Genomic DNA, 72,089 nt, shown 5'->3' on the forward strand with positions numbered 1-72,089 from the left:
TATCCGGGAGGGACAAACGGGCATCGCTGACCTGAGCGGGTTGCTGAATGGGCTGTTGTGCTGGCTCGACTGGTTGTAGAGTATCCATTGCTAGTCGACCGTCTGGGATATATTCTATTTTCCTGCTGAATCCATTGTTTGAGTCAGTATTCTATAATGAAGACAATGAGAGTTGAGAAGCAGGTGCAGGTGGTACGTTTAATAAAACAACAAACATGGAACGAGACAGCCTAGCAGTGGCGTCTTCACATAAAACCCAGAAACAATACTGACTGGGGAAAGAACCTAAGGGAGTGCCAGATATAGGGGAGGTAATGAGTGAGGTAATGGAGTCTAGGTGTGCCTCATGATGAAGTAGAGGTGCGCGTAATGATAGGTGCCTGGTGTGTGTAATGATGGATGCCAGGACCGGGGGTTAGTATACCAGCGACGTCGAACGCCGGAGTGGAGGAGCAAGAGTAGACGTGACAATACTTGAGATTTTTCAAAGTAGCCACCCTTTGCCTTCATGACAGCTTTGCACACTCTTGGCATTCTCTCAACCAACCATATTTTTTATTATATTTTCAATTTTATTTATCTTATTGTTTTTAAATATTTTTTTACATGTATTTAACTAGGCAAGTGAGTTAAGAACAAACCTGGATGACGCCTGGCCAATTGTGCGCCACCCTATGGGACTCCCAATCACAGCCGGCTGTGATACAGCATGGAATCAAACCAGGGTGTCTGTAGTGACGCCTCAAGCACAGAGATGCATTGCCTTGGACCATTGCTCCACTCGGGAGCTCTAAGCTTCACCTGGAATGCTTTTCCAACAGTCTTGAAGGAGTTCCCACATATGCTGAGCACTTGTTGGCTGCTTTTCCTTCACTCTGCGGTCCAACTCATCCCAAACCATCTCAATTGGTTGAGATCAGGTGATTCTGGAGGCCAGGTCATCTGATGCAGCATTCCAATACTCTCCATCTTGGTCAAATAGTCCTTACACAGCCTGGAGGTGTGTTGGGTCATTGTCCTGTTGAAAAACAAATGATAGTCCCACTCAGCGCAAACCAGAAAGGATGGTGTATCGATGCAGAATGCTGTGTTAGCAATGCTGGTTAAGTGTGCCTTGAATTCTAAATAAATCACTGATATTGTCACCAGCAAAGCACCCCCACAGGACAGATTTCCATCGGTCTAACGTCCATTGCTCGTCTTTCTTGGCCCAAGCAAGTCTCTTCTTATTATTGGTGTCCTTTAGTAGTTGTTTATTTGCAGCAATTCGACCATGAAGGTCTGATTCACGCCGTTTCTTCTGAACAGTTGATGTTGAGATGTGTCTTACTTGAACTCTGTGAAGCATTTATTTGGGCTGCAATTTCTGATGCTGGTAACTCAATTGAACTTATTCTCTGCAGCAGAGGTAACTCTGGGTCTTCCTTTCCTGTGGCGGTCCTCATGAGAGCCAGTTTCATCATAGCGTTTGATGGTTTTGTGACTGCACTTGAAGAAACGTTCAAAGTTCTTGACGTTTTCCTTATTGACTGACCTTGATGTCTTAAAGTAATGATGGACTGTCATTTCTGTTTGCTTATTTGAGCTGTTCTTGCCATAATATGGTTGGCTCAAAAGCATTATGAAGGAAAGAAATTCCCCAAAATAACTTTTAACAAGGCACGTCTATTAATTGAAATGCGTTCCAGTTAACTACCTCGTGAAGCTAGTTGAGAGAATGCCAAGAGTGTGCAAAGCTGTCATCAACGCAAAGGGTGGCTACTTCAAAGAATCTCAAATAAATTTGTTTAGCACTTTTTTGGTTACTACATGATTCCATATGTGCAATTTCATAGTTTTGATGTCCTCACTATTATTTTACAATGTTCAAAATAGTAAAAATAAACAAAAGCCTTGCAATGAGTAGGTGTGTCCAAACTTTTGACTGGTACTGTATTTAACAGATGTTATTGCGGGTGTAGCAAAATGCTTCTGTTCCTAGCTCCAACAGTGCAGTAGTGTCTAACGATTCACAGCAATACACACAAATCTAAAAGTAAATGATTGGAAAAAGAAATATATAAATATTAGGACGAGCAATGTCGGAGTGGTATTGACTAAAATACAGTAGAATAGAATAAAGTATATACATATGAAATTAGTAAAGCAGTAAGTAAACATTATTAAAGTTACCAGTGATTCCATGCCTATGTATATAGGGCAACAGCCTCTAAGGTGCAGGGTTGAGTAACGGGGTGGTAGCCGGTAGTGATCCTCAATGAACAGCATTCTTACATAGGTATTCCTCTTGTCCAGATGGGATAGGGCTGTGTGCAATGCATCGTCTGTGGATCTATTGGGGCGGTATGCAAATTGAAGTGGGTCTAGGGTGTCAGGTAAGGTAGAGGTGATATGAGCCTCTCAAAACACTTCATAATGCTACCGGGCGATAGTAATTTAGTTCAGTTACCTTTGCTTTTTTGGGTACAGGAACAATGGTGGACAGCTTGAAGCAAGTGGGGACAGCAGACTGGGATAGGGAGAGATTGAATATGTCTGTAAACACTCCAGCCAGCTGGTCAGCGCATGCTCTGAGGGTGCGGCTAGGGTTGCTGTCTGGGCCGGCAGCCTTGCTAGGCTTAAATGTCTTACTCACTTCAGCCACGGAGAACAAGAGCCCACAGTCCATTGTAGCGGGCTGTGTTGGTTGCATTGTGCTATCCTCAAAGTGGGCGAAGGTGTTTAGCTGTCCGGGAGCAAGACGTCGATGTCCACGACGTGGCTGGTTTTCCCTTTGTAATCCATGATTGTCTGTAGACCCTGCCACATACGTCTCGTATCTGAGCCGTATCTGAGCCGTTGACTCAACTTTGTCTCTGTACTGACATTTTGCCTGTTTGAATGCCTTACAGAGGGATTAACTACACTGTTTGGTTAAATGTGGTGCGCGAATGCTGACATCTATCCACAGTTTCTGGTTTGGGTAGGTTTTAATAATCACAGTGGGAACAATATCCCCTATACACTTCCTGATGAACTCAGTGAATGTTTGTACCATGCTTTGTGCTGCTATCATGTTGTGCTGCTGCCATTTTGTGTTGCTACCATGTTGTTGTCATGTTGTGTTGTTACCATGCTGTGTTGCTGCCATGCTATGTTGTTGTGTTAGGTCTCTGTTTATGTAGTGTTGTGATGTCTCTTGTCGTGATGTGTGTTTTGTCCTATATATATATATATTTTTTTTTTTTAAATGCCAGCTCCCATCTCCGCAGGAGGCTTTCTGCCTTTTGGTAGGCCGTCATTGTAAATAAGAATTTGTTCTTAACTGACTTGCCTAGTTAAATAAAGGTTAAATAAAATAAATAAAAATAGTAAAGTAGGATGAATGATACAGCTAGCTAGTTGCAATTGAAATGCCGATGTCTAGCCAGGAGTTTATCTAAAATGTAGACTAACCGGTGAACAACAGTGTGCACTTAGTCCACTGCCTGTTCTTTCAACCGCTTACTGATATCAGTTGTTCGAGTAACTTTTCTCCATACATCGCTAGATATATGAAACTTTTGCATTAGCCAGTTGGCGAACATGCTAAAACACCCCCTTCGTCAGTCAACATTTCTAAGCACGACTGTTGCATTGGCTTTAATGACGCGATGGAAAGGACAATGCTAAGATTCTAAATAACTGTGTTTAAAACATCCTCACTGACATCTCCGTGTCTACTGCTTCGTACGGGTCTACCAGGATCATAAACATGGGTGAAATGAGTGGAAGGGAGGGATTTGGCTGAGAGTTTCCTTTTGCGAGGGAGGAGACTTCGCTTCCTTCTTTCACACAACGGAAATCACAATTGTTAATGACATTCCCCCCAACTTTCGCAATAATTTTACATTTACATTTTAGTCATTTAGCAGACGCTCTTATCCAGAGCGATTTACAGTAGAGTGCATACATTTTATTACATTTTTACATACTGAGACAAGGATATCCCTACCGGCCAAACCCTCCCTAACCCGGACGACACTATGCCAATTGTGCGTCGCCCCACGGACCTCCCGGTTGCGGCCGGCTGCGACAGAGCCTGGGCGTGAACCCAGAGACTCTGGTGGCGCAGCTAGCACTGCGATGCAGTGCCCTAGACCACTGCGCCACCCGGGAGGCTGGGTAGCGAGATTAGAGTAAAGTAGGGTACAATAAAGAACATTATACTGTACTATACTCTACTGTGCTGTATTATTGTACTGTACTGAACTATATTTTCCTTTCTGCGCTCTATTGTATTGTACCGTAATCTACTTTTCTTTACTGTACTGTAATGTACTCTGCTGTGCTGTCCAAACTTATTATAGACGTCTATGTTTGGTACAAATATAGGCCGGTCCAGACCGGCCCTAATCTGAACCAAACATAGATGTCTGTGATTGGTTTAGATTTGGTCCGGTCCGTGGACGTTGAAATCAAGGCCAGTCCTGAACATACCAAAAAAAATACAAGATGTCCGGTCCAAACAGGACCAAAAAAAGGGGTCCAAAAGATGTCGGCCCGTGCTTACTGGGGTGTAGCCTACAGTGTCAGCTGCAATTTAATTTTATGAATGCCCATCTAGTTGGTTGGCCGACCGTTTGTAAAACAGGCTTTATTAAGTCCTGATTCTTGTGACTAATAATTTTGGCTATTTAAGCTCTGAATATCAGCTACCCAACTTCACCAGGAGTTACCATGAGCCTATTTGCAATGAGAATTAATGTGTTTACACAGCGGGAAATAGAGAAGTCGTTTTTTCTCGTTTTTTCTCATTTTTTATTTTTAGGTTAGGCTATTTGATCGGACAAATGTGATGATGTAAAAAGTGTCTGTCTCATGGCATTGTCATACATTTGATCTCCACTCTAGCCCGTAGGCTACAGAAAATGCCATATACTCTTTCTGCCGTAGGCTACAGGTTACATAGTATATGTTATGATTTTTTGACAGCACGTTGGTGGAGCGCCGCAGCTGTGCATGGAGAGGTGTGCTCGGCATGGACAAGCAAATTATTTTGATCTACAATTTGAATAAAGTAGACTACAGCATCAGCGCTCACCTATATAGCCCATATGCCACTGGGTGAGAGACATTGTCCTTCTTTTTGGGCAGAATTATGTGACCTTTTATGTGTTGTTGGTCCGTTTAGCTTGGAAAATGCCACCCTCGTCAATCCACCTCTGGTGGTATGTCTTGTGGGGTATGCATGGGTGTCTGAGCTTTGTGCAAATATTTTAAACAGACAGCTCGGTACATTCAGCGTGTCAACATCTCTTAAAAAAACAAGTAGTGATGAAGTCAATCTCTCTTCCTCTTTGAGCCATGAGAGATTGACATACATGTCATTAATGTTAGCTCTCCATGTACTTTTAATGGCCAGCCGTGCCGCCCTATTCAGAACCAACTGCAATTTTCCTACGTCCCTCTTTGTGGCACCTGACCACACTACTGAACAGTAGTCTAGGTGTGACAAAACTAGGGCATGTAGGACTTGCCTTGTTGATAGTGTTGTTAAGAAGGCAGAGCAGCGTATTATTATGGACAGACTTCTCCCCATCTTAGCTACTGTTGTATCAATATGTTTTGACCATGAAGGTTTACAATCCAGGGTTACTCTAAGCAGTTTAGTCACCTCAACTTGCTCAATTTCCACATTATTCATTACGATATGTAGTAAAGGTTTAGGGTTTAGTGAATGATTTGTCCCGAATGGAATGCTTTTAGTTTTGTAAATATTTAGGACTAACTTATTCCTTGCTACCCATTCCAGAACTAACTGCAGCTCTTTGTTAAGTGCAGTCATTTCAGTTGCTGTAGTAGCTGACGTGTATAGTGTTGAGTCATCTGCAGACATAGACACAAGCCAGTGGCATGTCGTTAGTAAAGATTGAAAAAGTAAGGGGCCTAAACAGCTGCCCTGGGGAATTCCTGATTCTACCTGTATTATGTTTGAGAGCCTTCCATTAAAGATCACCCTCTGTGTTCTGTTAGACAATTAACTCTTTATCCACAGTATAGCAAGGGGTGTAAAGCAATAACACATATGTTTTTCCAGCAGCAAACTATGATCAATAATGTCAAAAGCTGCACTTAAGTCAAACAGGACAGCCCCCACAATCATTTTATCATCGATTTCTCTCAGCCAATCATCAGTAATTTTTGTAAGTGCTGTGCTTGTGGAGTGCCCTTCCCTATAAGTGTGCTGAAAGTGTGTTGTCAATTTGTTTACTGTGAAATAGCATTGTATCTGGTCAAACACCTTTTTTTCCAGAAGTTTACTAAGGCTTGGTAACAGGCTGATTGGTCGGCTATTTGAGCCAGTAAAGGGGGCTTTACTTTTCTTGGATAGTGGAATGACTTTAGCTTCCCTCCAGGCCTGAGGGTACACACTTTCTAGTAAGCTTCAATTGAAGATGTGGCAATGTCGTCCACTATTATCCTCAGTAATCTTTCATCGAGATTGTCAGACCCCGGTGGCTTGTCATTGTTGATAGATAACAATACTTTTTTCACCTCTTCCACTGACTTTACAGAATTCAAAAGTACAATCCTTGTCTTTCAAAATTTGGTCAGATATAATTGCATGTGTAGTCTCAGCTTTTGTTGCTGGCATGTTATCTCTAAGTTTGTTTATCTTGCCAATGAAAAAGCAATTAAAGTAGTTGGCAATACCACTAGGTTTTATGATGAATGAGCCATCTGATTCAATGAATGAAGGACCCGAGTTGGCTTTTTTCCCAAAATTTCATTTAAGGTGCCCCAAAGCTTTTTACTATAATTCGTTATATAATTTACGTTTGTTTCATAGTATAGTCTCTTTTTATTTAGTTTACTAACATGATTTCTTAATTTGCAGTACATTTGCCAATCAGTTGGGCTGCCAGACTTATTTGCCATACCTTTTGCCTCATCCCTCTCAACCATACAATTTTTCAATTCCTCATCAATCCAATGGGATTCAACACTTTTTTACAGACATTTTCTTACTGAGTGCGTGCTTATTAGTAACTGGAATAAGCAATTTCATAAATGTGTCAAGTGCATTGTTTGGTTGCTCCTCATTACACACCAGCAAATATTATTTATATCACCAACATATGAATCACTACAATATTTATTGTATGACCTCTTACACTATATTAGGCCCAGCCTTTGAAACTTTGGTTTTCATAGATATGGCTACTATATTGTGATCACTACATCCAATGGATCTGGATACTGCTTTCAAGCAAATTTCTGCAGCATTAGGAAAGATGTGATCAATACATGTTGATGATTTTATTCCTGTGCTGTTTGTAACTACCCTGGTAGATTGACTGACAACCTGAACCAGGTTACAGGCACTGCTTACAATTTGAACTTTTTTCTTGAGTGGGCAGCTTGATGAGACCCAGTCAATATTTAAATCACCCAGAAAATATACTTCTCTGTTTATATCACATAGCCTATTCAAGCATTTCACACATATTATCCAGATACTGACTGTTAGCACTTGGTCTATAGCACCTTCCCACAAGAATGGGCTTAAGGTGAGGCAGATGAACCTGAATCTGACGCTTTACAGGAATGTGGTTCTGAATATAAACCGCAACACCGCCCCCGTTGGCATTTCTGTATTTCCGGTAGATGTTATAACCATGTATTGCTACCACTGTATGATCAAAGGTATTATTTAAGTGAGTTTCAGAGATAGAATATGATTGTCATCTTTTACAAGCAAGTTATTGACTTCATGGACCTTGTTTCTCAGGCTGGGCTATATTTAGCACTTTCTGGGTTGCTTGATTGTTTTTAATGCTTTACTGGGAAGCTTATCAGAAGTAGACTTTCTAAATGTATTTATATTGGAACTGGTGACATAATTATTGTTTTTAGCTTTATTTAACTACTTACATTGTGTCTGCCTACACCCCTAGGATAATGTACATTTGATGCAGCTTTATGACGACTCATTGTCACAATGGTAGGGATTAACTGAGCGGGTCTTGGGTCATTGATAAGTCATTGTTTCAACGCAGCCTTGAAATGCGTGGACAGAATCCAGGATCCAAGATGATTGGATGGACTCAGTCCTGTAGAGCGCCTTCTGTTTCCAGAAGATGTCAAAGTTATCTATAAAAGGGATTCCAGCAGAGCTACAGTAATGTTTTAGCCATTAGCCTGCTGAATCTTTCACACCCACGGCCCAGCGATGGTACTGGACCTGAAATGATTGCCCTGTTTTTTGGAGTCTTTAATGCCAAAATCAGTTCTTTAAAATCAATTTTTAGATGTTCCGAGCTAACCCTCCGGATGTCGTTTGACCCCACATGGACTACGACAGCCTCAGCTCCCGCCAATTTGCCGTAGAACAGTCAGAAGCATCCTTGTGATGTTCTGTACTCATGCTCCTGGGTAGCACAGGGCATTGGGAACCTAGATGTTTCTCACCGTCGAGTTGCCGATGATGACAGCTGGTGATGTTGAATGGGCCGGTCTCTCAGGCAGCCACACGGTCTGATGAGGGGGTGGGAGTGCTAAGGATCTGAACCCGAGGTAGTAGCCACCGGAGCGGTAGACAGAACAGAGGACGAAGACGCAGGTACCTCCGGATCCGATCTGGAATGAGAAGGCCATAAGGAAGAAGTCGGGGCTTAACATCTCCGAGGCGACCCCGGTGGTTAGCCTAGCGGTTAAGAGTTTTATGCCAGTAGCTGAAACTGGTAACTGGTTTGAATCCCTGAGCCGACGAGGTGAAAAATCTGTTGATGTACCCTTGAGCAAAGCAGTTAAGAGTGTCTGCTTAAATGTAGTGTCTTTTTGACCTCAACACTTTTTCCCCAATGGCAAAAAAAATAAAATAAAGATTATATTTCCCTTTGCCATAATCCATTGCCTTGATCCCTGTTTCTCAGACAAAAACATGCCTACACCACCACAAAAACATGCCCTCAAATGACTATTTTCAAGAGTGCAAAGAAGTCATACCTATCGCACACCAGATATGGTAGAAGTCTGAAAAACACTATGCTTTCTGTGTTCCATTAATACAATGTAATGGAAAGGTAATAACATACCATGTCATTTAGCAAACGTTCCTCATTCAAAAGTGACTACAGTCTTGCACGCAGACATTTTTCATGCGGGTGGCCCCAGCGGGAATCAAACCCACGATCCTGGCATTGTAAGCACCTTGCTCTATTCACTGAGCCACACAGGGCCAAAATACTAGTGAACTGTAATACTACAATCAGATTAATTGTGTTGTTTTCAATGGTCCTCTGACTGGCGCCTACCCAGATGCCCTCAGTATTGGCACCCAGAATCCCTTTCCAGGAATATGAAGTGGGAATGGAGCGTAGCCAATGAGTGCTTATGAAGTCATTCGTTTAGGTAAAACTCCAGATGGTAAGGCACCAACTTCCACTTCATGTTATTAATCAAAGCTTTCTCATGGCCTGGCAATGGCAAGGATTACATACTGCCTAAGGCCTATAAATCAAAGCCTTACACACTAAGTCAATTCACCAAAATGTATTTACTTTCATTATCTCTAATTATGTGCATTACAGTACAGTCTAACATTGTGGCTTTCCATGTATTGTTCTGTGCACAAAGCAACAGTCAAAACTCCACTGCAGTTTCTCTGCACGTTGTAAATGGCGGTAGCACATGCTGTCTGTCTGTGGTGGCTATTTGGCGGCATTAGCGAGGCTGGGGGGAATAGTGTTGATTACTTATTACTCATTAGGTTGCTTTCACTGCTGCTGCTAAACCCTCATCAGGAGGTTCTTGGTTAAGTGGTTGACTGAGTGCTGTGATCCAATTCACCTTTTAACTTCACTGGACCTATCTGGGTTGACATGGGTCAGTGCATCTATAGACACACTGTGCACTCCCAGTGAAGATCTCATTACCTCATTTCCTCTGACTACTGTACCAAACATTAAGGAGGATTTTCAAGATGGATTCTTACATAGAATGCAAGTATAACGTTTAGAATGCTTCTCATACTTCGCCATGGAAGGAAATATTGACTATGATGATTGTAATAACTGATTCTTGTGACAAATGGATTGATGTGATGACGATGTGGTCAAAGAGAGGATCCAGAGAATTAGCCATGCTGCTTTGCAGGTTTTTTTTTTACAAGACACATTTATTAGTCTGTATGAAGAAATAAAGCCCAACTTGAAAGTTAGTCTCTCGGTGCAGCGTTGAGCTCATTAACCTCCACCTTGCTGGAGATAACAGGCTCAGCCTTTACAGGACACATTCATTTAGCCATAATAAGGTCAACAGCAGAATTAAGCTATCTTTTAAACTTGGTCAGTGGTGCTTGGAGGTTGTAAAAAAATGACTTCCTTTTGCGTGTCGATGCGACTCAGCGTGTTAAAGCAGCCATCAATGGGCGATACAGTAGCTATGTGAAGTAAAAGTGACAAGTCCGGCCAAAAGGCCAAAGGACAGCTGCCTGGTACAGTTCTCACTGGTATTAAGAAGAGTGGAGAAAGGGTTCATAACTGGTAGATAATGTAAATCATTCTATAGGAGCTATATACAAATATGTGTATGAAGTGAAGAGAAGCAAGGTAAGTTTAAGCCACAGTCAAATGTGTTAATGGAGAGGGAAAGTGTAGGAAATGATACACTGGTAATTATGTAATGTATGATACACTCTTAGAAAAATGGATTCTATCTAGAATCTAAAAGGGTTCTTCGGCTGTCCCCGTAGGAGAACCCTTTGAAGAACCCTTTTGGTTCCAGGTAGAACCCTTTTAGGTTCCATGTAGGACCCTTTCAACAGACGGTTCTAGATGGAACCCAAAAGGGATCTCCTTGGCTACCGGGCCCCTAACATAGAAATCAGAATGTTTCAGATTACTGAACAATGTGTGTTATCAAATGTACTACCTATAAGTTTCTGCCTCTCTATCCTACAATTGTGCAGATTCTAGTTTCCACCTTTATCCTTTGCCTATATTTACAGTATTGTAAACATTTTTAGTTGCTAATGTTAACTAAAGCTGTCTGTGTCATGAGATTTTTCTAATGCTTTATTATAAATAACTACACAATTGGCGCCAATTTTTTAATATTCCTGATTATTGTAGTCAGTTTTAATGAAGACATTACCAATGATCCATGCTTCACATTAAAGAATTTATTACCAATTCTTATAAACAAGGTTAAGGCGTTTGTCCTTGTGTTTGTTCCATGTAAACAAAACTCAGAGGTTAAACTGCACCAGAGCCCAGCGTCGAGCCTTCTTGTGAGTAAACTCATTTATAATGTCTTTAAAATTACATTTTCTAGCTAACTGGTTTTCAATTGAAAGGATGGCAAGGCTGTTCAACCTGTCTTGGCACATTGTAGATCTTTAGATAGTTCTTTATACGTTTCAGCTTACTGAAGGCACGTTCACCTCCAGCAACTGTTGCAGGCATGGTACAGAAGATTTGCAGTGCAATGCACACCTCTCCAAAAATCCTCTGTAGCTGCATCTTGTGTATGGCATTTAGGAGCTCTACAGGAGAAAGACCATCTGAAAAAGATGAACGATATATCGTCTTTAGATGTCGCACTTCATTTTCAAATCCATCTGTGAGATCTTTGGAGTACTTGTTTCTCAATTTGTGGCAAGATACACGAATTTGGTTTTCAGTCATTTTCCTAAATGTAAGTATTGGCGAAAACTCGCATAATGCTGCAATCGTGTGGAACCGCGTGTCCAAATGACTGATTCCACTATCCAGAGCCACATAAAACACTGTGTTGCGAAATCCATCGTCTGACTTCTGTTCATCTGCTATGTCCTCTTCAATCTCATCGGGGAAACGTTTTCTTTTTTTCCCGGTGGCTCCTCTGTTCACTCTGAAACTGAGTAGTTACACCCATTTCATTTTGCCACCATGGAGGCTTCTGCCAGAAGAGCGTCACCATTGATTACGCAGAGCATGTATTTCTTCCTGTAGTGTCTTATTGTGAGCTGCTTCAGTGTCCAGAGAGATATTTCCCGACTGAAGGATTAGGCTTCTATTCTCAATACACTACAAAACCTTTACACCAGAAAGTCAGCAGGAGATTGCCTTGAAAGACATGACGTCGCTTTTCAGAACTTTTGCCTCAGATTTGGCTTCGTTTGTCAGGCTGCAGGTAGCGAGAAGCATGTCTAGGGCCTTGATGATAGATGGTAAATGAGTTGCCACTGGTCGGACCTCAGCAATACGCTCACTCCATTGGGTGTCTGAAAGGCAGTTAAGACAGCAGAAAGTATTTTCCTTGACAGTGGCCCATCGCTCTGGGCTGGCACAGATTGTAAAATGATTAACGATTCACACAGCAAAAAAAGGTTGATACTTCTGGACACGACTGAGTACACCCACAAGATTAAGAGTGTGGGAGGGACAAGGTGAGTATGTGGCCAGTGGATTCTTTTGCAGTACGTGTGCTTGAACTCCCTTCACTTTCCCTGACATATTTGCACCGTTATCATAGCCTTGACCACGGCAATCTGCTATGTCAATACCCTTCCAACGCACTCAAAATCATTTCAGAAATGTCACTGCCTGTCTTTCTAGCAAACTCTTTAAAATCAGGAAAACGTTCAATTATTTCCAATTCACCTGTTCCCTGAACTTGATCTTTTTGTACATATCTCACCAATAATACATTTTTCTCAGTATGGGAAATGTCTGGAGTTGCATCACATGTAACCGAGTCACATGTAACCATTTTCTATCTCATAAAGTTTTGCTTTCAAAACCCTTTGACCACATATTCCTATGAATTTGTTTTGTCTCTCAGGGCTGTGAGGTAATGAGTCAGCCGTGCTCCTTTCTGTTTGTCCCTGACTTTCTGTAAGTGCTCATGTAATGGGGACATCATTTGACAACAGTTCAAGACCTGTCGCTCCGGTACCGCTTGCCGTGCGGGAGCAGAGAGAACAGTTTGTGACTAGGTCTAGGTCCTAGAGGCTTCTAAATAGCTTCTACCCCCCAGCCATAAGACTCCTGAACAGCTAATCAAATGGCTACCCAAACTATTTGCACTCTGACACCGCCTGGTATAGAAGTCCTGGATGGCAGGAAGCTTGGTCCCGGTGATGTACTGGGCCGTAAGCACTACCCTCTTTAGTGTCTTGCGGTCGGAGGACAAGCAGTTGCCATACCAGGCAGTGATGCAACCCATCAGGATGCTCTCGATGGTACAGCTGTAAAACCTTTTGAGGATCTGAGGACCCATGCCAAATCTTTTCAGCCTCCTGAGAGGGAGTAGGTTTTGTTGAGCCCTCTTCACGACGGTCTTGGTGTGCTTGGTGCTTGGTGTTGGTGATGTAGACGCCAAGGAACTTGAAGCTCTCAACCTGCTAGCCTCTTTGGGATAGGCGTGCCGCTAGCGCCCAGCCTCGTCAACATCCAGTGCAATTGCAGAGCACGAAATTCAAAATACAAAATTCGTAATATTAAACATTCATGCAAATACAAGTGTTATGCATCGTTTAAAAGCTTAACTTCTTGTTATTTCAGATTCAAAAAGGCTTTACGGCGAAAGCACACCACACGATTATCTGAGGACAGTGCCCAGCACACAAAAGCATTACATACATTTTCCAACCAAGCAGAGGCGTCACAAAAGTCAGAAATAGCAATAAACTAAATCACTTACCTTTGAAGATCTTCCTCTGGTTGCAATCACAAGGGTCCCAGCTACTTAACAAATGGTCATTTTGTTTGATAAAGTCCTTCTTTATATCCCAAAAAAGTCAGTTTAGTTGGTGCGCTTGACTCAGTAATCAACCGGTTTCCCTCGTTCAAAATGCATAAAATTGAGTCCCGAAAGTCACCAATAAACTTCGTCCAAACAAGTCAAACAACGTTTTTAATCAATCCTCAGGTACCTTAATATGTAAATAAACTATCAAATTTAAGACGGAGGATAGTATGTTCATTACCGGAGATAAATAAAGAAGTGCGCGCCCTCACCGGAGCGCGCTACAAACACTACAGCCAAAATGGGAGCCACTTAGAAAAACTACAAATTCTAGCTCTTTAGCTCAAAAAACAAGCCTGAAACTCTTTCTAAAGGCTGTTGACATCTACTGGAAGCCCTGGGAACTGCAATCTGGGAGGTATTCCTTTTATATTCCCAAAGACAGCCATTAAAATGAGTGGTGAGCCCCCCCCAAAAAATCATGGATGAATTCTCCTCGGGTTTTTGCCTGCTATATCAGTTCTGTTATACTCACATACATTATTTTAACAGTTTTGGAAAGGTTAGAGTGTTTTCTATCCAATACTATCAATTATATGCATATCATAGCTTCTGGGCCTGAGTAACAGGCAGTTTACATTGGGCACCTCATTCATCCAAACGTCCGAATACTGCCCCCTATCCATAACTAGACTACAGCCTTGTCTATGAGAATAGAGGTGTGCTCAGTCCTCCTTTTCCTGTAGTCCACAATCATCTCCTTTGTCTTGATCACGTTGAGGGAGAGGTTGTTGTCCTTGTGCCACACGGTCAGGTCTCTGACCTCCTCCCTATAGGCTGTCTCATCGTTGTCGGTGATCAGGCCTACCACTGTTGTGTCATCAGCGTACTTAATGATTGGAGTCGTGCCTGGCCGTGCAGTCATGAGTGAACAGGGAGTACAAAAGGGGACTGAGCACTCACCCCTGAGGGGCCCCCGTGTTAAGAATCAGCGTGGCGGATGTGTTGTTACCTACCCTTACCACCTGGGGGGCGGCCCGTCAGGAAGTCCAGGATCCAGTTGCAGAGGGAGGTGTTTAGTCCCAAGGTCCTTATCTTAGTGATGAGCTTTAAAGGGCACTATGGTGTTGAACGCTGATCTGTAGTCAATGAATAGCATTCTCACATAGGTGTTCCTTTTGTCCAGGTGTGAAAGTGCAGTGTGGAGTGCAATAGAGATTGCATCCTCTGTGGATCTGTTGGTGCAGTATTCAAATTGGAGTGGGTCCAGGGTTTCTGGGTGTTGATGTGAGCCATGACCAGCCTTTCAAAGCATTTCATGGCTACAGATGTGAGTGCTACGGGTCGGTAGTCACCTAAGCAGGTTACCTTAGTGTTCTTAAGCACAGGGACTATGGTGGTCTGCTTGAAACATGTTGGTATTACAGTCTCAGACAGGGAGAGGTTGAAAATGTCAGTTGGTCAGCGCATGCTTGGATACACGTCCTGGTAATCCATCTGGCCCAGCGGCCTTGTGAATTTTTACCTGTTTAAAGGTCTTACTCCCATCGGCTGCGGAGAGCGTAGTCACACAGTCAACCGGAACAGCTGATGTTCTCATGCATGTTTCAGTATTACTTGCCTCAAAGCGAGCATAGAAGTTATTTTGCTCGTCTGGTAGGTTCGTGTCACTGGGCAGCTCTCGGCTGTGCTTCCCTTTGTAGCCTGTAATAGTTTGCAAGCCCTGCCACATCCGACGAGCGTTCGAGCCGGTGCATTACGATTCGATCTTTGTCCTGTATTTACGCTTTGCCTGTTTGATGGTTCGTTGGAGGGAATATCGGGATTTCTTATAAGCTTCCGGGTTAGAGTCCCGCTCCTTGAAAGCGGCAGCTCTACCCGTCATGTTGCCTGTAATCCATGGCTTCTGATTGAGGTATGTACTTACAGTCACTGTGGGGACAACATCCTCTATGCACTTATTGATGAAGCCAGTGACTGATGTGGTGTACTCCTCAATGCCATCGCAAGAATCCCGGAACATATTCCAGTCTGTGCTAGCAAAACAGTCCTGTAGTTTAGCATCTGCTTCATCTAATCACTTTTTTATAGACCTAGTCACTGGTGCTTCCTGCTTTAATTTTTGCTTGTAAGCAGGAATCAGGAGGATAGAGTTACAGTCAGATTTGCCCAATGGAGGGCGAGGGAGAGCTTTATATGCGTCTCTGTGGGTGGAGTAAAGGTGGTCTAGATTTTTTACCCCTCTGGTTGCACATTTAACATGCAGGTAGAAATGAGGTAGAAAATATTTAAGTTTCCCTGCAGTAAAGTCACAGGCCACTAGGAGAGCCGCCTCTGGATGAACGTTTTCCTGTTTGCTTATAGCGGAACACAGCTCATTTAGTGCGGTTTTAGTGCCAACCTCGCTCTTTGGTGGTATGTAGACAGGTACAAAAAATACAGATGAAAACTCTCTTAGTAGATAGTGTGGTCTACAGCTTATCATGAGATACTCTACCTTAGGTGAGCAAAACTTTGAGACTTCCTTAGATATTGTGCACCAGCTGTTGTTTACATAAATGCATAGGCCCCCGCCCTGTGTCTTACCATAGGCTGCTGTTCTGTCTTGCCGATAGAGTGTATAACCCGCCAGCTGTATGTTCTTAATGTTGTTGTTCAGCCACGACTCAGTGAAACATAAGATATTACCGTTTTTAATTTCCCATTGGTAGGATATACGTGCTTTCAGTTCATCCCATTTATTTTGGAGCGATTGGACGTTAGCTAGCAGAACGGAAGGCAAGGGCAGATTACTCGTCGCCTGATCCTCACAAGGCACCCTGATCTTTTGCCTCAATCTCAGTTTCCTTCTCCAGCGAATCACGTGGATCAGGGCCTGGTCAGGTGTCTGAAGTTTATCCCTCACGTCCGACTCATTGAAGAAGAACTCCTTGTCTAATTTGAGGTGGTTAATCCTAGTTCCGATGTCCAGAAGCGCTTTCGGTCAAAAGAGACGGTAGCAGCAACATTATGTACAATACAAGTTACGAACAACGCAAAAAAACTAACAAAATAGCATGATTGGTCGAGAGCCGATAAGATGGCAGCCCTACCCTCCAGCGCCATCGTTACCACTCAAATCCTTCTCCTCGTTTTTTTCGTTTTTAATCGTAGTGAGTAATTTTTTTCCTGAATTTTGCTGTATCTGTCTCTGTTTCATTTCTTTCCTTTTCAAGAAATTCGTTTTTGAGGGGGGCATGGTGGGCTACATGCCGGAGCAACTGTCAGATCAGCTGTATTTTTTCTCCTCGTCGAGAATAGACCAAACCATGTGCATTATGGGGGGTACAAACAGGATATTTGGGTAGAGATGCCAGATCTGATTATGGTTATACATTTTAATTTTCATCACAGAATTTTTTGTCTAACATTTTTTAAATGATAAACAAATATTTCTCTAAACATTTAGGTGCCCCTACCAGGCTAGAGCCCCATTAATCATTAATGTCCCCCCCCCCCCCCCCCCTTAACGACGCCCTTGCTCACTGGAACCAAAAAGGGATCTCCTATGTGGATAGCTGAAGAACCCTTTTGGAACAACTTTTTTCTAAGAGTGTAATAAACCAACATATATCTGGTGTAAATGTTTTTCTCTGTCTTACTTGTCCACCAGACAGGGCAATAAGGTCATGTTTGTCCCTGGCCAGATGGACTCTTTATTAGTGTCCTGGGCCATGGTGTGGAGTCAGTGTCACAGTGACTGCTCTGTGTACAAATCACTCACCACAAACATCATCAATATTTCCTTTCAATGTGAGACCTATTGATGGACTGCCATAAACTGTCCCAGACTGATCCAGACTGACATGTGCAATTCCCAGCAGAATACTTTTCATAGAGGGACCTGGACAGAATAGTCACCACAAAAAGAACACAATCTAGATCTACATTTCCTCACACCCGTCAGATGCCAAAAAGTAGCCAGACACTGTGGGCTTGAGCCAGGCTGCAGACAGTAGTTGGGGCTGTACACGTGACGCAAAACACACATGCACACTCGCATGCAGACACAGTAATGTGAGATTATACGCCCTGAGATATGCCGACCGAGGTCCCTTGACATTTTACGGATTTACCTTACATAAATCCCTAAGGCAACATAACAAGGTAAAACATTTCATCAGAACAACTCCAAACCCTAAACAAATAGTGTAATGAACCCCTATGGGTGGAAGTCTTACCGTAGATGTTCTGATGTCATGTGTTACTGTGTACATAATTGTGGCCAATCAACCATCTATCCCAGGGTACAGAGTGTGTGCGTCACAAATGGCACCCTGTTCCCTATATTGTGCACTACTTTTGACCAAGGCCCATATGGTGTCATTTAGGACTCAGTCAGTGAATCGGGAGACTGATAGGTGAAGTGGACTGTAACCTGCAGGAGTTGAGCAGGCTTCTTTAGAAGCGTTTCGCCCCGGTGAGGAAATCACACTCATATGCGTCCCAAATGGCAATAGGGTGCCATTTGGGAAGCAGTCTTTGGCAGAGCCGACGGGCCAGGTGAGAGCTCCGTAGGTATGACTCATCTACGTTGTTATGGTTACACAGCTCGTCATCTGTTGACTCGCCTAAGGCAGGGTCATTAATTACAAAGTACATTTCTGGAAGCCTTACAAATCATGTATGGTGTAAAATGGAGGGCATTGGTGCAGTAGCTCTCATCATATAGGGGCCGATTCCAACATACGAATGGCTGAGTCCTAAATGCCTTTCCTACACACGCCTTACCTACGTACTTCTCGGTATTTGGTATTCAGACTTTCCTTATTCAGTTCCGTAAAGCGCTCAGCAGGTGTGGTTACCTTGGACACTCTGAGTACATTTCATTCAACTGCTGAAAAACCTCCAACTTGCTGGCCAAAAGAGTTTCTCGTGGAGTTTTCATTCAATACGGTTTTCAGTACATTTATCTTAAACCATCCCTTTAAATACAGTGTACCTTTTAAGTTTGAATTTTGTTCACAGACAGAGAACTGGTTCAGGATATTATTTACACATGAAAGAAAGTTTTATTCTGAAAATGGCCAAATTCAGTTTTTCAACCCATGGTAATGTTGTAAAATGTGTGTACATAGAATTATAATTGGGAGAATAGTGTACAATAGTAGGCTATACCAATACTTGGCCGTGTGATGACATGGCCAAGTATTGCGCCATGCTTCGGGTTCAAACTGTTACGGCTTGGTCTGCGCTCTGCTCCATACCGATTTAATTAGCCCACGTCTTTTTTTATATCAACTGTTAGTAATTATCCTCAGCAACAGCCATATGGTGGTGATGAGAGGAAGCAAATTAAGGTAAACAAAACAATGTAATTAAATGGAGTGATAATGTAGTTAGTACCAACTATTGGGAACTAACAGTAAATTGGCATTTGAATATGTGTGGTTATTAGGCCAACTGACCGTTGATACTGATGGTGGCTATTATTTAACGATGATAGAAATAGGAGACAGAAAAAGTTGGGGTAGCCTACTACCCCAACTACGACATTCAAGAATGCCATTCCCTGCAAGTTTAAAAGGATCATACCCTTTTTTTAAATTTTCGCCTAAAATGACATAGCCAAATCTAACGGCCTGTAGCTCAGGACCTGAAGCAAGGATATGCATATTATTGATACCATTTGAAAGGAAACACTTTGAAGTTTGTGGAAATGTGAAATTAATGTAGGAGAATATAAGACGTTAGATCTGGTAAAAGATAAGACAAACAAAAAAACATGTTTTTTCAATCATCTTTGAAATGCAAGAGAAAGGCCATACTTTCAGATAGGAGTCCAGTTCCTACATTTGAACATACAAATTGATTTTATCAAACAAAACCATGCTCAATTTTTATCTCTGGGACCCTCAAGATGACAAAGCATGCTTCAATTTGCTGGCATATGACTGGTTTCACATTTGTCTACAGTGATTATAAGGTAAAAATAGATCTAAAAGAAGTGTCATTTATATTTACAATTCCTTTATCCAAACGGATGACTCATTTACTTATCTCTTATCAATAGCTCTTAAGTTGTAAATGTCAGTGCATGGAGAATTTTCTTAGTTACGTCTTAAAAAAATACAGTCGATGCTTTTTCCACTTGTAACTGGGAAGTTCCCTAGACCATATTCATGGTTTCCACGCACGTAAAGCTGCTTAACTAATTAAAAGGCAGACTAACTAAATGAAGCGCAGAGACATATACACACACATGAACCCTTTCCCCGCACGTAAAGCATATAAGTCAAGGTTAGAATACAGCGTATCTGTAGAAACACCTCTGGCACATCTTCATTCATTCCATCTCCACCCCAAATGAATAGCCAGTGAATAGCATGCTATTCTCATGCATCATTTCAAGGTCAGAATACACATAGAGAGAAAAGTATATAAAAAGGGAATTATGTTCCATTTACGCTTGCTCAACTCGGTTCAGAAGCGGCCCCTAACGAACTCAAAGATCTACCCATTGTGGGAGGAATATCTCACCTCTGCCACCACAACTAGGGAAATAGTAACAAGGAGATTACTGTACACCCATTCGTTCTTGATCTCATCTATGCTGCTTCTACAAACGATAATGTCTGACATTAAATGAGGTCGTAAACTAATCAACCACTGAGGGTAGACAATAAGTGAGTGAGTTCCCCCAACTCCTATAAGGGAGAACCCTTTGGATGTGTGTGTGTGTGTGTGTGTGTATGATTGCTTGTGCATGTGTATGTGTGTGTGTCTTCGTCTGCCGCCTCATGGCACCAGATTAACCCCCGGATTCCCAACATTCCTCTCAAAGTCCGGCACAAGTCTCGCCGCTGGTACATTTAAGGTGATTGACGTTATTTGCTACCATTAGGCACTACTATGCAATTGACCTCTGACCCTCCACAAGCGTCTTGTTGAAACAGCTTCAAGACAGATCGTCTAATCTCCATGGGAACCCCCCCCCCCCCATCTAGATTTAGGGCTCTCAGAGCAATCAACACCAAAAGGTGAAAGAGTGGAGCCAGGACCTCTGCTACTTACCCCCCTGACCAATGAGTTGATCAAACCTATGGGATCAAGAATTGGGGTGCTCAACTCAATAGTCCCTAAACAAACGTCTTTGGGTGCAGGGTGGATCAAATCCATGGTAATGGTGATATGTCCATGTTTTGGTTCTCAATATTAGATAACACTCGCTAGATTTCTTATAGTCACCTTTCTCTTGAAGATGATACCACTTTGAATAGAGTAGGTATACACAATCGTACATTCTTCTCAAAATGCGGTTACAAACGAGCCAGATGGGGAGTCATTACTGGTAAAAAAAATCGAATGACAATGAAGGAAAGCGAGGAGAGAATCAAGGATAGGTTCAAATGTATTATGGCTACATGGCTAGGAGGTTCCATGTTCCAGACAGTAGTCTAGGTGAGGGTATGGAGCAGAGCGGATTGACAATCTTATCAGGACAATGAGGGAAGCTTGGCAAAGCCAACCTGCCGCTTCTTTTAGATGAATAACAACGCTGTGGGAGGTCTGGTCTGACCCCAGTGTTAATGCCCGTACACACTGACCTCTCCCATGCCTTGTGCCTCCTAAAGCCAACTTTGAAAAGTAGCTTACAGATTTAGTCGATCAAAACATGCTTTCATCATACTCCCCGTGTTGTTCATACTGCCCTGATGTGGAGAGAAGCACACAGTTTCTACAGAGAGAAGAAATACCCACGATATAGGGTACCATTTGGCCTCTTTATTCTGGACTGGATAAAAAATAAATCAGTTACTTTAGTAAGTTACTACTGACTATTCATCTCAGAATGGATGTCTGTGTGGGAAAGATAGGGAGCCTGTAAGAGTTTATACAGTCAATGTCAGCTGAACTAAGTCGTGCTGCTCTTATGGAACTCACATGTAAAATATTTCCTCTTGAAGTTACCATACATTTCCTTAGACAGCTTAAGAGCTGTAATTGAAAACACATTGCATGTGGACTGTTGAGTTACAGTAGCCCAATAATAGTTCAAATCTGTTTTCTTTTTTAGAGGATGTTGACTGAAACATATTGCCATTTTATAGACTACATTTCTTTTAGTGCCAATACATTTGTTCTCATGGCAACTTATTGCTTATTTTAGTGCAATATGTATCTGCATTGCAGGACTCGTTTTTTCTTCAGCTCTTTAAAAAAAAAAAAACGTCATGTTATCCAACGATAAATACTGAGCTTATATTGATAGTGCTATTTTTTCCCCCCAAGCTTTAATCTTCAGTTTGAACCCAAAACGTATAATTTCTTCCTCAAAATATGCATGGGTGAGTGCCCAAATGTATGCCAGTGAAAGCTAAGATGTGTGTGCACTGGGAATAAGTGTGTGTGTGTGTGTGTGTGTGTGTGTGTGTGTGTGTGTGTGTGTGTGTGTGTGTGTGTGTGTGTGTGTGTGTGTGTGTGTGTGTGTGTGTGTGTGTGTGTGCGTGTGCGTGTGTGTGCCTGTGTGTGGCATAGCAGCGGGGCTTTTCCATCTTATTAATGGAAAACATTAGTGTCACGGCCCAACCCCCCCCCCCCCCCCAGCCCTTTCCCCCTTGTTTAATTCAGTCCATCAACACTTCCTCCTTCAGCCTGTTAGTGTCACAGAGCATTTCCTCTCCCGACTCAACGAGTCCGGCTCAGAAGAAACGGCCCGGTTTTGGGTTTCTCTCAAAACGCAAAGCGCTTCAAAGTCAAGAACTGCTTTTGGGATTTTTATTTACTCTAAATATTATTTTAATTTCCTTCCCGAATAGCACTTGGTCACATTTCTTTTTGAGAATATGAAAGTAAGCGAGATGATTATGTTATGGATTGAAATAGGTATTGCGTTGCTTATTGAACCTGAAAATAATTTCCTTTATTACCTTTGAGAATACTAAATGGCTCAGTTATGTTAATATTCACACAAAGGGGTAAAGGCTCTCCAGAGGACCAAAACAGGATAGTGTACCTAAATGTCTGTCTCAGCCACAATATATAAATAACAACACAAAATCCAATTCAACATTGGTACCAAAGATTAGTTGAGGGTAAATCAAATCAAATGTATTTATATAGCCCTTCTTACATCAGCTGATATCTCAAAGTGCTGTATAGAAACCCAGCCTAAAACCCCAAACAGCAAGCAATGCAGGTGTAGAATCACGGTGGCTAGGAAAAACTCCCTAGAAAGGCCAAAACCTAGGAAGAAACCTAGAGAGGAACCAGGCTATGAGGGGTGGGCAGTCCTCTTCTGGCTGTGCTGGGTGGGGATAATAATAGAACATGGCCAAGATGTTCAAATGTTCATAAATGACCAGCATGGTCAAATAATAATAATCACAGTAGTTGTCGAGGGTGAAGCAAGTCAGCACCTCAGGAGTAAATGTCAGTTGGCTTTTCATAGCCGATCATTAAGAGTATCTCTACCGCTCCTGCTGTCTCTAGAGAGTTGAAAACAGCAGGTCTGGGACAGGTAGCACGTCCGGTGAGCAGGTCAGGGTTCCATAGCCGCAGGCAGAACAGTTGAAACTGGAGCAGCAGCACGGCCAGGTGGACTGGGGACAGCAAGGAGTCATCATGCCAGGTAGTCCTGAGGCATGGTCCTAGGGCTCAGGTCCTCCGAGAGAGAGAAAGAGAGATTTAGAGAGAGCATACTTAAATTCACACAGGACACCGGATAAGACAGGAGAAGTACTCCAGATATAACAGACTGACCCTAGCCCCCTGACACATAAACTACTGCAGCATAAATACTGGCGGCTGAGACAGGAGGGGTCAGGAGACACTGTGGCCCCTTCCGATGATACTCCCGGACAGGGCCAAACATGCAGGATAAAACCCCACCCACTTTTCCAAAGCACAGTCCCCACACCACTAGAGGGATATCTTTAACCACCAACTTACCATCCTGAGACAAGGCCAAGTATAGCCCAAAAAGATCTCCGCCACGGCACAACCCAAGGGAGTTGTAGTGTGCAATGCAACGTGCTGCACCGTCTCCTTGCTGCACCGTCTCCTTGCCAGTTAAGAGCAGGAGAAAAAACAGACAATCTGTAGGTAATCAACAGCCCAATAAATGTCTGTGATCTTTTTGGGGAAATATACTCACTAATGGCTTGCCTTGTGTCCTGTGTCATTTCCTTTTGATGTGAAACGGCAGTGATGATCTGTGATCTGGCTGTGTAGTAAAGAGCCCTCAGCAGGCATTTCTAATTAGTTGGGAGAGACTGATTTACTGTGGACCCTCCTCATCTGGTTCACATTTCAAATGCAGACTGACTGTAAAACAACACTAGCACTGCTGTCACTGAGCCCAAGCCTTCTAATGTACAAAAGAAGTCCAGACCCCTGATTATCAGTCAGCCAAAGCACATGAATGGGCCGGGGTCACCCTGGTTTTACTTAAAGCCCCCCTCTTTAAGTATCATACTCCCACATAAAACTAACGTAAAGTGTATACTACATACAGTCTTCTGCCAAATCAGAGCCAGGTGGTCGTATGAGAAAGTTCATAATAGAAGGCTATTACAAACATCTGTATGTTCTATATGTCCTCATCATTTGATCCCTGGTATGACAGTAAAAGGCTGCAGCACCAGGGTTAACGCTACAACAGACCAGGTTTGGGGAAACACCCTATCTAACTCTAACTGGGCCTGTTGCCTTGCCAAGCCAGGCAGTGAGTGATTGGGATTTCCTATGGGAGAGGGAGCTCTTTCTTCACGCTGATCACTGAGCCTAGCAAATCCTTAAACTGTTCTAATCTCCCTAAAACTCTACCAGAGACAATAGAATGTATTATTATTTTTTTCCCCCTTTATTTAACTAGGCAAACTAGGCAAATGTTAAAGATAATACGTGTAATACAAACAGTGAAAGAGTAAACATTCAGGATTATTTCAGAACAGAGTTTTAGACAGATTCAGGGATAGGGTTTTAAGATGTGGACAGTTTACTACAGTGTTGGATCAAGTTCTGTCAGACATTCGCTCTGTGTGGCTGGATGAGTCGAGACCAGAATCTGCTTCTCCCAGCAGGTAGTGCAGGGTATGCTCAAGGGGATAGTGTTTTGCTAACAGCACTGACCCACAGAAGACCCCTCTCTCCCTGGATTAGTGAGCCTCCCTCTGACCTCCTGCTATCAAAATAGACCTCCTTCATCACTTTGCTTACTCACTCGACTGTGCAGTCCCTCTTTTCCACCTCTGTAACAATTCGAGGGCTCAGGGGTTGCTGCCATTTGACTCCTCTGTAGAAAAGACTTCCACTTTAAAGCCATTCAAAAGGAGGTTTAACAAGAGCAAACACAGAGGTCCAGGCCAAGGGGGATCACTTTTGCCTGTTAGCTTGACAAGAGAGACACGTTTGAGGAAAGATATCGAGTGTCTAAAACCTACAATGGAATACAATGTAAATTTAGATACAGTTTGAGAACATTTTTATTGGAGAAAAGTAAAACATATTAGGAATCTCTTTGAAAGAAAACCATGTCCCTTAGCAGTCAGTGTTATCTCAATTGAAGCCAACTGTAATTTCCATCTTGATTTAAACAATCATGAAATAGCAATCCCTTTGTTTCTCGACAGATATTTCCCTAACTCAGAGCAAAAATGGCTCCAGTGAGACAGACAGAGCCAGGAAGGCCTCCTGATATCCCTATAGAAAAGCAACATTCCGATCTTTTGTTCTCTCCTCTTCTGCCTTGAAGTAGCCTCTCCTTTTTATATCTTACTTGTTGTATAGGGCCGGTTGGGACAGGCTGCCATTCTGCACAGAGAAAGGCAGGGGAGGGCTGTAGAAAGCATCACACACATTCTTTTCCCTTGTTCCCCTCTTTCTCTTGATTGCCAAACTCTTTATTACTGGATGTATACCTTGTAGAATGCACACAGGCCACAGAGACAATAGGCCACTTGACCTTTGGTCTGTAGGAAAAGGCATGCTCAAATCTCATGTCAGGATCCTCTCCTACCATTGTTTTCAGGACTGAAGCCTGAATGTAGCTCTATACTAGGGGTCAGGCCATGCATCTGCCCACCACGCCTCACCAACCAATTTGTTTGTCCCTCTTCCGCCTCTCCACAGCCAGACACATACACATACAGCCCACCCGTGGAATATCGAGTTTTACCCCCTTAAACCCCGTAAACTGTCACTCAAGCCATTCAACTATCTCTCAATTCAACTATCTCTCAATTCAACTATCTCTCAATTCAACTATCTCTCATATGAAATAACACATGTGGAATCACATTGTAACCAAAAAAGTGATAAACAAATCAATGTTATATTTCAGATTCTTCAAAGTAGCCACCCCTTGCCTCGATGACAGCTTTGCACACTCTTGGCAATATATTTTGATTTGTTTCACAGTTTTTTGGTTGCTACATAATTCCATATGTGTTATTTCATAGTTTTGATGTCTTCATTATTATTCTACAACGTAGAAAATAGTAAAAATGAAGAAATACCCTTGAATGAGTAGGGGTGTCCAAACTTTTGACTGGTACTGTATGTGACAAACAGGCTTTGAGAGAGTCCTATTTAGACTGGTGTCCTATAAGGTATAGCAAACAGGTTTGGTGTAGGGGGACTATAGCAGTGGAGGCTCCTAGAGGAGGAAGGGGAGAACCATCCTCCGCAGTGAATTTCATATTTTTTGTATTATTTTGAAACATTGAACAAGTTAACCGTTTTAGATTAAACTATACTAAATATATTCACGTCACCAAATAATTTCTTAAAAAAACACTGTTTTGCAATTAAGGTCTACAGTAGCCTCACGAGCACTCTGTAGAGGTAGCACCATGGTATAGCCGGAGGACAGCTAGTCTCTCTCCTCCTCTGGGCACTGACTTCAATACAAAACCTAGGAGGCCATGGTTCTCACCCCCTTCGATAGACTTACACAGTAATTATGACACCTTCTGGAAAACGTCCTCCAACCTATCAAAGCTCTTGCAGCCTGAACTTACATCTTATCCACCCAATCAAAGGACCAGGGAATTAATCTAGTACTGGAAGCATAAGCTACAGCTTGTTGGCACAAGAGTGCAAAAATTTGGTGAGTAGTTGACTCAAAGAGAGAGAAAGAGAATAACGGAACAATTTTGGACTAATTCATTTCTTTAACTCTTGTGTGGTGTTCATGTTTTTGTTATTCACCCAATGTTCGCGGGTCTGATGGACCCACAACATTATTGGGTTTTTAAAACAATACAGCCATAACAATTTACGTAAAAATACTTAATACTTAGATGATGATTTATATCAATTACAATAAATATAGGCCGCATACAGTAGATGGTTAATATTTGCCATTTACCTCTGCTTGATCACATTTGTCAATAAAAGCGGCATTCGTTTATTAAAAATAAAAAAAAAAATTTTGTTTTCAAAAATCGCAGCGCTTCTTCTTGTTGCTACCGACTGCAAACTAGAATGATGAAAACTCTTAGTTCAAGAATTTTACTAACATCTCACTCACTCACTCACATACATTACCGTTCAAAAGTTTGGGGTCACTTAGAAATGTCCTTGTTTTTTAAAGAAAAGCTAATTTTGTTGTCCAGTGTAGACATTGTTCATGTTGTAAATGACTATTGTAGCTGGAAACGGCAGATTTTTAATGGAATATCTACTTAGGCATACAGAGGCCCATTATCAGCAACCATCCCTCCTGTGTTCCAATGTCACGTTGTGTTAGCTAATCCAAGTTTATAATTTTAAAAGGCTAATTGATCATTAGAAAACTCTTTGACACCCTTGGTGTCCACATCGCCAACAAACTAGAATGGTCCAAACACAGCAAGACAGTCGTGAAGAGGGCACGACAAAGCCTATTCCACTTCAGGAAACTAAATAGATTTGGAATGGGTCCTGAGATCCTCAAAAGGTTCTACAGCTGCAACATCGAGAGCATCCTGACTGGTTGCATCACTGCCTGGTACGGAAATTGCTCGGCCTCTGAACGCAAGACACTACAGAGGGTAGTGCATATGGCCCAGTACATCACTGGGGCCAAGCTGCCTGCCATCCAGGACCTCTACACAAGGCGGTGTCAGAGGAAGGCCCTAAAAATTGTCAAAGACCCCAGCCACCCCAGACTGTTCTCTCTACTGTCACAATGGTGACGCTGGAGAGACGAAGCAGGTACGGGGAGTAACATTTAATAAATAACGGACATGGAACGAGACATAAACAGCGTTAGCAAACAGAAAACAATCAATGCAGAAGCGGGGAACAGAGCTGGGGAACTGACACATATAGGGGAGAAAATTAACAGGTGATAAGAGAGTCCAGGTGAGTCCAATAACGCTGATGCGCGTGACGAGGAAAGGCAGGTGTACGTGATGGATGGCAGGAGTGAGTGATGCAAGGCATTCTGGCGCCCTCAAGCGCCAGGGGGGGGGGGAGAGCGGGAGCAGACGTGACAGTACCCCCCCTCTAGGGGCACCACCCGGCGTCCCACCTGGGCGAACCGGCCGAGACATGGGCGCTGGGCAAGCCGGTTGAGGCGTGGAAGCCCGACGAACCGGCAGGAGCGTGAGAGCCTGGCGAGCCGGCTGAGGCATGGGAGCCTGACGATCCGGCTGAGTCAAGACGCCTGTCGATCCCGCTGAGGAAACCCGATGATCCGGTGAAGTGTCACGTGGGATGGGAAGCCACCGAGCCAACCGAGGCAATGAAACCTCTCGAGCCAGCCAGGGCATGAAAGCTCGACGGGCTGGCTTAGGCACCCCCGGTTCCATCGGCGGCAGAATCCACCCCCGACGTCACCGACAAAACAAAAAACAAACAAACAAAAAACTCCTGGACCGGCTGGGCAGACAAGAACTGACGATCCAGCTGAGGCCCGACGTGGGATGAGCGCCATCCGAGCCAACCGGGGCAAGAAAACCTCTCGAGCCTGCTAGGGCGTGGAAGCCCGACGAGCAGGCTAGGCACCCCCGGTTCCATCGGTGGTGACCCAGAGCCGATGCCACTAAACCAACCAGAACGCCAGTACTCCCCGATGCTTCGTGTGATGGCTTCTGCATTCTGTCACAATGATGACGCTGGAGAGACGAAGCAGGTACGGGGAGTAACATTTAATAAATAACGGACATGGAACGAGACATAAACAGCGTTAGCAAACAGAAAACAATCAATGCAGAAGCGGGGAACAGAGCTGGGGAACTGACACATATAGGGGAGAAAATTAACAGGTGATAAGAGAGTCCAGGTGAGTCCAATAACGCTGATGCGCGTGACGAGGAAAGGCAGGTGTACGTGATGGATGGCAGGAGTGAGTGATGCAAGGCATTCTGGCGCCCTCAAGCGCCAGGGGGGGGGGGGGGGGAAGAGCGGGAGCAGACGTGACATCTACTACCGCATGGCAGGCTGTACAAGAGTGCCAAGTCTAGGACAAAAAGGCTTCTTGACAGTTTTTTCCCCCAAGCCATAAGACTCCTGAACAGGTAATCAAATGGCTACCCGGACTATTTGTATTGTGCCCCCCCCCCCCCCCCAACCCCTCTTTTACTCTGCTGCTACTCTCTGTTTATCATATATGCATAGTCACTTTAAATATACATTCATGTACATACTACCTCAATTGGCCCGACCAACCAGTGCTCCCGCACATTTGCTAACCTGCATTGGGTATAGGGTATAGGTTATAGGGCATAGGGTATTACGCAAGGTTAAATTGAGTTCCTCAGCTAGGTGGTTAACTGATTTTTGTCTTCTGACGTCCTTGGGTAGGCAGGGGGAGTCTGGAAGGGCATCAAGGAATCTTTGGGTTGTCTGAGAATTTATAGCACTTCTTTTGATGCTCCTTGGTTGGGGTTTGAGCAGATTATTTGTTGCGATTGCAAAAGTAATAAAATGGTGGTCCGATAGTCCAGGATTATGATGAAAAACATTAAGATCCACCACATTTATTCCATGGGACAAAACTAGGTCCAGAGTATGACTGTGGCAGTGAGTAGGTCCAGAGACTTGTTGGACAAACCCACCGAGTCGATGATGGCGCCGAAAGCCTTTTGGAGTGGGTCTGTGGACTTTTCCATGTGAATATTAAAGTCACCAAAAATGTGAATATTATCTGCTATGACTACAAGGTCCGATAAGAATTCAGGGAATTCAGTGAGGAACGCTGTATATGGCCCAGGAAGCCTGTAAACAGTAGCTATAAAAAGTGATTGAGTAGGCTGCCTAGATTTCATGACTAGAAGCTCCAAAGACGAAAACGTGAAATTTGCTATCGTAATTGTTAGCAACACCTCCGCCTTTGCGGGATGCGCGGGGGATATGGTCACTAGTGTAACCAGGAGGTGAGGCCTCATTTAACACAGTAAATTCATCAGGCTTAAGTCATGTTTCAGTCAGGCCAATCACATCAAGATTATGATCAGTGATTAATTCATTGATTATAACTGCCTTTGAAGTGAGGGATCTAACATTAAGTAGCCCTATTTTGAGATGTGAGGTATCACGATCTCTTTCAATAACGGCAGGAATGGAGGAGGTCTTTATTCTAGTGAGATTGCTAAGGCGAACGCCGCCATGTTTAGTTTTGCCCAACCTAGGTCGAGGCAGAGACACGGTCTCAATGGAGATAGCTGAGCTGACTACACTGACTGTGCTAGTGGCAGACTTCACTAAGCTGGCAGGCTGGCTAACAGCCTGCTGCCTGGCCTGCACACTATTTCATTGTGGAGCTAGGGGAGTTAGAGCCCTGTCTATGTTCGTAGATAAGATGAGAGCACACCTCCAGCTAGGATGGAGTACGTCACTCCTCAACAGGCCAGGCTTGGTCCTGTTTGTGGGTGAGTCCCAAAAAGAGGACCAATTATCTACAAATTCTATCTTTTGGGAGGGGCAGAAAACAGTTTTCAACCAGCGACTGAGTTGTGAGACTCTGCTGTAGAGCTCATCACTCCCCCTAACTGGGTGGGTAAAGGTTACAGAGTGCGAGAAAAGCGGGAGACAGGCAGACAGACAGGGAGACAGACAGGTTATTGGTGCTATGTTGAAACAGCAGGCCCAGGGAGGATGAAGACAGAGTGAAAGCACACAGCAAACCTTTTTGTTAAAGTTTTACTTGTTTTCACCTACACACACACTTTTCCACACTTTTATTACCCTCGGGTCCAGTGGACCCAAACTCCACATATGTAATATAAATGTGTAAGGGGGTGCACAGTGTGCACTCAATGAAAATGTGTTATTTTACATGTTCTTCACAGAAAATGAGTCAAGGCCAATCAGTCTCAGGTTGAAAAAATTATTAATTGTATTACTTTTCTTTTAGTAAACATTGAAAATAGGTCCCACAGACACGAACACCAAAATTAACACCAAAATAAAGAGGAAGCAAGAGATATATTTTTAGTTTGTTTTTACTTTCACTTAGCTAGAAAATGCAGCTAGCTAGTTTAGCCTACTCAAACAGAGAGGGAGGCTATGATTGCTGGCTGGCTATGGCTATCCAGCACTGGAACTCTTCCAAGTCAAGGTAAGCTTTTGATTTTATAAATGTATTGCAACTGGGGCTCGCCAGTGTAACCACTAAACTGCTTGCTGCATGATTGTAGCGAGTTTACTAATGTGTTAGTTCTAGTTGCTTCGGCGATGTAGATAGGCTGTGTGTAGCGGTTGGCGGTTATGATATGAAGGTTTGGCTTGTTTTTTTTTGCTTGGTCACAGACAGCTGAAGTTTTGTGCATGGAAGTCTACAAACGAAGGGAAAAGGTGAGAGGAGGAGAGCGCAGAGATACATGAAGGAATTTTACATTGAGCAAAAGTATCATGCTGTTCGTATGTGGGTGTTATGAAAGTGAACTTTGTTTGCGTGTGATCAGGGGTGTATTCATTCCGCCGATTCTGTTGAAAAACGTTTTTGAAACTTAAGCAAACGGAACAAAACGGGGATGAACATTCCTGAGTTTGTCCAATAGAAACTCTTGTTCGCAACTGTCGGACTAATGATTACACCCTTGATCAGCTGGATGCAGGCACAAGTGTTCAATGCGGTATTGAATGTGTCACTGTCTGTCTCCTTGATTAATCGACCTGTGCATCCATGTGGTAAACTTTCATTCATAGGCTAGATTGTAGCAACCTCATGATGGGTACAGGGAAAATGTGAGTATCATGTAATAGCCTAAACCCATTGATGTTACATTGAGCTGGGTGATTGGAATATGAATAACAGTCATCCAATTTGCTGTAATAGAAATAAAGCCATGTTCATAAAGAAAATACTCGTCCTCCCTCATCTTAAACGGCACCGACCGCCACTGGACTACAGTGACACTGCACAATCGAGTAACGCAAATCAGTTCAAAACGCAATGATACACATATTTTGGAAAATTTAATCAAAAGACATAATACAAAAGATAATTTAATATACTATTATATAAAACATGTAACCTTAACAGGTAAAAAAAGGAATATATAATTTGGTTAAATAATTTAATTGATTGTTGTTATCATTAATTTGTCATACAGTATGTATTTTCTTACAAATGTATTTGAATAATAATTAGATCTCCATAGTTTTTTTGACACAATGTCAGGACAGTATCACCAATACACATTTGTAAACGTACCTTCTGTTTTAAATTTGTTAGAGAATATTAAATAAATTGGTTTTGAGTTCCAGTAGAAAATAGAAAGTCAAATACAAAATCCAACAAAGATTACTCTTAAATATTATAAAACAGGCTGTAACAGGTCTATAAACTATGGAGCAGTATATCATTGCAAAAACACAGGGGTCTTTTTTTCTGACTGGTAATCATTTCCTGTTTGAACAGTTAAGGCTCCCTCATTCTTTGCTTGTTCAAATCTACACCATAAGGTTTACAAAATTCAATCTTTAAAGTTTTGAAATATGGTCCCTCTAAACAAACAACAACTTTTAAGACTTTCTGAAACCATCATCTATAAGGTCTTCATAGACGCTTTACAAACCCCATACTGTACGTTACCTTTTAAATAGTATGAATTTTCTTATTAATAAATAAGTTCTGAAGCATCTACACATGGTTTATGAAGGCTTTGTTAAGCCTTCAAAGTTGTTGTTCGTTTATGGGACCTGAAATACAGTCTTGTACAGGACCAAAACATGATAGGTATTAAACCCCGACAGCAAACTCCAACAACAAAAATATAATAACTTATTGATAGAACATAAATTATAATTTCCATATCAAGTACTTACATATGGTCATATGAATCTCAGTGCATTACAGGAAAAGGCCCATGGGCATTATTTTATCACCTTGTATCTAACCACAACATGACTACGTTTGAAATGGCACCCAATTCCCTATATATTGTGTGCACTACACTATGTAGCTATGTAGGGAATAGGGTGCCATTTGGAACACAGGCTGAGCCCTTGGTTAAGTAGGCTAAGCCTGGGGGCATTTTTGGTGGACGTGCACTTGAATTACACAGATGTTGCAACTCAATAAGGCTTTACATTCTGAGTAGCACTCAAGCATCCTCTCGAGTCGAAAGGCCAAGCCAAGGAGCTATGAAAGGACTTCTGCTGTTTGAATTATGTTTTTACATTGATATGACACATTTTTATTTTCAGTCATTTGCTGGGTGTTTAGAAGTGTCTCTCCTGTTAATTGGTCAATAAAAACATGACAGGGTTCAGGGAAGAAGTAGCCTCGCTTGCCAGGCTTAAACCAGTTTAGAAATTAAGAAATGGTTCAGAAATTAACATGGTTTAGTTTGGGGCAGGTGATTATTAATCCCACCACACCATTTTACAATATTAGACAATGCTCTCTGTTCATCTGCGTCCCAAATGACACCCTATTGCCTATATAGTGCTCTACTTTTGACCAGAGCCCTATAGATCAAACGTAGTGCACTACATAGCGAATAGGGTGCCATTTGGGATGCAAACCATCAGGTAGCTTAAAGTATTGGCTTCACACCAGATAGGCCCTGATGATCACATTTCATTCCCACTCAAAACACAGCCTTTCCAAAAAAGCATTACCTACAACCACACGACTCAACCACCATATCCTCATACTGCTTATACACCACATTATTTCCTGAGTCGATGTAGAGAATACTGATAGGGCTGAGTTTGGACGGGGCACAGCAGCTAGGAGGCATGTTGCTGGGGTTCATCGAATTCATAAGGGTCTGTATGATGGCATGGTTTGTGGGCTCTAGATGTGACCTCAGAGGAAAGTCACACACGCCCTCACAGTGGTACGCCTCGTAATCCAGAGGAGCGATAATCCAATCGTCCCAGCCCAGCTCTCTGAAGTTCACATGCAACGGCCTCTTGCTGCATCTCGATTTTGACTTTTTGCCATGCCTCTTCCCGTGGCGATTCTTCAATATCGCCGTCCTGCGTCTCCGGCTGGCTTTGGAATTAGAACGAGGGCCCCTCTCTTTCCCCTTTTCCCCAGGGCCCATCACTGTCCTTCCTTCTCTCCTTTCACTGAAAAGGGTCTGTCTCTTCTTGGACCTGGTGAACACTACTAAAATGGCCTTCTTTTGTTGTGAGCGACCATTTCTGTGAAAGCCCAGATGATGCAAGTCAAGCTCCCTCTCGGGGTTGTCCAGCATGGCCTTGACCTCCAGACAGAACTGTCTCCCGTGTGTGAGGTGATCCCTGTCCTTAAATATTTCCCACACGTCCAACACCTCCCATCTGGGCCGATGGGACTCCTGAAGATCCAACGTTCTGGAATCCAGCAGCTGCTGAGAGCGGCAGGAGAGTAGCTGAATGTCCACTGGCTCCATTTCCGACATCCTGAAATTCCCAGACACTTTGGTGTATATCCTCAACTCAGCCCCCAGCACCTCAGCTCTGTCTGAGAGGGTTGAGACGTCAAACAGATACTGCTGTCTTCGCAAAGGGGAGAGTGGGAGGTCATCTGTGAAAGGCATTAAATAATTGCAGTCAGATACTTTTTCGGGGGAGAGCATTCTTTAAAGAAATCACTTTCATGCAATAGGATTTTTACCCATTGTTTATCTTCACTTTATGAAAATCACACTGACAATTTCAAAACAGTCCACCTATAATATAATAGGCTGTAAATGTGAGTATTTTAGCATTAAACGGAGGATTAGTTCAATCTTGTAGATTGATTATTAGATTTGGAATTTTTTATTCACAAGAGAGAAAACATGACTGATATATACAGTCAGGAATGTGGCTACGTTACACAAACATTCATAACACATTTATCAGGCTACATCATGGTGAGTGGACGAGAGAAACATTCAAAATGGAAACTGCTATTTTAAACGTGTCTTAAATGGTTTTTACATACCTTGTCCGATGTCCACAAAACTTGCTATAGTGTTAGCTGCTTTTGACGATCGAAAGAAACTTGCGTTTAGCCCCAATTTTTCGGCTGTAGAGAAAGTCTTATAAATTGAAAGCATGTAGTCGTGTGGTTCAACTGGATCTTTGAGCCCACCCTTGTAATACCGCTCATTTGATGATGAGTAGATATCTTTGAAATATTTTGCCTCTCGTCCATCAAATACTTTCGGGACCTTGCTGCTCTTTGAGGCAGACGGAAGGAAAATAGTAAATGATTGAAAGCATGGTAAATCCCATACACATGTGAGGACCGCGTAAAATGTGGTTATTTGATAGAAATCCATAATTTTCCAAATAAATAGATTGATAAAAAAAAACGTCAGCGAAATGTCAAATATGTGTCAGAGTAGATGCTTAATATGTGGCGATGGGACCACGGGCACTATCGAAGCTGGACTTCATCCACTTTCAACAAGTGCCGGCGTTGCAGTGTGCACTACACGGGATCGTCAACTGGGCTAAAAGGAGCGCAAAAACACGCCCAGCTTGGAATTCACTCGCTGCTAATAGTGGACCGGCGGGTTCTAACTTATATCATCATGGTAGGAAAGCAATCAAAGCATTATGTCCTAGTTTACTATCCTGGTAAAGACATGGTCAAATACAAAGACTTCCAGGAGCCTGACACAACAGCCGTCGTGTATTTCTTAGCTATCACGTTACCTTCAGCAGGTGTACTTCTTCACATGGACTCGTGTGTTCTATTTACTTCAAATGTTGGCACATTCACCTCTCCTTCCTATGACACAGTTCTTAAACAACACTGGTGAGTTCTGTCGGTTTAAAACATGATTCATATCAACAGCATTCCTTGTTGACATTAGGCTACATCTAATATCCAGTCATGATTGTGTTTCCAGTCATTTCAGCGCATTCCTCAAGAATGGAACTATTACAATTGATGGAGGTTTCCGCCCCCTAGTGAATAAACGACGCAAGCGCTTGGACAGAAAGACAACTTTCGATGCTGCTTTCAGCACCATGGACAGCGTCTTATCATACAACAACATAACAACATGACTAACTTCAAAAGAGCAGTGGGGGAACAAGTAGAATCCACAATCGTCATACTTGAGTAAAAGTAAAGATGCCTTAATAGAAAAGAGTAATAGTCTAAAGTTACTTGAGTAAAAGTCTAAAAGTATTTGGTTTTCAATATAACTATACTGTATATACAAAAGTATGTGGACACCCCTTCTAATGAATGGATTTGGCTATTTCAGCCACACCCGTTGCTGAAGGGTGTATACAATTGATCACACAGCTATGCAATCTCCATATACAAACATTGGCAGTAGAATGGCCTTACTGATGAGCTCAGTGACTTTCGGTGTGGCACCGTCATAGCGTGCCACCTTTCCAACAAATCAGTTCGTCCAGTGTCTGCCCTGCTAGAGATGTCCCGGTCAACTGTAAGTGCTGTTATTGTGAAGTGTAAACGTCTAGGAGCAACAACGGATCAGCCGCAAAGTGGTAGGCCACACAAGCTCAAAGAACGGTTGCGCCGAGTGCTGAAACACGTAGCGCATAAAAATCGTCTGTCCTTGGTTGTTGCAACACTTACTATCGAGTTCCAAACTGCCTCTGAAAGCAACATCAGCACAAGAACTGTTCGTCGGGAGGTTCTTGAAATGTGTTTCCATGGCCGAGCAGCCGCACACAAGCCTAAGATAACCAAGCGCAATCCCAAGCATCGGCTGGATTGGTGTAAAGCTCTCTGCCATTGGACTCTGGAGCAGTGGAATCGCGTTCTCTAGAGCAGTGGTTCCCAAACTTTTTATTGTCCTGTACCCCTTCAAACATTCAACCTCCAGCTGCATACCTCCTCTAGCACCAGGGTCAGCGCACTTTCAAATGTAGTTTTTTGCCATCATTGTAAGCCTGCCACACACACACACACACACACACTATACGATACATTAATTAAACGTAAGTATGAGTGTGAGTTTTTATCACAACCCAGCTCGTGGGAAGTGACAACGAGCTCTTATGGGACCAGGGCACAAATAACAATATAATAACAATCAATCATTTAGCTCTTTATTTAGCCACCTTACATATAAAACCTTATTTGTTCATCAAAAATTGTGAATAACTCACCACAGGTTAATGAAGGGTGTGCTTGAAAGGATGCACATAACTCTGCAATGTTGGGTTGTATTGGAATGAGTCTTCGTCTTAAATGATTTTCCACCCACAGTCTGTGCCTGTATTTAGGTTTTCACGCTTGTGAGGGCCGAGAATCCACTCTCACATAGGTACGTGGTTGCAAAGGGCATCAGTGTCTTAACAGCCCGATTTGCCAAGGCAAGAAACTCAGTAATCTGGCAGTGGCTTCTGATTCAATTACATTTTCACAGAACCGCTTGTTGCAATTTATAACATGTCAATACTTTGCCACTTGATAACCAGCACACTTCTGTATTTTGTAAAAGCATTACATGGTCGCTGCCCATATCATTGCATAACGCAGAAAATACACAAGAGTTCAGGGGCCTTGCTTTAACAAAGTTAACCATTTTCACTGTAGTGTCCAAATGTCTTTCTGCTTGCACGTGCGTTACCACTCCACTATGTCTCCCTGTCATGGCTTGTGCGCCATCAGTACAGATACCAACACATCTTGACCACCAAAGTCGATTTGATGTCACAAAGCCGTCCAGTACTTCAAAAATTTCCTCTCATGCTGTCCTGGTTTCCAGTGGTTTGCAGAAGAGAATGTATATCTTAATTGACCCCCCATAAACGTAATGGACATATACCAGGAGCTGTGCCAGGCTCGCCGCGTCTGTTGACTCATCCAGTTGTAAAGCATATAATTCACTGGCTTGTATGCGAAGCAGTAATTGTTTCAAAACATCTCCTGCCATGTCACTGACACGTTGTGAAACATTGTTGTTTGATGAAGGCATTGTCTGTATAGTTTTTTTTGGCCTTTTCCCCCAGCATTGTCCCAGCCATGTTCGCGGCAGCAGGAAGAATTAAGTCCTCCATAATAGTATGGGGCTTGCCTGTCCTAGCCACCCGGTAGCTCACAATATAAGATGCTTCTAGCCCCTTCTTATTAATGGTATCTGTTGCTTTTATACATGTCTTACTACTCGAAAGTCATCTTTATTCCCTGTCAAAAAACTCTGTGGGTTATTTTTCAAATATTTTTGTTTCGTTTCTAAATGTATGCCCAAGAGTGAAGGTTTCCTGCGGGAGAGTAATGGTTAATGTGATTGGATGTTAATTATTTGACTAGGCTACCTGTATTTGACATTGTGTTGTTATTTCGCTGAACACTAGATGGTTTAATTTTATTTTTGGCAGTGAAACGAGGCTACTCAGGTGAGAAAAAAAACTCACCCAAATGTATAGCCCTGTTGGAAAATATAAATGTACTGTGAAATTGTTAAGAAAATATTATTAATATTTTTTTTAACGTGAATCACATTTTTTATTTGGCGTACCCCCGACGGCATTGCCCAGTTTGGGAATACCTTCTCTAGAGTGATGAATCACGCTTCACCATCTGGCAGTCCGACGGACGAATCTGGGTTTGGCGGATGCCAGGAGAACACTACCCGCCCAAATGCATAGTGCCAACTGTAAAGTTTGGTGGACGAGGAATACTTTTCATGGTTCAGCTAGGCCCCTTAGTTCTAGTGAAGGAAATCTTAACACTACAGCATACAATGACATTCTAGACGATTCTGTGCTTCCAACTTTGTGGCAACAGTTTGGGGAAGGTCTTTTCCTGTTTCAGCATGACAATGTCCCCGTGCCCAAAACGAGGTCCATACAGAAATGCTTTGTCGAGATCAGTGTGGAAGACTGGCCTGTACAGATTCTTGACCTCAACCCCATCGAACACCTTTGGGATGAATTGGAATGCCGACTGCGTGATAGGCCTAATCGCCCCAAATCAGTGCCCGACTTCACTAATGCTCTTGTGGCTGAATGGAAGCAAGTCACTGCAGCAATGTTCCAACATCTAGTGGAAAGCCTTCCCAGAAGAATGAAGGCTCTTATTGCAGCAAAGGGGGGACCAACTCCATATTAATGCCCATTATTTTGTAATGAGATGTTTGGCGAACAGGTGTCCACATACTCTTGGTCATGTAATGTACTTAAGTATCAAAAGAAAATGTAATTGCTAAAATGTACTCAAAAGTAAACGTATAAATCATTTCAAATTCCTTATATTAAGCAAACAAGATGGCACCATTTTCTTGTTTTTTATTTATTTACTGATAGCCAGGGGCATGCTCCAACACTCAGACATAATTTACAAATGAAGCATGTGTGTTTAGTAGGTCTGCCAGATCAGCGGCAGTAGGGATGACCAGGGATATTCTCTTGATAAAGTGCCCGAATTTGATCATTTTTCTGTCCTAAGCATCTGAAAATGTAACGACTACATTTTGGTGTCAGGGAAAATGTATTGAGTAAAAAGTACATTATTTTCTTTAGGAATGTAGTGAAGTAAAAGTGAAAGTTGTCAAATATAAATAGTTAAGTACAGATACATCAAAAAACAACTTAAGGTGTATTTTTACATTTTACTTAAGTACCACTGCAAAAAAAGTATGCCAGTATGTTGATCCCAAAAACCGAGTAATACATCTCCATGCTGGAAGGTGGAATCAAAAATAAGTAAATAAGTCCCAGTTTTTGATGTTGCAACTAGCATTTAATAGAAACATAATTTTGATTCAACAATCACCAAACATTACACAGTCGGATAGTTGAAGTAATACATTCATCAACAGAAGCTCCAAATCTGTCTGTTTTCTGGCTTGTTATTGTAAAAATATACAGTATATGTACACTACCGTTCAAACGTTTTAGAACACCTACTCATTCAAGGGTTTTTCTTTATTTTTACTATTTTCTACATTGTAGAATAATAGTGAAGACATCAAAACTATGAAATAACACATGGAATCACGCAGTAAACAAGAAAGTGTTAAACAAATCTGTCACGGTCCTGACCTGTTTTCTGTTAGTTTGTGTATGTGTTAGCTGGTCAGGACGTGAGTTTGGGTGGGCAGTCTATGTTTTCTGTTTCTATGTTGGTTTAAGGGTGACCTGATATGGCTCTCAATTAGAGGCAGGTGGTTTTCATTTCCTCTGATTGAGAGCCATATTAAGGTAGGTGTTTTCACACTGTTTGTTTGTGGGTGGTTGTCTCCTGTGTCTGTGTGATGTTACGCCACATGGGACTGTTTCGGTTTTGTTTGTTCGGTTTATGTAGTCTGTTCCTGTTTTCATGCGTTCTTCGTTATACGTAAGTTCTTATGTTCAGGTGCGTCTACGTCGTTTGTTGTTTTGTAGTTATTCAAGTATAGTTCGTTTTCTGTCTATGTCGTGTCTTGTTTAAATCAATAAATCATGTCATCATACCTCGCTGCATATTGGTCTTCAGATCCCTCTCTCCTCTCCTCGTCTGAGGAGGAGGAGGATTTAGAGTATCGTTACAGAACCACCCACCAAATTACCAGAACCAAGCAGCGGGGAAAAGGGCAGCGAAAGCAACCGCAGAAATCCCAGGATTCATGGACATGGGAGGAGATCTTGAATGGAGAAGGACCCTGGGCACAGGCTGGGGAGTATCGCCGCCCCAAAGCTGAGCTGGAGGAAGCGAGTGCTGAGCTGCGGCGATATGAGGAGGCAGCACGGCAGCGGGACAGGTACGAGAGGCAACCCCAGAAATGTTTTGGGGGGGGGGCTAGAGAGGAGTGTGGCTAAGCCAGGTAGCAGACCTGAGCGCACTCCTCGTGCTTATTATAAGCAACGCGTCACTGGTCAGGCACCGTGTTATGCGGTTAAGCGCACGGTGTCGCCAGTGCGTGCCCATAGCCTGGTGCGCTATAGGGCAGCCCCCCGTAAGTGTCAAGTGAGTGTGGGCATCCAGCCGGGGCGTATTGTGCCTGCTCAGCGCGTCTGGTCTCCGGTACGCAGTTTCGGTCCAGGGTATCCTGCGCCGGCTCTGCGTGCTGTGTCTCCGGGGCGCTGGGAGGGTGCAGTGCGTCCTATGCCTACGCTCCGCTCATACCGGGCAAATGTGGGAGTGGAGCCTAAGGGAGAAGTGTGCGTAGTAGGCACTAGATCTCCAGTGCTCATCCACAGCCCGGTTCAACCTGTGCCTGCACTCTGGAGGGTACGGGCTGGAGTAGTATGCCAGCCTGGGGGAGTGGTGCCAAGGCTGCGCACCAGAGCTCCAGTGCTCCCCCACAGCCCGGTCCTTCAGGTGCCTTTTAACATCAAGCCTCCTGTAGGTCTCTCCAGCCTGGTGGGTCCTGTGGCAGCCCCACGCACCAGGCTGTCTCTCCGTCTCCTCCCTACAGGTGTGCCCGTCTGCCCAGCGGTGCCTGAGCTGCCCGTCTGCCCAGCGGTGCCTGAGCTGCCCGTCTGCCCAGCGGCGCCTGAACTGCCCGTCTGCCATGAGCCTGCAAAGCTGCCCGTCTGCCATGAGCCTGCAAAGCTGCCCGTCTGCCATGAGCCTGCAAAGCTGCCCGTCTGCCATGAGCCTGCAAAGCTGCCCGTCTGCCATGAGCCTGCAAAGCTGCCCGTCTGCCATGAGCCTGCAAAGCTGCCCGTCTGCCAGGAGCCTACAGAGCCGTCCGCCAGACAGGAGCCTACAGAGCCGTCCGCCAGACAGGAGCCTACAGAGCCGTCCGCCAGACAGGATCAGCCAGAGCCTTCCGCCAGACCGGATCAGCCAGAGCCTTCCGCCAGACCGGATCAGCCAGAGCCTTCCGCCAGACCGGATCAGCCAGAGCCTTCCGCCAGACCGGATCAGCCAGAGCCTTCCGCCAGACCGGATCAGCCAGAGCCTTCCGCCAGACCGGATCAGCCAGAGCCTTCCGCCAGACCGGATCAGCCTTCAGAGCCTTCCGCCAGACCGGATCAGCCTTCAGAGCCTTCCGCCAGACCGGATCAGCCTTCAGAGCCTTCCGCCAGACCGGATCAGCCTTCAGAGCCTTCCGCCAGACCGGATCAGCCTTCAGAGCCTTCCGCCAGACCGGATCAGCCTTCAGAGCCTTCCGCCAGACCGGATCAGCCTTCAGAGCCTTCCGCCAGACCGGATCAGCCTTCAGAGCCTTCCGCCAGACCGGATCAGCCTTCAGAGCCGTCCAGCCAGGACCAGCCTTCAGAGCCGTCAGCGAGCCATGACCAGCCTTCAGAGCCGTCAGCGAGCCATGACCAGCCTTCAGAGCCGTCAGCGAGCCATGACCAGCCTTCAGAGCCGTCAGCGAGCCATGACCAGCCAGAGCCGTCAGCGAGCCATGACCAGCCAGAGCCGTCAGCGAGCCATGACCAGCCAGAGCCGTCATCCAGCCAGGATCCGCCAGAGCCAGCCAGCCAGGATCCGCCAGCCAGTCCGGTGTTGTCCCTCAGTCCGGAGCTGCCGTCCCTCAGTCCGGGGCGGCCCCTAAATCCAGCGGGACCCATGTCTAGGGTTCCCAGTCCAAGGTCGGTGGCGAGGGTCGCCACCTTGAGGAAGACACAGAAGCGGGGGTTTATTATGGTGGGATTGGGACAGCGTCCGGAGCCGGAGCCACCACCGTGGTCAGATGCCCACCCAGACCCTCCCCTAGACTTTTGGTGGTGCGTTCGGAGTACGCACCTTGAGGGGGGGGTTATGTCACGGTCCTGACCTGTTTTCTGTTAGTTTGTGTATGTGTTAGCTGGTCAGGACGTGAGTTTGGGTGGGCAGTCTATGTTTTCTGTTTCTATGTTGGTTTAAGGGTGACCTGATATGGCTCTCAATTAGAGGCAGGTGGTTTTCATTTCCTCTGATTGAGAGCCATATTAAGGTAGGTGTTTTCACACTGTTTGTTTGTGGGTGGTTGTCTCCTGTGTCTGTGTGATGTTACGCCACATGGGACTGTTTCGGTTTTGTTTGTTCGGTTTATGTAGTCTGTTCCTGTTTTCATGCGTTCTTCGTTATACGTAAGTTCTTATGTTCAGGTGCGTCTACGTCGTTTGTTTTGTAGTTATTCAAGTATAGTTCGTTTTCTGTCTATGTCGTGTCTTGTTTAAATCAATAAATCATGTCATCATACCTCGCTGCATATTGGTCTTCAGATCCCTCTCTCCTCTCCTCGTCTGAGGAGGATTTAGAGTATCGTTACAAAATCAAAATATATTTTATATTTGAGATTCTTCAAATAGCCACCCTTTGTCTTGATGACAGCTCTGCACACTCTTGGCATTCTGTCAACCTGCTTCACCTGGAATGCTTTTCCAAAAGTCTTGAAGGAGTTCCCACATACGCTTACAATTGACAGTTATTTGTATCATTGCCATTTGTAATAAGTGGAAAAGCACACCCTTTCAAATATAATAAAAATAAAACAGCAAATTGTAAAGAACCCATTGCCCTATGTGACTACAATTGAGTGAATATTGACTGTTCTTTAATAATTTGCTGAGAGAGCACGTCACTGGTGAGTAGGGCCAGATCTGTGAAGTTAGTCCAGTAGCTGTCAAAGAGCATGGTGGTGTTTCCCTCCAGTCCAGTTGCCTCCATGCCAGTAAAGTCTTTCTGTGTTGCTGTGACGGTGAGGGATGTCACTCCCACTGAGACACAGTTACCATGGAGACAGATGTTACAGTCTCTACAGAGAATAATAACAAAAGATTGCATTTAAAATACGCTTTTCATTGAAAAATGATTGCAAAGAGCTACAGTGAGTACATTCAAATAAAAATGAGAGACTGACAAAAGGGACATAACTCTACAAAAAATACATTCAGATGTGACCAGCAAATAGATTACTATATTATACTATATAACCTTTATTTAACCACGACGTCCCAGTGACTCCTTCCCATATGAAACATTTGAGCTAGCAGTTTGATAATATAATAATGTCAAAGAAGTTCAATTGGCTATATAGTGCTCTACTTTTGACCAGAGCCCTATGGGCCCTGGTCAAAGGTCGTGCTCTAAATAGAGAATAAGGTGCCATGTGGGAATAAGGTGCCATGTAGGCTGGGATGCTGGGTGAGGGGGCCTTCGTACACCCCTGCTTCAGGCTCCTCCGTCACCAGCAGATTGGACACACTGGCCACTATTATGACTTTAGGCTCCTTCCTGGTCACCTCCTTCCTCGCCACCTGGGTCACAGGGAGATAAATAATAAACAAATGTCATATCTATATAACAACAAGGCATGACACAATAAAAAAATTCATTTGAGATCAAATAAATATGTTTCATCAAAGGACTGCTTTCATATAAGAAAGTAAAAAAGACAGAGGAGCATATTGTTGGAAAAGAAAATAAGAACCCTGGTGACTACTTTTACTGGTGAGAAATGTAGCTACTGTAACAGTTATTAACTGAAGGAAAACCCAGGCAAAACAAATAGTGTGTTTGAGTCTTACAGTGTTCCAAGTTGGGTCAGAGGATGAAGGGGGAGATGGGATGACTCCCATAGATGACACATTGAAGCCAATGTCTGAAAAGTCATGTGATTTACATAAAATATGACCAGTCCCTGCCCACTTATTGATGTATGCCTAGTTATCGCGGTCAGATGCCGTCTGCCCACTCCAAGTCGAGGTAACGGTGATGCCAGGCAGGTAGCTAGCTAGCTAAATTTGTAGCTAGCTTAAATTGTTAAAAGAGCTATCTTAAATCATGCTAGCTAGCTACATTCAAATGTGTCAGTTAGCTTACTGGCTAGATCCAACTGTTTACTGGTGGTAACCATAGCAACATGGCCACTGATGCAGTGCTAGCAACACCAGCAGCAGCAGAGACTGATATACCCCTCCCCCTCTTTTTTTTGAATTTCCAGCAGAAATCATATCAGAGAAGAGGAGAATACATTTTAAACACAGAATTCAGAGGGAGAAACTGGAAACTTTCTTTGCTGACTGCTCACACAACAGGACTGTTACAAACCTGTTATTTCACACAGAGCACACTACTGCCTGGCATACAGCTGTAACCAGGCATTTCAGCTATACAACAAAGAAAGGCATCTGCAAGTGAAGGCAAATACACATTTTTGAGGGCAGTGAAAAGGACCAGTAAAACTAGTTTCTGACGGGAAACTTGTACCAGAACGGCACTGTCATGGTCCAGGGCAGTGAGGCTGCACTCAGCTCTTTTGTGCAGGACTTACCCACCCAGGGAAAGATAGCGGAAACAAAAAAGGACAAGGACAGCACCCCAACCTCTCCCTCACCTCAGGCATTGCAACAACAGTAGCCCAGGCCCAGATCCACGCAACAGGCCTATCCTCCCCCTGCCTGCCTTTTACCACCAGAGCCAAGATCACACCACCATCAGCCTGCTGCGAGACAGGCTGGCTCCGTTAGAGGTATGGGTTACTGCGCTAAAGGAGCAGCCCCCCAGCCATACCACCTCCAGCCCAGACACAGAGCTTCTACAGGAACAGATCAACCAGTGCAGGACTCAGCTGGAGAACTCTGTCCAGGAGCTGAGAGAGAGCCTTACCACGGTGCTTGAGGAGGTAAAGGCCACCATGAGGAGAGGGCTGGTGCAGGTAAAGGAGGAGATGGCAAAGGAGTTGTCTGTCATCAAGAAGGTGCTGCAGCACAGACTGTAGAGACTCCTAGAGAGAAGCTGCAACTACAAAAACTTCAAAATCTCATTGATCTCTTCAAAATTGGTCAATCTCACATTTGGTTTAAACTGAAAAAATTATATAGTCAGGCAATCGGCAAAAGAAGCACAAGTGAAATGTATAAAAACACTAACCAAAAAAAGACAACAGATGACAACTGGTTTGATGCAGATTGTAAAAGTACAAGGAAAAAACTTAGAACTCCATCAAGCCGAACGCAGAGGCCCAAATAATGGTGAATTACGCCTTCATTACTCGGAGACTTTAAAACTCTATAAACGTACACTCAGAAACAAAAAAGCACAGTACAACAGCAAGCAGCTGACACTAATTGAGGAGCCCATAAACACAAACAACTTCTGGCAAAATTTCATTAAAAAAAATAAATAACCGAAACTAGAGGAATTAGCGATACAAAATGGTGGCATATGGATGACCCATTTTACAACACCATTCAAATTGCTGCAAACGCAGAACAATGCCAAATTCATGAGAAGTTGAATGGATTAGAAAAAGGTATAAAGTACAATCAAAAATCCATTGGACTCCCCAATTAATGACCAGGAGCTTTATAAGAAACTTCAGGCCCTCAAATTTAAAAAAGCATGCGGACCTGATGGCATCCTAAATGAGATGCTCAAACTCACTAGTGCAACATTTCAATTGACTATATTAAAAAGGTTTAATTTGATCCTAACTGTAGGTTATTTCCCTGACATCTGGAATGAAGGACTCATAACCCCAATCTTTAAGAACAGAGACAAATTTGACCCTAACAACAGAGGCATTTGTTTGAATAGTAACCTGGGGAAGATTGTCTGTAGTATTATCAATGTAAGAGTTCTAAACTTCCTTAATAAGCAGAATGTCTTTAGTAAAAGCCAAATTGGATTCATACCAAAACATTGCACGAATGATCATATTTCCAGATGGCATCATGAGGTGGGAAAATGACGTGGATATATTGAAGCAACATCTCAAGACATCAGTCAGGAAGTTAAAGCTTGGTCGCAAATGGGTCTTCCAAATGGACAATGACCCCCAAGCATACTTCCAAAGCTGTGGCAAAATGGCTTAAGGACAACAAAGTCAAGGTATTGGAGTGGCCATCACAAAGCCCTGACCTCAATCCTATAGAAAATTGTTGGCAGAACTGAAAAAGCGTGTGCGAGCAGGGAGGCCTACAAACCTGACTCAGTTACACCAGCTCTGTCAGAAGGAATGGGTCAAAATTCACCCAAATTATTGTGGGAAGCTTGTGGAAGGCTACCTGAAATGTTTGACCCAAATTAAACAATTTAAAGGCAATGCAACCAAATACTAACTCAGTGTATGTAAACTTCTGACCCACTGGGAATGTGGTGAAAGAAATAAAAGCTGAAATAACTAATTCTCTCTACTATAATTATGACATTTCACATTCTTAATATAAAGTGGGGATCCTAACTGACCTAAGACAGGGAATATTTACTAGGATTAAATGTCAGGAGTTGTGAAAAACTGAGTTTAAATGTATTTGGCTAAGGTGTATGATTCTGTTTATGTACTGTACATGTGCACCTCACTCAGGTTTCAACTCAGGTTGTATGGCCTTAACTTATGTATGGCATACTATGTGATAAGTGCATGTGTAACAGTATATAAAGTATACTAATGTACTGGTGTGAAGGCATTTGGGCAGTGGTTTAAAGTACTTAGGTAAAAATACTTTAAAGTACTACTTAAGTAGTTTTGTGGTATCTGTACATTACTTTACTATTTATATATTTTTTGCTATTTAACTATTACTTCACTACATTCGTAAAGAAAATAATGTACTTTTTACTCCATACATTTTCCTTTACACCCAAAAGTACTTGTTACCTTTTTAGAGGAAAATTGTCCAATTCACACACTTATCAAGAGAACATCCCTGGTCCTCCCTACTGCCTCTGATCTGGCAGACTCACTAAACACAAATGCTTTGTTTGTAAATTATGTTGGAGTGTGCCCCTGGCTATCCGTCATAAAAAAAGAAAATTGTGCAGGCTGGTTTGCGTAATATAAGGAATTTGAAATGGTTTATATTTTTGCTTTTGATACTTAAGTACATTGTGCCCCTGGCTATCCATCAATAAAACAAAATTAAAAAAAAAATACAACTGTGCTTTTTGGTTTAAAATAAGGGATTTGAAATGATTTATACTTTTACTCAAGTATGACAATTTTGTACTTTTTCCACCACTGGATGTGGCTGGAGGTTATAGAATTTCTTTCACATGACCCATCATTTTAGACAAGTGTGTCTGGGTAAGTGTCATCTAATATTTATAATATGTTGTTATCTGGACACTTTCTACTTACCTGGAATTGTTCCTTGTTGTAGGCTACTACCAATCTTAGTCTTAATCTTTACCACACTACTCACTGTGTAGCACATGACCTCACGTGAATCCTTAAAGAGAGGGGTGGGGCTAAGGCTTAAGAGGTTGTGAACAATACTGAATGGTAGTAGACAAAGGAGAGCTCTCCAGTAGATAACACATCTTTGAGGCCCTTTTCTAAAGAAGTGAGTTTACAAGTTTATCAACTTTCAAACTTACAAAGAGTTACTTTCCCATTGTTCCAGAAAAATGCAGTGTATAATATACCATTTTGTAGCTCTGAGTCTCTACTTTAATCCAATGTAAAAAATAAATAAATACATTTGGGCTACATAAGTTGGTCAGTCACAAATAATTAAAGAGCAACAGTAGCAAGGCTATATACAGAGGGTACCGGTACAGAGTCAATGTGCGGGGGCACAGGTTAGTCGAGGTAATGAGATAGGGTCAGAGCAGAGGCTGAGAGAATAATCACCTGTGAGGGAGCCATCACTGTCTATCAGCTGAAGTATTCAATCTCACTAAACCTGGCACTCCAACCTCCACAGAGGTTGCATTTCCCATTCTTCATTGGGAAGTAGTCCTGGAAGATCCAAAGGCCAAATCAGCCCTGGAAGTGCACTGTGTTGTTGGAGAACTCCTCTTCAGGCACCTTCTTCTGGCAGATGTTAGGGTTGTAGGAGGGCCCGTCGGGGTGTTCGTGCATGCGGTCCCAGAAGCCGAGGTGGGTGACTCCGGCAGCGGCGTTGTGCCAGATGATGTTGTTGGGGTTTGTGACCCAGCAGGAGGCCGGGGTGACGTCGTCATTCAGCAGGCTGGTGCTCTGATTGACCAACACGGTGAGATTGTACTGGAGGGCGTTGCTAGTCTTGATGCCACCCTCGATGAAGAAGGCCCCGTCCATGATGTGGCTTGTGGGTGTTGTGGATGGTCACTGCCCTATTGTAGGTCTGGTGGATAGCACAGCCTAGGATAGCACATCAAATGCCATTGGATGGGGTAGCATCCCAGTCTGAAGGCCTGCATGAAACACCTAGTGAAAGGAGAATAAAGACACATGATATTTTGCTCCGCCCTGACATTAACAACATTTGTAAATGCACTCAAGGTCAAAATGAGGGGGTACGTGAGTACGTTGACAGGATGGAAGACGTCTTGTGCACAAATCTGGCACTAGCAGATAATTTTAATGAAAATGCAGGATTTTGTACCTCCGCTTTGATGGCAGGGTTGAAACCCACAGGCAAAACTGCTATTGCAGGACTATCTCCACATGGGCGGAGATAGTTCAAGCCGCATTGAGAGTGGAATCTAATTCCACTCACTTTGCAATGCGTATAGTCGCTGCTCAACATACCCCAAGTACCGGTAATGGATTCAAGAGTGAGAAAAATTAAATCAATTGAATCAATTGACACCTTCTGTTTCCAGAAGGTGTCAATTGTGGGGACTGTCTTGTTCTACTTCAGTGCAGCTTTTGACATTATCGATCATAGTCTGCTGCTGGAAAAACGTTTGTGTTATGGCTTTACACCCCCTGCTATAATGTGGATAAAGAGTTACACAGAGGGTGTTCTTTAATGGAAGCTTCTCAATTATAATCCAGTTAGAATCAGGAATTCCCCAGGGTTGCTGTTTAGGCCCCTGCTGTTTAACATTTTTAACTAACGACATGCCACTGACTTTGAGTAAAGCCAGAGTGTCTATGTATGCAGGTGACTCAACACTAAACACGTCAGCTACTACAGCGACTGAAATGACTGCAACACTCAACAAAGCGCTGCAGTTAGTTTCAGAGTGGGTGGCAAGAAATAAGTTAGCCCTAAATATTTCTAAAACTAAAAGCATTATATTTGGAACAAAACACTCACTAAACCCTCAACTACATCTTGTTAATAAATAATGTGGAATTTGAGCAAGTTGAGATGACTAAACTGCTTGGAGTAACCCTAGATTGTAAACTGTCATGGTCAAAACATATTGATGCAGTAGTAGCTAAGATAGGGAGAAGTCTGTCTATAATAAAGAGATGCTCTGCTTTCCTAACAACACTATCAACAAGGCAGGTTCTACAGGCCCTAGTTATGTCGCACCTTGACTACAGTTCAGTCGTGTGGTCAGGTGCCACAAAAAAGGACTTAGGAAAATTGCAATTGGCCCAGAACAGTGCAGCACGGCTGGCCCTTGGATGTACACAGAGAGCTAATATTAATAATATGCATGTCAATCTCTCCTGGCTGAAAGTGGAGGAGAGATTGACTTCATCACTACTTTTATTAATGAGAGGTATTGACATGTTGAATGCACCAAGCTGTCTGTCTAAACTACTGGCACACAGCTCGGACACCCATGCATACCCCACAAGACATGCCACAAGAGGTCTCTTTACATTCCCCAGGTCCAGAACAGACTATGGGAGGCACACAGTACTACATAGAGCCATGACTACATGGAACTCTATTCCACATCAAGTAACTGACACAAGCAGTAAAATTAGATAAAAAAATATTTAAAAAACACCTTATGGAACAGCAGGGACTGTGAAGCAACACAAAAATTGGCAGAGAAACATGCATACACACACGATAACATATGCACTACACATGGATTTAGTACTGTAGATATGTGGTAATGGTGGAGTAGGGACATTTGTGAATGTATTGTGATGTTTTTAAAATTGTATAAACTGCCTTAATTTTCCTGCACCCCAGGAAGAGTTAATGGGAATCCATAATAAATACAAATACAAATAGTAACGAAATGTACACTCTCTCTTCCAGGAGAGGATGGGGTGTCCTTATCTCTCTCTTTGAAATGTTTCCAGATACTGTTGTCTTGGGAGAGCAGTTAGTTGTCTTGGGAGAGCAGTTAATTCTGCAGTTTTATAAAGTATAAAGGTATCAGGATCTGGTGGCAAAGGGAGCTCCCAGATAAGTAAGGCCTTGCCTTTAGTGTGTTTTTGCCCTATGTTTTACCACACACACCCGCAGGCAAAAACAACTCACTGGTTATGAATATTCGTTAATGGTGTTAATACCGTGTTTGATTTATTGTGTGGGGTCTTTTTAATTTGTTTGTAAACTGGGTATGCAGAATGATGGAATTTTTTAAAATGTTTTTAATTAAATGGTTTCTGAAGTAAAGCGAACGAAAATAGTTAATGGTGTTGAATTACCTTTGTCCTGACATTCTGGTGAGACCTGATGAACCTCACTAGAAATTATAGAGACATTAGGTGAGATTTAAGTATAATACGAATGAGGGACACCTGTCTCTAGTCTATTTTACCATTACCTTATGGGATACAATTATCAAGAGTTGTAATTCTAATTTGATTTTTCATTTAATTTATTTATTTTTGATTTAACAGGCAGTTTTGTTGTTGATTTTTGAGTCATGCTTCCAAAGGGGAAATTACCAGTTCCCTGGGGCCATGGACCTTTGGTAAATATGCTAATTGATTTTGTTCAGGTCTGCCTATAAAAGGAAAAGATATGTTGATAATGGTTTACTGTTACCCCAAATATATTGAGATTTTCCACACCTTGAGTGATATACACTGCTTAAAAAAATAAAGGGAACACTTATACAACACAATGTAACTCCAAGTCAATCACACTTCTGTGAAATCAAACTGTCCACTTAGTAAGCAACACTGATTGACAATACATTTCACATGCTGTTGTGCAAATGAAGTAGACAACAGGTGGAAATTATAGGCAATTAGCAAGAGACCCCCAATAAAGGAGTGGTTCTGCAGGTGGTGACCACAGACCACTTCTCAGTTCCTATGCTTCCTGGCTCACAAATATGCATGTGTCTGCTCAAACGGTCAGAAACAGACTCCATGAGGGTGGTATGAGGGCCCGACGTCCACAGGTGGGGGTTGTGCTTACAGCCCAACACCGTGCAGAACGTTTGGCATTTGCCAGAGAACACCAAGATTGGCAAATTCGCCACTGGCGCCCTGTGCTCTTCACAGATGAAAGCAGGTTCACACTGAGCACATGTGACAGACGTGACAGAGTCTGGAGACGCCGTGGAGAACGTTCTGCTGCCTGCAACATCCTCCAGCTTGACCGGTTTGGCGGTGGGTCAGTCATGATGTGGGGTGGCATTTCTTTGGGGGGCCGCACAGCCCTCCATGTGCTCGCCAGAGGTAGCCTGACTGCCGTTAGGTACCGGGATGAGATCCTCAGACCCCTTGTGAGACCATATGCTGGTGCGGTTGGCCCTGGGTTCCTCCTAATGCAAGACAATGCTAGACCTCATGTGGCTGGAGTGTGTCAGCAGTTCCTGCAAGAGGAAGGCATTGATGCTATGGACTGGCCCGCCCGTTCCCCAGACCTGAATCCAATTGAGCACATCTGGGACATCATGTCTCGCTCCATCCACCAACGCCACGTTGCACCACAGACTGTCCAGGAGTTGGCGGATGCTTTAGTCCAGGTCTGGAAGGAGATCCCTCAGGAGACCATCCGCCACCTCATCAGGAGCATGCCCAGGCGTTGTAGGGAGGTCATACAGGCACGTGGAGTCCACACACACTACTGAGCCTCATTTTGACTTGTTTTAAGGACATTACATCAAAGTTGGATCAGCCTGTAGTGTGGTTTTCCACTTTAATTTTGAGTGTGACTCCAAATCCAGACCTCCGTGGGTTGATAAATTTGATTTCCATTGATAATTTTTGTGTGATCTTGTTGTCAGCACATTCAACTATGTAAAGAAAAAAGTATTTAATAAGAATATTTCATTCATTCAGATCTAGGATGTGTTATTTTAGTGTTCCCTTTATTTTTTTGAGCAGTGTATGTGACCAGGTTCAGGAAACTAGGAAACTATGTCGTGGGTCACTACTCCACATGAGAGCCGTTTGAACATAAACTTTTTTTTATATGCGTTGTTTTTGCTGAAATGCATTCTCGAACATGTGAGAGTTCATGTGCCTTAATAACAAACTTGTACGCCATCTGTAAATACAAATAAAATGGTTAAATTACAAGCCTAGTTGGTTAAACCACAAAAAAAGGCAGCAACCTTCCCCCTAGTCATGATTGAGATAATGAGTGGGCTGGACATGCCGAGAGATGAGTTTGGATTAGTCTGCCATGTAGCACGCTTCTGTCTATATGAGCTGGTCAATATGTGTAAGTAATCCTGTCTAACGCAGCTTTTTTTAAATGTGTTGTGTAATAAAACTTAACACAAAACTCCACTATGCAAGTATCCATTTGAATAGAATGTCACTGCAACAATTGTTTCAGAGAACTCTCGTCTGAGTGTGCCAGAGCGCAGAATAACTGCTGAATTTACGAACGCTCAACACCGGTTGAATATGGCTGGTGTCAGTAAACGTCAGCAAAAAAGCGTAATTAAATTGTTGCCAGGAGCACAGTTAAAGTCACCAACGCTCTGGATAACAAGATAACAGTCTAACCAGCTCTGCTAGGGCGAGTAAAATGGTCAGAGTTTGGGTGGGGGCTAAAGCTTAACAAGATGATTCTCATGGCATTGCACATGGTCAGTGTGAACCAGAGTGACTTGACTCAACGGGCCAAGAAAGCTGTACAAACATAACAGAAACGACACAGGACATCTTATTTAATGCCGTGAAGTGTGCATCCATGTATACGGGTAAGAGTCTAACTACATTTTCAGGTATTATATGTTTCAAATTTTGTCAGAAATTTGTTTTCATTGCAAGTTAAAGTTTACTGTTAGCTAGCTAGCTGACGTTAGATGGCTGGCTCGCTAGATAACATTATGTTTATGATCTGTGTGTAGTAATGTTATCTCAGAATGCCATTTCACATTGTTAGTTATAGCCTAATGTTAGCTAGCTAACTAGCTAACATTAAACCTATTTGGTTAACTTTAGCTAGCTATGACAATCGGTTTGTATTGTTATTACTCTATGGATTGAGATTATGCTTCATTGTTAAGCTAGCATGTCTAAACAAAAGACTCCACTTTGCCAGATGATTACATGACCCATCAAGTTATCCAGGTGTGTCTGTCGGTAATTACGGCTATCTATTGTATAATAATGCCAAAATATTTGTCTTTCAGCATCAGTAGAACACGCCTCACTCTCCTCCACCAGTTATACAAGGAGAATGGTCTAATGCCTCCCATCAAAAAGAGAGCTGGCCCCAGCAAGCACAGGTGACAGCTGAAGTATGAGGACTTGCAGCGAGTTGTGAACTTTATCAACAACTACGCAGAGGATAATGCAATAGTATTACCAGGACACCACCCAGGACACAAACACTTGGTGGAAAGCTGCTGCCATCCCATTTGACAAAAGCAGCAGTGTGGTGACTCTACAAGGAATCGATGACAACACTTTGTATGTAAAGCATAAACAACACGTTTTGATTATTTAATTGACCTCCAACATTATTGGCACTACTTTTATTGATCTCACATTAAAAAAAATGTTATTTCCGGTTTTACAGCTTCGATTCTCTGGAGGCTGGTGTTGTTGTCGCTAAGGAGCGTTGGGACTCAGTCGGGACCAGGTTTCAGCTGCTGCGTAACACTGACATCCTTCCTCCCATAGATGGTCTGCCTGGACTGGACACAACTAGACAAACGTATCTTTTTGAGAAGATCAGGGAGTTTTGTAACGAATAGGCTACGGTCGTCACATGCCCTCACCAAAGTCAAGGGCAGGACAAAAACAGACTCTCCAAATATAAATGATCTTGTTCATGCGTAGTTCCCAGTCATCAGCATCTGCAGTGCCTCTACTCAAAAGACTCTCTCCTAACACACATGCCATACATTGCTGCTACAATTTTTTTTTATCCTGCTCCTCATCCTTTTTACCCCTGATTTTATGCATAGAACTACCTCAATTATCACTGATATCGTTTAGCACATGACCTCACATGTGAATCCTTAAAGAGATGGGTGAGGCTGGCTTAAGAGGATATGAACAATGCTGAATGGGACATTTTCTCAAAAGTGAGGATACAAGTTGATCAACTTTCAAAGCAGAATTATGCATCGTATGATATACCACTTTGTAGCTCTGCCTCTGCTTTTATCCAATGTAAAAATAAAAAAACACAATTTCAAATTTTGCTACACAAGACCGAATCAGACCGAATTCAAACTTCTCTCATGTTGCTGGTAATCTGGTGGGGAAATGGACCAGACAGAATGGACTGTACAGAATGGTGGTGGCGGCTCAGGTGAGAGATTTGTGGGCGTGGGAAATTCAGATTATCCCCCAGGTATTGAAATAGGGACATTATCAAGGGCCATCAACTGTGACAGGCATGAATTACATACGGGCCAGTGGCATATTAATAATAACACTATCTGAATAAGAAAATGAAGAATACGCCAGAAGATGAGTGCCAAGAAGGGGGGGGGGGGGGGGTGATCAACTGTGCCCGTAAATTGATTTAGGGTTACCCTAAACTGTTTATTTGGGGTATCAGGTTGATTGTGGAAGTCTACACACATGGGAATTTAGGCAATTTAGGTTTTAAGAAATGTGTAAAAAATGCATTGAGATAGGATTTACAATGGCGCCGGAGGAGATGGCTGCCGTTTTACGGCCTCCGAAACAATTGTGCTATTGTGTGTGTTTCTTCACGTTATTTGCTGCCACCGTCTCTTGTGACCGAAAGGAGCTTCTGGGCATCAGAACAGCGATTCCTCACCTCACCTCACCTTGTAAGGACACGACGGCGAGTGGGCAATCTGCCTCTAATATCAGTCCTATTAGCCAACGTACAATCATTGGATAACAAAACAGACGAGCTACAATTGTCACGCCCTGGCCATAGAGAGGCTTTTATTCTCTATTTTGGTTAGGCCAGGGTGTGACTAGGGTGGGCATTCTAGTTTCTTTATTTCTATGTTTTCTGTTTCTATGTTTTAGCCGGGTATGGTTCTCAATCAGGGACATCGTTTCTGTTGTTTTGTTGGCGACATTCATAATAAAGAGAAATGTATGCTCACCACGCTGCACCTTGGTCCGGTCATTTCCACCTTGATGACGATCGTGACAACAATCATGAATATCCTACCAATGTGACATTAACTTCTTGTCAATATGGGGGCGCTGTTTTCACTTTGTAAAAATTCGTTACCAAATTAAACTGCCTCGTACTCAATTCTTGCTCGTACAATATGCATATTATTATTACTATTGGATAGAAAACACTCTCTAGTTTCTAAAACCGTTTGAATTATATCTGTGAGTAAAACAGAACTCAAGCTGCAGCTAACTTCCTGTCAGGAAGTGAGAAATCTGAAATCGGGGCTCTGTTCCAGGGCCTCCCTAATCGTTTGCTTGAAATCTATTAGTATACATGCACTTCATACGCCTTCCACTAGATGTCAATAGGCTGTGAGAGGGGAAATGGGGTCTCTAGCTCTTTCTATGGTCAAAAGAGAGAGCTTGGAATGACAGGACCCCAAATTCCTTTGTTCAGGAAGACGCGGAAAGGACTTCCGCATTGGCTTCTGAAAAGCTTTTGTTATAGACTGCAAATATCTCCGGCTTTGATTTTATTAGATAAATGTGACAATATCATTGTAAAGTATGTTTTTTCAATATAGTTTAATCAGATTCTTGAATTTTTTTCGGGAGTTTTGGCGTGTTCCGTTCTCTGCGTTTGTTGACGATGGACAGCTTCGCGCCACTTGGCAAGTTTGGCTTGCAATTTCGAGAGGGAAAAAGGACATTCTAAATCCAAACAACGATTGTTCTGGACAAAGGACCACTTGTACAAGATTCTGATGGAAGCTCAACAAAAGTAGGACCCATTTATGATGTTATTTCCTATTTCTGTCAAATGTGTTGTGTTTTCCGCCTTGAGTTTTGGCGCTGTCTCGCTATAACGTAAGCTGCATGTCGAACTAAAGTTATTTTTAGAATTCTAACACGGCGATTGCATTAAGAACTAATGTATCTATCATTTGCTGTACAACAAGTATTTTTTAGTAACGTTTATGATTAGTTATTTGGTCAGAATAGGTGAGTGTCAGAAATATATCCGGAGATTCTGGAAAATATTTGCTACGTTTTTACAATGTATAACCACGGATTTCAGCTCTAAATATGCACATTTTCGAACAAAACATACGTTTATTGTATAACCTGATGTTATAGGACTGTCATCTGATGAAGTTTGCCCAGGTTAGTGAAAACTTATATCTTTTGCTGTTTTTTGCGATTGCTAACTTTTGCTGCTGATAAATGGATTGTGTTTTTGGCTATTGTAGTAAGCTAATATAATGCTATATTGTGTTTTCGCTGTAAAACACTTAAAGAATCGGAAATATTGGCTGGATTCACAAGATGTTTGTCTTTCATTTGCTGTACACCATGTATTTTTCATAAATGTTTTATGATGAGTATTTAGGTATTTCAATTTGGTCTCTAATTGTTCTAGCTGCTTCGGTGCTATTTCCGATTGTAGCTGCAATGTAAAACTATGATTTATACCTAAAATATGCACATTTTTCGAACAAAACATAGATTTATTGTATAACATGTTATAAGACTGTCATCTGATGAAGTTGGTTCTTGGTTAGTTTGGTTGGTTTTGTGCATGCTACCTGTGCTGTGAAAAATGTCTGTGTTTTTTACTATTTGGTGGTGAGCTAACATAAATATACGTGTTGTTTTCGCTGTAAAACATTTTAAAAAATCGGACATGTTGGCTGGAATGGCACACATACATCTGAATGGCACACATACACAATACATGTCTCAAGGCTTAAACATCCTTCTTTAACCTGTCTTCTCCACGTCATCTACACCAATTGAAGTGGATTTAACAAGTGACATCAATAAGGGATAATAGCTTTCACCTGGACTCACCTGGTCAGTCTATGTCATGGAAAGAGCAGGTGTTCTTAATGTTTTGTGTACTCAGTGTATATCTCAACCAATGAAAGGAACACATTTTATTGGATACAATTGACTTCTATTTACAATAACTATTTAATATCTTAAATCTCAACCCTTACTCTGGCTGTTAATAATAGTACGTTATAACAACTGATATTACTTGATTTGGTTTGTGGTATGTAAAAGTGCCATGCAATAAACACATTTCCTTGAATTCACTCAGCTCAGCCTTTACTCTGGCGATTCATACTAGTTCCACAAACTACTGTACCTGTGTCGGAGCCTTCTGGCCTCGATCTGGTCGTTCCACTTTGGGTTTTTGGACCCTCTGACCACAATGTTCCTGGTGAGGAGGCCCACATCAGCTCTGCCCTCGTAGACGGTCCCATCAGGCAGGGTGACAGACACGTCCAGGTGAGTGTAGGTCAGAGGCTCTGTTAGGATAATGGTCAGACCTCAGGATGACGGTCAGGCATCAGACGACACTGATGCTATCCTCCTCACCTCGTTCTCCTTCTGGCTGTATCTAGATTGGAAAACAAGCAGGCAGAAATGAATGATATAAGGTAAACTGACACAGAATAACCTGATGGCCTCGTCATTCAAACTATGCCATTTTTCAGCACACCCAAAGCCACTTTACATAGAGAGATAATCAGCAAGATAGAGTTTGACTTACATTGGAAACGTCCAGTGTGAATTCCGCCTTGAGGCAGTATGTCAAATGAGGGTAAATTCCGCCTTGGGGAGTGTGTGTGTGTCAAATAACTGTGACCTATGGAGACAATGACAATCTCGTCCTCTGCCTTCCATGTGCCATCCAGCTTCAGCGTGAGTGTGACAGAGCCATTGGTGGAAGTCTGAGACAGGTGGGTCCAGGGGACAGGAATAGCTGGAGGAACAGGTTTAAAAAACAATCACTGTCACTACAGGCCAGGGGGGATTACTGATAAAATGGTGCCCCAGACGGTCAGAGGCTTCCTGTTACTAAATTACTTCCGTGTGAAATAATGTAATGCAATGCTAACAGGGGCTTTGGTGTAGGTCATGCATCTACAGTTGAACTCGGACGTTTACATACACCTTAGCCAAATACATTTAAACTCAGTTTTTCACAGTTCCTGACATTTAATCCTAGTAAAAATTCCCTGTTTTAGGTCAGTTAGGATCACCACTTTATTTTATGAATGTGAAATGACAGAATAATAAGAGAGAGAATGATTTATTTCAGCTTTTATTTCTTTCATCGCATTCCCAGTGGGTCAGACACACTAATTGCATACACTCAATTAGTATTTGGTAGCATTACCTTTAAATTGTTTAACTTGGGTCAAACGTTTCAGATAGCCTTCCACAAACTTACCACACTAAGTTGGGTGAATGTGAACCCATTCCTCCTGACAGAGCTGGTGTAACTGAGTCAGGTTTGTAGGCCTCCCTGCTCGCACACGCTTTTTCAGTTCTGCCCACACATTTTCTATAGGATTGAGGTCAGGGCTTTGTGATGGCCACTCCTAAACCTTTACTTTTTTGTACTTAAGCCATTTTTCCACAACTTTGGAAGTATGCTTGGGGTCATTGTCCATTTGGAAGACCCATTTGCGACCAAGCTTTAACTTCCTGACAGATGTCTTGAGATGTTGCTTCAATATATCCACATCATTTTCCTACCTCATGATGCCATCTATTTTGTGAAGTGCACCAGACACTCCTGCAGCAAAGCACCCCCACAACATGATGCTGCCACCCTCATGCTTCACGTTTGGGATGGTGTTCTTCGGCTTGCAAGCTTCCCCCTTTTTCCCCCAAACACAACAATGGTCATTATGGCCAAACAGATCTATTTTTGTTTCATCAGACGAGAGGATATTTCCCCTAAAAGTATGATCTTTGTTCCCATGTGCAGTTGCAAACCATAGTCTGGCTTTTTTATGGCGGTTTTGGAGCAGTGGCTTCTTCCTTGCTGAGCAGCCTTTCAGGTTATGTCGATATAGGACTCGTTTTACTGTGGATATAGATACTTTTGTACCTGTTTCCTCCAGCATCTTCACAGGGTCCTTTTGATGTTGTTCTGGGATTGATTTTCGCACCAAAGTACGTTCATCTCTCAGAGACAGAACGCGTCTCCTTCCTGAGCGGTATGACGGCTGTGTGGTCTAATGGTGTTTACTATTGTTTGTACAGATGAACGTGGTACCTTCAGGCATTTGGAAATTGCTCACAAGGATGGACCAGACTTGTGGAGGTCTGCAATTTTTTTCTGAGGTCTTGGCTGATTTCTTTTGATTTTCCCATGATGTCAAGCATAGAGGCACTGCGTTTGAAGGTAGGCCTTGAAATACATACACAGGTGCACCTCCAGTAGCTTCCTCTATTTTATGCGTTGATGTGAAGCTCACCTGAAGAGACTAAGTGAAGCTGGTCTTCTGCACTGAGCATAAATGTGCAGCCTTGAAAGTTGCTCTCCAGTCTGTAGCCATCCAGGGGCAGTGAAGGGAATGGTGGTTTCTCCTTATGGTGAACTATGTGTCGCGTTGTGATTGGAGGCTGCTGGATGTGACAACAGCGGGATCATATCAAGGATAGCATCACAAATGAATACATAAAGTGCATTCCAAGTATGCTCCCAAGTGGCCCCCGAGCGGCGCAGCGACCTTAGGCACTGTTTTCTCAGTGCTAGAGGTGTCACTACAGACCCTGGCTTTCGATCCTGGGCTGTATCACATGTGGCCATGATTGAAAGTCCCATAGGGCGGTGCACAGTTGGCCCAGCATCGTCCGGGTTTGGCCGGGGTAGTCCGTCATTGTAAATAAGAATTTGTTCTTAACTGACTTGCCTAGTTAAATAAAGGAGAAAGAAAAATGAAAATTCGGAAAGTATTCAGACCTCTTTACTTTTTCCAATTTTGTTACGTTACAGACTTATTCTAAAATTGATTCAATATTTTAAAAATCCTCATCAATCTACACACAATACCCCATACTGACAAAGCAAAAACAGGTTTTTAGAAGATTTAGCAAATTTATTAGAAATAAAAAACAGAAATACCTTATTTACATAAGTATTCAGACCCTTTGCTATGAGACTCGAAATTGAGCTCAGCTGCATCCTGTTTCCATTTATCATCCTTGAGATGGTTCTACAACTTGATTGGAGTCCACCTGTGGTCAATTCAAATGATTGGACATGATTTGGAAAGGCACACACCTGTCTATATAAGGTCCCACAGTTGACAATGCATGTCAGAGCAAAAACCAAGCCATGTGGTCGAAGGAATTGTCCGTAGAGCTCAGAGAAAGGATTATGTTGAGGCACTGATCTGAGGAAGGGTACCAAAAAGAGTTTGCAGCATTGAAGGTCCCCAAGAACACAGTGGCCACCATCATTCTTATATGGAAACATTTAGAACCACCAAGACTCTTCCTTGAGCTGACCGCCCGGCCAAACTCAGCAATCAGGGGAGAAGGGCCTTGGTCAGGGAGGTGACCAAGAACTCGATGGTCACGCTGACAGAGCTCCAGAGTTCCTCTGTGGAGATGGGAGAACCTTCCAGAAGGACAACCATCTCTGCAGCACTCCACCAATCAGGCCTTTATGGTAGAGTGTCCAGACGGACGCCAATCCTCAGTGTAAGGCACATGACAGCCTGCTTGGAGTTGGAGTTTGGTTGGAGTTGGTGCCAAAAAGCACCTAAAGGACTCTGACCAGAAGAAACAAGATTCTCTGGTCTGATGAAACCAAGATTGAACTCTTTGGGCTGAATGCCAAGCGTCACCTCTGAAGGTAACCTGGCACCATCCCTACGGTGAAGCATGGTGGTGGCAGCATCATGCTGTGGGGATGTTTTTCAGAGGCAGGGACTGGGAGACTAGTCAGGATCCTCGGAAAGATGAACGGAGCAAAGTGCAGAGAGATCCTTGATGAAAACTTGCTCCAGAGCGCTCAGGACCTCAGGGGCGAAGGTTCACCTTCCAACAGGACAACAACCCTAACCACATAGCCAAGACAACGCAGGAGTTGCTTTGGGACAAGTCTCTGAATGTCCTTGAGTGGCCCAGCCAAATACCGGACTTCAACTCGATCAAACATCTCTGGAGAGACCTGAAAATAGCTGTGCAGCAACCCTCCCCTTCCAAACTGACAGATCTTGAGAGGATCTGCTGAGAAGAATGGGAGAAACTCAAAACACACAAATACAGGTATGCCAAGCTTGTGGAGTCATACCCAAGAAGACTCAAGGATGTAATCGCTGCCAAAGGTGCTTCAACAAAGTACTGAGAAAAGGGTCTAAATACTTGTGTAAATGTGATATTTCAGTTTTTTAAAATACATTTGCAAAAAATTTGAATAACCTGTTTCTGCTTCGGCATTATGGGGTATATCGATGAGGGGGAAAAAATAATTTAATACATTTCAGAATAAGGCTGTATCGCAACAAATGTGTAAAAAGTCAAGGGGTCTGAAAATGCACTGAATGCACTGTCAAAATGCACTGTAAATTTCCCTTGAACCTTGTTGATAAGTTGATCATTTGAATCGGACGTATAGTGCTAAGGCAAAAACAAAAATGTTTCCACCCCTTTGAGTCACTAGGACCAGGATTGAGAACCACACCTCTTCATTGGGACCTCTTCATCTGCAGACAGGCTTTCACTGCACTCTGTATCTGAGGACAGAAAACATCTTCAGACTATTATCTCTGATTATAGAGACTATTATCTGTGTCCCCACTTCGAGGGACTGGAATTACATAAAAGTACCTGCCCTATCCAGAATAACCTACTCTCTCACTTTGAAAGTTGGGGCTGCTATCCTTTCACCCTCCTCCATGGCTGTTAGCTAGCTACCTACAAATGCTTTTGGAGTTAGTTTTTTATAATGAAAAATATATCAAGATAGCTAGCTAATATGAAGTTAGGTAGCGGGTGATATTTTATTAAATTAGCTAGCTATACAGTATGTAGCTAGCTAGCTATCTAGGAAAACTACATAGCTAGCTAGCTACGTTAGCAGCTCATTTGAGTTAGCCTGCACTGTAGCTAGTTAGCTAATAATACATCGATTTTTTTTACATTTTCAAAATGTATTTACTTACTTGAATAGGTTCTCCCAGCCATGTGGATGATCGGAAACAGGGCAGAAAAGTTTGTTCATCACCATTGCGGTTTAGAGCATATTACTATTTACCTGTGAATAAATTAATTAAATGGAGAATGGATTAAACTACTTATCCATTTAATAACCAGACCTTCATACAAACTTGCTACAACTGAATTCTTGATGCACAATAGAACAAGCGTGCCACTTTGGGCGGCCGTAGCGGCACGCAGCAATTTACCGCGTTACTAATGTACACGAGCCGTTAGGTATAACATGCTAATATAGCCATTCTTTTGTTGACTTAGCTAGATATTTTATTTTAAAATGTTTGACTACACAGTATTGTAATATATGTAAATGAAAAACTAATGGCATGCTCAAGGGGATTTTGTCAATAAAGCCCTGTATCTATACTGAATAAAAATATAAACACAATCATTTCAAAGATTTTACTGAGTTACAGTTCATAGAAGGAAATCAGTCAATTGAAACACATGTATTAGGGCCTAATCTATGTATTTCATATGACTGGGAAGGGGCGTAGCCATGGGTGGGCCTGGGATGGCATAGGCCCACCCACTTGGGAACCAGGTTCACCCCCTGGGGAGCCAGGCCCAGCCATTCAGAATTAGTTTTTCCACACAAAAGGGCTTTATTTAAAGACATAAGTATTCCTCATCACCCCCCACCCCCCTCAGACAATCCCGCAGGTGAAGAAGCCAGATGTGGAGTTTCCTGGGCTGGCGTGGTTACACGTGGTCTGTGGTTTTAAGGCCGGTTGGATGTACTGCCAAATTCTCTAAGACGGCGTTGGAGGTGGCTTATGGTAGAGAAATGAACATTAAATGATTTAGCAACAGCTCTGTTGGACATTCCTGCAGTTAGTATGGCATTTGACGCTTTTTCAAAACTTGAGACATCTGTGGCATTGTGTTGTGTGACAAAACTGCCCGTTTTAGAGTGGCCTTCTATTGTCCCCAGCACAAGGTGCACCTGTGTAATGATCATGCTGTTTAATCAGCTTCTTGATATGCCACACCTGTCGGGTCGATGGATTATCTTGGCAAAGGAGAAATGCTCTCTAACAGGGATGTATTGTGACATAGAGTTAAAAAGTGTCTATTTAGTGTTGATAAGTTTAGCTGCCAAAGGTTGGCATAGATACTGTAATTAAATATGTATTATTGGCACTGGCAGTTAAACTTAAACACTAAATAGACACTTAACTATACATGTCACAATTCTAGACATAACAATGTACAAACAGCCTTTTCTGGGAATTTATTAGCGGATCTTCCTTTCAAAGTTGCAGCACAGCTTGCGGGCTGCCGCAGAATTCTATGTCATGTCTTTTAAGTGTCAATCATTGCCATTATTACACATGTTTTTAATATTGGCTGTACTAGAGAATTTAAAACTTTTTTTTGTAAGAGCTTAGTATTTGGGATTGACTTTAAGAAATAAATGTAGCTTAATTAATTTGATTAATATTATGGTGTTTCTATTCCAAGAAAAACGAAACCCGTGACCTGTCGGGAGTAGTGACTGTGAGTGAAGAGCAACATAATCCTATAATTTCCACACCCTTATTGTCAGCTAACCAATATCCAAACGGAGATTCAGTGAAAATGAAAATCTCATTGATTTATCAAGACCCGTCCCCATGCTTGTCTCAGAGAAGCGCGAAACAGTGGTGAAAAAGTTGACCACAGGCTATTGTGGTCTATTGTGGCTATTGTGGCTATTGTGGTCTATTGTGGTCTATTGTGGTCTATTGTGGTCTATTGTGGTCTATTGTGGTCCATTGCTTCAAATCATATTAAAACAATTGGATGACTTTGGGTGTTCCAGTAATCAACAATTTGTTGCCTTCTTCGGCCTACTTTGATCTTAAAAGAACTCTGGCACAGAGAAGAGAAAGTAGCCTTCAATAATTTAACAATAAAGCTATCTTGACACAAGGCGAGACCCAGATACAGGAGGCAGATGGTTGGAGTCTTACAATGTTTATTAATCCAAAGGAGTAGGCAAGAGAATAGTCGTGGACAGGCCAAAGGTCAAAACCAGATCAGAGTCCAGGAGGTACAGAGTGGCAGACAGGCTCGTGGTCAAGGCAGGCAGAAAGGTCAGGCAGGCAGGTACAAAGTCCAGAAACAGGCAAGAGTCAAAAACCGGGAGGACTAGAAAAAGGTGAAATGCAAAAAGCAGGAGAACAGGAAAAACGCTGGATGACTTGGAAACAGACAAGATGAACTGGCACAGAGAGACAGGAAACACAGGGATAAATACACTGGGGGAAATCAGCGATACCTAGAGGGGGTGGAGACAATCACAAGGACAGGTGAAACAGATCAGGGAGTGACAAAAGCGATTGAATTCACAAATGCATTTGACAGTTTTTAATATTGGCCATCAACCAAAAACGCAGAATCTACCTTGGTAGAAATATGTCATTGAATTCAATTTTGTTTTTTACTATTTCAAAATGCATATGTTTATTAGGCTACTGTGCAGTCTGACAAAACCAACAGGACAAATGAGAATTACACACCATAATCCCTCTCAAGAGAATTAACATTTCAGTTACACCAACTGGTAGGCTAATCACACAATTGTACAAAATGGTAAGAGAACTGATGAAGAAGGTTTTCCATCTACATACACATTTCTTGTGTTTACATCTAACAATAGCAACAGGAATATTATGAAAGTGAAATAAGTCTTTGTTCTGACTTACATTTGGTCAAAAATGCACAAATATCAATTGAAAACAGTCTGATTTCCACAAAAGCCAACCTAACTAGGAAATATATATAGTTGGTTGCCATGGTGAATATCCCAATAATAATTAGTAGGACACATAAGGAAACATCAAAGAGTTTACCGGAATCTCTAAATGAAAATACTGGCATATCAATAAAATGTCCTTTTACAGTAGTAGATCTAATTACATTTCTAAATTAATATCTGAGGGGCTTTTATACAATTATAATGCAGAGGTAATAATAAATGAATATATTTGTAGGGGTTGATGCATTTTTTTGTTGGGGCAAATCTGGTTTTAGTGTCCTTAAGCATCGAATACATTGAAAGTTTGGCCTTTCGGATACACTTTACAATAGGACTCAACTCTGACTGACCGCAGCATCTACAGTGGTACAAATATGTTATTGAATTTGATTTTAAAAAACTGTTTTAAAATGTATATGTTTATTAAGTAGTCTTGCTTGTCTCAGAGCAGCGCGTGTTGAAATAGTTGACTACACGCGGGTAGGATTGGATGACTTTGGGTGTTCCAGTAAGCAACAATTTGTTGCCTCCATTAGCCTACTTTATTCCAATATTTCTGTCATTCAGTGATATTTTATTCAATGGTAATTCGTTATGGATTCATCCAGATGTGGTTTTAAGAATACAAAATAAGATATGCACCCTTGATGGGCTATCAGCAGGACAATAGACTCTTACCGAGTCCACCAAATGCATTGTTTTCAAAAAGAACTCCAGCACAGAGAAGAGAAAGGAGCTAAAATACTGTTAAACCTGGGGGTTATGGTCACGGACAGCGCTATTCGCCGTGTGACGCCGAACACGAAAGCCCGGGAAAATTAACAGGTACACTAGGCTACAATATTGTAAAGTAGGCCTAATAATGCAAAAAAAATAATGCTTATTAAATAAATCAACTGCTGGTCTTTACTGTATGCTGCACATTTTTACATTGTATTCCATTTCCAGCGAGACTGTTCAACTGATCAACTCACTGATGGATGTAGATGATGAGCGATCGGCAAAGGCAATCTGGAATCTGCTGGCATCACAGCACAACATCAACAGCACTCTAATCACAGTCAGAAGACAGTTGGAGAAACTGGAGTGGACGTATGGAAAGGCTCTGTAAGACATTTTAATATATATATTATTTTTTCTCAGAACATTAACCATGTGTGTTCTCTTGTTGTGTACTGTTCTGTAGTTTTCGAGCCAATGATTTGTCTGACAAACAAAGACCTTTGCAGGCTGCAGGCCCAGGCATGGATCAAAGCTGGTGAGACATTCAATGACATCATCAAGAGATATGCTGGACCCTATGTCAGAGAGGTGTATTTGGGACCCATCGTGTCTATTGTCCTGCTAATAGCCCTTGTGAAAAACAAGTGTTTGAAAACATGTTTTCAAAATGCCTCCAGGGCCGACAGACTAGTTCCTTACTTTTTCCCACTTCCACTTGGCGTAATGCTGCAATTGGTTGGTTGTAATTTTGGGTAGAAGAGACATTTCCATATATTTCCATATATTTACATTAGCTGCATGTGTGACATAACTCCACCAGTCCTATTTATGATATCATTTACAAAGATTATATACAAAATACATATTTTTTTAAATCAATTATTATATTTGAGTTTAACCACAATATTTGTTGTGTTATTTGTTTAGTCTTTTCTGGTGGATTAAACTGAAATCGTAACCAACTTTCTGCAGCTTGTTTTAAAAAATAACGATCATTTGGAGATTATTTCATTTTCAAATAACCGAAGGAGAACCGTTGTACTCTGAATCAAGGGGAAAAAAAGGCCATTCTTGAACATGGCGTGAGACATTCTTACTAATGTGCTAGAGAACCAGTTCGGATTGAAGTACAACTTTTGTTTGACTGACACCTTTAGTGAGAGGTCGAAGGCTTTAATATTTAATCATTTCTGCCCTCCAAATTCATATTCATGATATAAATAGGCCCATGTGCACCTTCATCAGATGAACGGCAACATGTCGGCTAAAGTGATTTCATTCATGAATGCATTTGAACGTTTTTAATGTTGTGATAGTGAAGAGCAAAATAATCCTAACATTTCCAAATATAAATCTGATTCATTTATCAAGACCAGTCCCCATGCTATGTCATTCAGTGATATTTATTCCCATAGTAATTCATTATGGCTCCATGAATATATTTAAAGTCCCTAAAATAATCAAGAGTCTATTGTCCTGCTGATAGTTGAAATAAACATCTGCATTTTGAAATAGTATTTTTATCATTATGTTATTAACAAAAGCATAAAGTTGTTGAAGAAATACTGTACAGTGTATGCATTATCCGACATTTTGCGGTTGCATGAGATTTGGAGATAGAAATGTCCAACTTTAGAGTACTTAATACATTGTAAATGGGGGTGATTTTTTTTCACACCTAGCCGAGTTATCCTTTTGTAAAGCTTGAAGAGTCCATTGTCCTGCTAATAGCCCATCATGGAAACGTTATTTGCACCTGTAGGTTTTAGGCCTGCAGTAGGTTATAATAATCCATTCCTTTTGGAATGTTTAAAAGTCCAAAAGTTATGTGCGGAGTTTGAATTGTGGCTGTGAGAAGTATTCAAATCAACCAATGTCAGCCGGCAATAACCAATAACCTCTACACAGGATCGGTGGGTCCCCTGCGGGAAGGTTAAGCTAACGTAGGCTAATGTGATTAGCATGAGGTTGTAAGTAACAAAAACATTTCCCAGGACATAGACATATCTGATATTGGCAGAAAGCTTCAATTATTGTTAATCTAACTGCACTGTCCAATTTACAGTAGCTATTACAGTGAAAGAATACCACGCTATTGCTTGAGGAGAGTGTACAGTTATAAACTTGAAAATGTATTTATAAACCAATTAGGAACATTTGGGCAGTCTTGACACAATTTTGAACAGAAATGCTATGGTTTATTGGATCAATCTGAAACTTTGCCCATACACTGCTGCCATCTAGTGGCCAAAATCTAAACTGTGCCTGGGCTGGCATAATACATTATGGCCTTTCTCTTGCATTTGAAAGATGAAAAAAACTAAACAAAAAAAACACATGTTTTTTTCTTTGTATTATCTTTTACCAGATCTAAAGTGTTATATTCTCCTACATTAATTTAACATTTCCACAAACTTCAACGTGTTTCCCTTCAAATGGTTTTAAGAATATGCAAATCCTTGCTTCAGGTCCTGAGCTACAGGCAGTCAGATTTGGGTATGTCATTTTAGGTGAAAATTGAAAAAAAGAGGCAGATCCTTATTAAATGCATTATTATCTTAATGTTTAAAGTGTGTGTGGGCGATGGAGAGAATGGATTTGACTATTTTTATTATAGTCCATTAACCAAAAACACAGCATTTACCGTGGTAGAAATATGTTATTGAATTCAATTTTTCTTGGCAATAGTGTATTGTTCTGCTAATAGCCTATCATGGGTGGATGGCTTCTTTTGTATTCCAATGTAAGGAGTACTGGAAAGGTGTGGCTCCAGGTTACAATAGGCCATAAGTATACAGCAGATGGCTGATTGTCCTCACTTTGATTATACAGTAACAACATACTGTAGCACCATGACCAGGATCTCTATTCATTTAAGTGAGCAGATTAGGACTTTCAGGAGGATTGGAAAACTGTGTGTCAATTCATCGAAAATCTCTTCCCAACTATTTTGCAAGCTATATGGTACAGCTGTCAATTTTTTGGTCCTTAAATGAAACTTGTATATATTTTTATTTATCACAATTTTCTTTAACCAATTTTTGGTCTTTAATGTAGGGTCGACAGACAAGTTCCTTACTTTTCCCCCTTCCACTTGATAAAGGTTCCAACTGATAAAGTTTTTTTTATATCAATTAGTATATTTGAGACAGAACAAATAATACAACAAATATTGTTACGTCCAATATTTGTTCTGTCTTTTCTGGTGGATTAAACTGAAATTGCAACCAACTTTCTATGGCTTGATATTTTGGAGATTATTTTGTTTTCAAATAACCGAAAGTGAGCAATCGTAATCCGAATAAAGGGAAAAGGGCCATTCTTGAACATGGGGTGAGACATTCTTACTCATTTGTAAATTAAGTCTGTTTGTTATTTAGAATTATTTATTGCTGTTTTTAGAGGGAGAGAAACCAAAAGCCCACCTTGCCTATTTTTCAAAAATTGTCAGTCCACATGTCAAGTGATGTTCCCCCATTGTACTTACCCAAGATCTCTCTTAAAACTCCAGGACCACTGACATTTTTTTGTTGTTGTTGCCTGATGCAGGACTCTAGTGCCAGAGAAGAGAGACTCAGACTGAAAAGTCATTCTCTACCTTGCATGTACATGCATGTAAAAATACAAAACACTCTTAGTTAAATTTGAGATGCCCAAATCAAATGGAAAGTGGTTTTTACGTGCCTGAACAGAAAGGAATTAAAATGAACCTAGGCAGGCCATGGCTGGGAAAATCGAGGAACTCTGTTCAAGAGAGAATACTGTTATGTAGAAAGAACGAGACTAGCTAAATTCTTTATAAATTGCTTGGGTGTATTAGCTACAACTCTCCTCAAGTCCGTGAGCCAACATAACTGAAGGCATGTACGATGGCTCCCATAGGACCTATAAGGTGAGTAAAAAGGAACACGCAACAAAAATTCACAAGGGCTAAATAGCGAACATAACAAACACAACTTACTGATTCTCATGACAATTAAGTTGGCGTACACTACGCAGTGTACGTGAATTGAAGCTCTCTACTCTCGCACACAATTTTTGACGCTGTCTCTCTGTGTGGTTTTGACTTAACTCCGCCATGCTCGTTGGCCAAAGCCTACGGAAATGAATGTTGTTTTTCTGGATGAACGCCAAAAACAAGGTCTGTGGTAAACACAGGCTTAGGAGATCTTATACTTTTTTTCTATGAGATAATCTTCATCCGCTAAAGTAACTTTTTGCGCATTTTTAAGCATTTATGTAATTCAAAATTCAAAAGGCACTCGCACATCTATCTTTTTTGCAGGGACAAGGAGATGAGAAAATATTAAAAACCCGCACACTGCTCTTGCTACTATCACTGCTCTTTAATAAGCTTTACGTATCGGCCTCAAGGCCTTCGTCAGAGCTTTAATGAGTTTCTTTTTCTTCTTCTTCTCTGGTATAATGGCGCCGGCATTACGCCAACTACTTTACAGGTAGAGAAAAAGGATCCAAAAAGGGGGGAAAATGCTGGGTGAAAAAAAAATATAATAAAAATAAAAAGATTCCATACAAACTTTCAGTAACGAAATGCTAATTAAACTAAATCAGCCTGCTTTTCTGTTTTATTCAGGTCCCTACACAGGCTCAGAAAGGTATTGGGTCTTTCCCTGGCTTCTGGATAGGTACTCTACTACTGCCTACTTCCAGCTGCCTGGTAGTTTCCCCTCCTCCAGGACTCTGTTGTACAACACCAATACCTTATCCAGTGCCTCATCACTAAGATGGGCCAACATAACATAGCACACCTCATCTTTCCCAGGTGAAGTTAACCCAGCCTTACCTATTGCCCTTTTTACCTCCGCCATGGTAAATGGGTCATTCAACGCATCGCTTACACCCTCCCTCCTATCCAGCACTCCAGGATGCTCCTCTCTCGTTCCCTCTCTCCCCCTCTACCCAAAATTAAATTTGCCGAGCTATGCACACTTCCCCCTCAGGCGTCGCCTTTCCAATGGTGTCACAGAACCGATGCCAATTTGACCTCTTTGCCTGACGGATAATTCTCCTCACCAGAGCCTGCTTATACTGAATCAGATGTTGGAAGTTATACATCCTTTTCAGTACTCTAGATGCCCTGTTCCTACTCCCCCCCATTGCTCCACACTCCTCCGTCCACCACCGGACTGCTTTCCTCCTCCTCCTCCCTGAACTCTTAGGTATAACCTCAGTAGCTGCCCCCAAATAACACTGTTCTCACCCAATTATTCATAGTATCCACATCCCCCTCTCATATCCATCCAAGCCATCGTCTGCTCATTAAAATTCCCACACCACATGACCTTACGTCTAACCTGCCCCCCCCCCACATCTCTGTCCCTACGAACCACTACATATCCCTGTATGATCAACTCCAAAGCTGTTTTGAACCATGTTTCCTGCACACAAATCACATCAGGTTTAGCTGGCAAATGTACAATTAACTGTTTGAACTCCTGCCCGTTAGCCAACAGGCTTCGAGCATTCCATTGTAGTACTACCACCATAACTAAAATCCAGTATTACAGGACACCATCGTCGGCTGATTGAGG

At 42.4% G+C, this 72,089-nt stretch overlaps 1 protein-coding gene across 1 annotated transcript; it reads right to left on the reverse strand.

The window, feature by feature from the left end:
* Positions 1-30,824: 30,824 nt before the first annotated feature.
* gdf6b (growth differentiation factor 6b) lies at positions 30,825-35,933 on the reverse strand. The gene is made up of 2 exons (XM_055875939.1): positions 35,030-35,933; positions 30,825-34,627 (listed from the first exon to the last, which is right to left on the reverse strand). Exons 1-2 carry the CDS (start codon positions 35,367-35,369, stop codon positions 33,729-33,731), a joined length of 1,239 nt encoding a protein of 412 aa, XP_055731914.1. The 5' UTR covers positions 35,370-35,933; the 3' UTR covers positions 30,825-33,728.
* Between the last annotated feature and the right edge of the window lie 36,156 nt (positions 35,934-72,089).

This window comes from Salvelinus fontinalis, chromosome 22 (assembly GCF_029448725.1).
Source record: "Salvelinus fontinalis isolate EN_2023a chromosome 22, ASM2944872v1, whole genome shotgun sequence".
NCBI lineage: Eukaryota > Metazoa > Chordata > Actinopteri > Salmoniformes > Salmonidae > Salvelinus > Salvelinus fontinalis.

What these genes read in the sequence shown, in the direction of transcription:
- gdf6b (XM_055875939.1), bottom strand. Translation starts at nt 35,369, where the DNA reads ATGGATTTCTATCAAATAACCACATTTTACGCGGTCCTCACATGTGTA. An exon ending in TTTTGTGGACATCGGACAAG is followed by an intron (nt 34,628 to 35,029) that starts GTATGTAAAAAC and finishes TGCCTTTCACAG; the next exon opens with ATGACCTCCCACTCTCCCCT.